The sequence below is a fragment of the Silurus meridionalis genome, chromosome 7 (assembly GCF_014805685.1).
Source record: "Silurus meridionalis isolate SWU-2019-XX chromosome 7, ASM1480568v1, whole genome shotgun sequence".
In the NCBI taxonomy this organism is placed as follows: domain Eukaryota; kingdom Metazoa; phylum Chordata; class Actinopteri; order Siluriformes; family Siluridae; genus Silurus; species Silurus meridionalis.
The window spans coordinates 16,909,225-16,981,313 of record NC_060890.1 but is presented as its reverse complement, the minus strand read 5'-3'; the positions used below and the strand labels follow the sequence as shown (position 1 = coordinate 16,981,313).

Here is a 72,089-nt window from a genome sequence, read left to right as displayed (position 1 = left end):
ATGATATGTTTCAGTTCTTGAATATTAATGTTGCCCCAATTGTTCATTTGTAACTCTTGGTCTAGATTCATATTACCTGCTAAGGGAATTCATGGTCTCCATTGCGTGTATGGTTGATATTCCACTTGCAGCTGATGCTGAAACTGTATGTGCATATTGCAAGACTTCAGACTGAGTATTAAAACAATTTTCTTTAACTTTTCTGCAATTTCAAACCTGTACTACTTCCTCACCACGTTGCCAAAGTGTAATCAGTTGTCTGCGCAACAAGGGAGAACAGAACACTTGGACCTCTTGTATGCAAACCTAAATGATGCATACAGATAATCTGCTCTGCCTCCACTTCTAAAATCTAATCACAATCTGGATCTACTGACACCAACATACTTGCCTGTTGTACAGAGACAGTCTGTAATATATTGATTACCCATCTTTTATAACCAGCCAAGTGGGGAGACAGAGGGAGAATCGACAACGGGGTAAGGCTGCAGGTCCTGATAATAACAGCTCCAGCATATTGAAGTGAAATGAGTTATATGAGATCTTTTAGCATCTTTTCAAACAGAGTCTTTTCCAAGAGTCTTAATCGTGTCTTTTTCCTGTCCCAAGGAAGCATTATCATTTATAAATAACTACAGAATAGTTGCCGTTACATCACATGAAAGGAAGATCCAGGACAGACTGGTCTTGACCCACCTAAGAATTTAATAAACACAATTTTGGACCTCCTGCAGTATAGTTACCAGCCACATGGTAGGAGAGGATATTGTAGTAATTCATCACGTGCAGAAGGTCCAGTCCCATTTGGACTGAACAAACACTATGGTGGGAATCACATTCTTTGATTGCTTGAGTGCATTTAACGCCATCCAACCTCTCCTGCTAAGTGAGTAGGTGTGTAGAATACAGGATGACACCTCCATGATCTCCAGGGTCATGGACTACCTATCAAACAGACCTTAGTTAATGCTGCTGATAAGCTGGCTGTCTGAAAACTACTGAGCAGCAGTGGAGTACAACAGGGACCTATGCGATCCTTTTACACCTCTACACCACAAACATCAATTACAAGTCAGACCTATGTCACCTGCAGAAATTATCAGATGACTCTGTGACTGGCTTTGTTCTAAGATGCTCTCTGGACAGCTTTGATGTGTCATGGAAAGAAAACAATTAACTAATTAATGCCCTTTCTGGAAAAAGTATGACATGTCCTTCATGGTTTATTAGTCAAACAACAGAGTACAGTCAAAGCAACAAAATCACTACTGTAGCAAAAAAAGAGTACAGAAGGTACTACTAAGTACATTGACCCTGTTCAAATGTTTGTCACCATACTGGGATATTATTGTGAATTAGAGCCTGTGCTTCAAATAAGTTCAGTGGACACCTGTTTGCATTTTTGCACTTTTTCAGTTCTATCTACTGCTAATTCACTATATAGATGAACTTAACAATTCTGATGTAGATTTTTTGCTAATTATATATTGTATAATTTGTTCGATTAATAATAACCAATATGCAACAGTCTCCTTTGTTTACTTACAGTTGGTGTTTACAGTTTCATTTATTTAATTTGTAATACTATTTATAATCTTATTGTTATATATAATTTAATTTATTATTATTTTTGTTTTTTTCTTAGTGCAAACACTACTTTTGCATAATTAATCGAATGGAGTTCACTTGTGTGGACTTAGTACCTATTTCTGGAAGGCCTCAGAGTTAATTAGAGAGCCTTAGATATCTAAACAAACAGGAGCATTAAAAGCTAAAAGGTTTTTTGAGCCTTAGATACCTAACCAAACAAGACTATAAAAACCATAGAGGTCTGGGACAGTAATCAATTTAAGTCAATCAGGATTGTTACTGACAGGTTATTGGTCACAAAAGCAAACCAAGAGCCTAAGGGTTTATTAAGGGCCTTTTGCAATCAAAAGCCGAAATGGCAGAAGCTGTTCACAAGACAACTACAATACCCAAAAAATCCACAAACCTGGGCTTTTTATATGAGTAGCCAGAAAAATTAAGTCAATAAAAATGTTTTGGCCTCCATATAAAGCAATGTATTCATGTTCTCATGGCTTTGAGTACAAAAGTTCCATAGTGAACCAATATAGAGCTAGCATTAGTGAGTTTCTGGTCTGAATATCTAGTTATGTTTGAAGGGAAGATAAAGTAAAATACAGGAGTATCCTCACAGGAAACTTGTTCCAGTCTGCAAGAGACTTGAGACTGGGATAGTTCACCTTCCAATAGAACAGTGACCTTAAGAATGCTACCAAATCTACATTAGAATCTGAATGTGTTACAGTCAAACACCAGACCTCATTCCGACTAATAGACTGTGATAAGACACAGGATAAAGTTTCCATTCACCAATAGTGGATTCAAAGCCCAGGAGAATTGCAACTAGCAACCAACAAATTTCAGAAACTTTGTTTTTTATATCATTTTTGTCAGAATTAAAATATATCTAACAATCTTAAAAGTAGTGTTTAATTTATCATGAGATAAAATTACTTAAGTTCAATTCAGTAAATATTTCATCTGTCACAACTAAACACATCTTTAAACAACTGGACTACAGATCATGTGCGTAACTGAAAATGGGCTTACCAGGTGAGATGATATCTAAAACACAGATGAACTGTGCATCTGCAGCAACAGGAAAAATCAGAAGACAGTGGACCAATTTTAGTGTGCATACTGCACAGGAAATCAGGCCAGTGTGAGGATTGAAAATCATATGAATTATGCAGCAGGAGCACCTGTGTGTCTGCTTCTAGAACCATCCAGAATCTGGGATATTTTACATTTTATCAGGATCACTCTGTCAAAACATGTTTGTCTCATTTTTCTTTTGTCCATCAGAGCTGCAGGTGAATCTGAAAAAAAAAAAAATATTATAGTATCAGAGTTCTACTATAATGCCGGTTTGTACATGCAAGCAGCGAGTAATAGAATTTTGGTAAGGAATACACTTTTCTCCAGCACAGCAACCATACAATGTGTGAAGGTCAAAATAAAGAGAATATTGCCTTTACAATAATAAACTGAGATAAGTGTTGTGTGCAGCTACACCTGCTACTAATGCTATCACAATCTTGTGGTAGCTTTTTCTAAGCTCTATGTATATAATTACTGCTTGTGTTAATTATAATTTATAGCGATATTTTATATGTTGTGGAATTTTGAAAATATATTTTTTTATAGACAACTAATTGTCATGCCATGAGATTTAGAAAGTACAATAAATTACTGAACCAAAGAGGAAAAAGAGTTTAATTTTGTTGTTATATACAAAGGCACATATTTTAACTCACTCACACACACACACACACACACACACACACACACACACATACACACACACACAGTGAACTTGAAGTTTTAAACAAACATTTTACAAAGTGAACAAAGACTTTTTGACAGAGGGTCTAAATTTATAGTTTTAGCATGAGTTTATAGTTCATGGCCCATTGCACTGCTTTCAAAAAAATGTGGAATTATTTCTGGCTTTTTTGTTTGCTTCAAATCCATGAATTAAAATGTCGCAGTGTCTGTAATCATATAAATATTGGCATATTGAAACCAATCATTTTACAAAAGAAAAGTGGTAGAAAGTCTCCTGACATTTGCTAGCAGTGAACACTTGTGAACCAAAGAGCATAAATACAAGTTTATTGCTTTGTTACAACTGGTAAAAACATGGATAGAGAGTTTAACGCACTTACTTCTGATGACAAGCTTGAGAGTGACCTTCGGCAATGTACAGTAAATGTGCAGATAATAGTAATGTTGTCATGGTTACCTTTAGTCACACTCCTACTGATATCTCTATGGTCAAAGACTTCCCACAGAATCATTTTCCTGTTCAAACTTGGATAATAAGCCAAGGCTGTACTTTGCCCTATAGAGACTACAGATTATTCTAGTGTTAACAAAGTAAATATAGAACATGTCTTAGAATCTTACAATCTGAAAGTATGCTATATATTCTGATAGAGGATTTCATTAAACATAAGATCTCTGACCTCAAAGTCAATGTTTGTCCATGAATTGTGGAGTGAGAATAAACACAATCGCATTTGAAAATAATAATGAACTGAACCACATAAGTATTGTGTTTTAACTAAGCTCTTACCACCTGGATACTTACAGCATGGCCAAATGTCTTGACCTCTTTTCATATGTCCCAGGCCCCACTCCCAAGTGTAGGGAAAATGTGAAGATTTTAACAATAACTTTCTTTCAGCTTCTCCCGTTAGGGGTCGCCACAGCGGACCATCCGCATGTTTGATTTGGCACATGTTTTTACGCTGGATGCTCTTCCTAACACAACCCTCCCCATTTATCCGGGCTTGAGACTGGCACTAAGGCTTGTGCAACCCTAATGGCTGGGGTTGGTTCCCTGACCATCATGACTCTTCTTTGTCATGGCACTCATGTAGTGGAATGAACTTTTCCTGGCTGTGCAAACAGCCGCTGCCTGTCTTCAAACAAAGACTAAAGACCTACATCTGCTCCAAGCACTTCTTAAGTGCACTAATGTAATAAAGAAATCCCTCGATGTGAGTGTTTTCCTTGTGTACTTCTCACTAACAGTGTTTTGTTTGATATTCTTAAGACCCTGACCTCTAGTACTTGCATTAGGATTGTTCTTTATTTCTTTATTTATTTCTTTTATTTTTTATTTTTTATTTTTTATGGAGACAAAGAGCACAAAACACTTTTGTAAGTCACTCTAGATAAGGGTTTTTGCTAAATGCTGAAAATGTACTGTAAATGTCATAGATAAGCTACTAGACATAAGTGAACCTTACAATGTAAGATGTCACAAATACCTCATTGACTGAAAATTATTTAGTTAAATAACAATCTAATAATAACTTTAAATGTGAAAAAAATATATATATAATCATACAACAGCAAAGGTTTAACTAGAAATAAGCAAGAGTAAATATAAGCACTCATCTTGGCCTATGTCCTCAAAACATAAAGACATCTAGTGTTAAGTCACTCAGTAAAAACTCAAATGTTGACCTCAATGATCTCTACAGACAGTTGTCAACATTGTTGTCTTGAAAGTAATAATTACAAGCATGAGGTATTTCAGCCTGGTACCAAAAACAGCATAGTACATAACCAGCACTGACTGAAGCAATCAATGGCCTACTGATTGCTTCTGATTGTTGGCATATTTCTGTCTTTGTACTCTTAGCCTTGAGTGCAGTATTTGACACTACTGAGCATGAGATTTTACTGGACAGGTTTGAAAACATAATTGGAGAAAGTTCTTGCCTAGTTTAGATTTTATCTGACATACCTCTACCATATATGTCATGAAATGACATTCTTCAAGGCTGTTTCTGTTTATTCTATTCTGCATTCTATCTACATATTTAGCCCTGGTATGTGTAATTTGGCAAAAAAGATTTTTTGTCGTGATGATTCAAATGCACAATGACAAAATTAGATTTGTAATTTTGGCCTCATTCAGCTAACATTTTGACAAAACAGGAATAGCAATGTTGGTTCTGCTCAAGCTACAAAAGTAAATAATATTTCTACTTATTATCATAGACGGAACATTGATACAGTAAATCTGATAACCTTACACACTGCAGAGAATCTAATGCATGCTTTCATACCATCTAGATTGGACCATTGTAATGTTTTGCTGGCTGCCTGCCTGCTGTTTCTTTAGAGAAGGTTCACTCAGTGTAGCCTGCCTCTTTACCAGGACAATAAAGTCTGTATCCCAGTTTTATTCAATCTGAAGTTTTCCTTAGTACCCAATTATCAGTCTTGCAAACCACATAAACAGTATAACACCTGGAATAGTGTGATCACTTCGCTAATTATCATTATCACTGCTTGTTGGAAGTGGGGGATGGGGGACATAAAATAGCTAAAGAATAAAATTAAAAAGCCTTAAACCTTGAAACAGCAACTTGTTTACTGCAGAGTTATTACCACTGAGATAGATGAGTATTACCTACAGTTATACTAATGATCAGAAACAATAAAGAAATTATTTTCTACATACAAAATTCATACAAAATCTTTTACATTTAATTTCTACATTTTAAAAATCTTTATGCTTAAACTTTTTTTTTAAACACAAATATAGTAAAACTGTTGGCTTTCCCAGAATAAAACCATATCAGATATAAATGAAACCAATAAATCTCTCTCTTTTTTCTCTCTTTCTCTTTCTCTCTCTCTCTCACACACACACACACACACACACACACACACACACACACACACACCCTGTCCAATCTCAAGAGACAACAATGTGTAAATGTGTAATTGTTACAAATGCTATTCGTAATTATGCTATAAATAGTAAGCCCATGGACCTTGCAGATGTAGCAGTTTTATTTTAAGTTGTAGACAAGGATTACTGTAAAGCCTGATCAGTGCACTGGCTCTAAACCTGTTCAGAGTGGAATTTAAATATCTGCAAACACACTGATCATCCTCATTCAAACTACAATGGTTTGACAAGACACACATGGACAAGACCATGCACACTTTGTTTAATGTTCAATAAAAATAAAGCCAATGGCTGGATTAGCTAAGGCCTCCTTCCTGGCTAACGTATCCCCCAGGAACAGAATTGGCAGGTTAATAATTAAAATGGCACATGTCAGGAGGTTGTTTTGGAATAGGAGCCCTGGAGGCACTGACATCCGTAATCCTGCCATCTATTGTCATAGAGCACAAGAAAGATATAGAACAACACAATCCTGATTACCAACCTTTTGGACAATGTCCTGAAAAAGCACAATTTTTATGACATATGAAAAGATTTGAAAAAAAGAAAGATACAAAAGAAAAAGGAATGATTAATTTTAATTATCATCACTATCATCTTTTTCTTCAGCAGATTACTCAGAATACCTGTTTAATCGACCAGAAACTATTTTACATTGAAAAGAAAAAAAATAAGATTTTATATGTTGTATTGTGAAACCTCATTCTCCTGGAAAAAAATGCTAATGTACTCCAAGGTCATTCATTGGAATTGGTTCTGTATTACCTTGAAAAAGAAAATGAGGAATGAAAAAGAAGATGACAAATTTCAGCAGATTGACTTAACCTGTAGATTTTCTTTTTTTTCCCCCTGCAGGCTTGAATACAAAACGTGTAGTTTATTCCCCATTACACTCATAAGAAGGACCAATATTGGACTTTACACTGCATGTCATATGAATACAAGATAAAAAAAATGCTTGGGGGGGAGGGGACAAAATAAATAAATAAATAAATAAAATAATACTGTAACGCTAAACTGAACAGTTGCTCTGTGTATGTAGCACTGGTACATGTCCATCCTCTTTATTTTGCACCCTCCCTGAGGGTTAGTGGTGAAGCACAGCATGAGGTAAATGCCAAAGAAACACAGTGTGAAGTCTCAGGAGAAATGGGTGAAGGGAAAAAATAAATCAGCAAGATAGAACTAAATAAATTACATTCAGCCAGCTTTGGTATCTGTCATAATCAGTCATCTAAATGTGAAGAATATTTATCTGTCATTTGTCTTTGATACCGATTATGCATTCTTCAATTTACAGAATTAAAAACATTTAAAGTTTAGGACTAAAGGAACAAGCCTTATAAAGTTTTAACATGCCTCATTATGCTTATATGCTCTATGAGTAAAATATGGTCATTAACAGTAATGATCTCTAAAAGGAATAATGATCCACTTTGATAAAAATAGAGGATTAAACAACACATTCAACGACCTACATCATTAAAAGGGAAGTGCACAGGAAGAAGTGTCTTTGTTCTCAGACACCTCCAAATCTCACTTCACTGTCTTAACCTACTTAAACACTGATAACATTCTCATTTACAAGGTTTCACCGGGGTATAACCATGTTGAACGAGCATAAGAAAAAAAGCTAAGCAGATGTAGACAGACAGTCTAAATGTTTAATCCTACAGGGCACAGGATTTAGCCTCTGATGGCTGCACAGGCTCTGCTAATGGCAGATGAATCAGCTCCATTAAATCCCTCTCCCATGCTCCTCGACTTGTCACCATAGTGTGCTCCTTATGGGAGGTGTTAGAAATGGAGCCTGGGATGATATTTGCTGTATTTACTCCACTCTTTTTTTAGTTTGGTGGTAGCACATTAGAGGAAATGATGTGGTAAATGTTGCTTTTTCTCATATGCCTCATGTTCAGCTTGCCCTACTCTCCTCTGGCTACTAGCACTGTTCACAGGTCAGTTCATTCCACTTCCCACATCTCTCACTCTGCACCCATTACACCAAAAATCTTTAATGTACCAACAAGAGATAGCAGATGGCAAACTGAAGTCCTTCATCCATGAGCTATATATCAAGTTAGTCAGGCTGTGAAATCATCAGTAAGGGCTAATGTATTGCAGAGAATATCAACCTACGTACAGTGCCCTCCACAATTATTGGCACCCCTGTTTAAGATGTGGTCGTGGACTTCTAAAAATTCTCCTTTTTTTTAAAACAACATAGAACCCAAATGCAAAAAAAGAGAAAAATCCAACCTTTCATTTAAGTACATAACTTTGGTGGTAAAAAAAAATCATACATTTAGAAAAAAAAAAAAACTTGAAATCATGTGTCCCACAATTATTGGCACCCCTAACAATTCCTCTGAAAATTGTTTTTTTTTTTTTATATATATTTTTCTGTAGTTGCTAAGGTTGGTCAGGGTATCTAGGGACTTTTAATTAGTAATTCATGATTTCCTGTTTCCCTGGGGTATAAATATGACGTGACACAGAGGCCTAATTCTCTTACCCATTTGTCAACATGGCAAAGACAAGAGAACACACCATTCAAGTAAGGCAGATGTGTGTCGACCTTCATAAGTCAGGCAATGGCTACAAGAAAATAGCCACTCGCCTTAACTTGCCGGTATCTACAGTCAGAGGAATCATTAAGAAGTTTAAAACAACTGGAACAGTGACAAACAAGGCTGGAAGAGGTCCAGAGTTTATCTTGCCACAACGCACAGTGAGGAGGATGGTAAGAGAAGTAAAAAAATTTCCCAAGCTCACCGTCACAGAATTGCATCAAAGAGTGGCATCTTGGGGTCACAGAGTCTCCAAAACAACCATCAGACGCTCTCTACATGCCAACAAGCTGTTTGGGAGGCATGCAAGGAAAAAGCCTTTTCTCACTAACACTCACAAACGTAAACATCTGGAGTTTGCTAAGCGGTACTGGGACTTCAACTGGGATCGTGTGCTTTGGTCAGATGAGACTAAGATTGAGCTTTTTGGCAACAAACACTCTAAGTGGGTCTGGCGTAAAACAAAAGATGAGTATGCCGAAAAGCACCTCATGCCCACCGTGAAGTATGGTGGAGGATCTGTGATGCTGTGGGCCTGTTTCTCTTCCAAAGGCCCTGGGAACCTTGTTAGGGTGCATGGCATTATGAACGCTTTGAAGTACCAGGATATTTTAAATAAAAACCTGATGGCCTCTGCCAGAAAGCTGAAGATGGGTCGTCATTGGGTCTTTCAGCAGGATAATGATCCAAAACATGTGGCAAAATCTACACAAAAGTGGTTCAGCAGTCACAAACTCAAGGTCCTCCCATGGCCATCTCAGTCCCCAGACCTCAACCCAATCGAAAACCTGTGGGGCGAGCTAAAGAGAAGAGTGCATAAGAGAGGACCCAGGACACTGGATGATCTAGAAAGATTGTGCAAAGAAGAATGGTCAAAAATCCAATCTTGTGAAATGTTATAGGAGGAGATTAAGTGCTGTCTTGTTGGCAAAAGGAGGTTGTACAAAGTATTAACATCAGGGGTGCCAATAATTGTGGCACACATGATTTCAAGTTTTTTTTTTTTTCTAAATGTGTGATTTTTTTACCACCAAAGTAATGTACTTAAATGAAAGGTTGGATTTTTCTCTTTTTTTGCATTTGGGTTCTATTTTGTTTTAAAAAAAAGGAGAATTTTTAGAAGTCCACGACCACATCTTAAACAGGGGTGCCAATAATTGTGGAGGGCACTGTATGTAGGAACATCACACCAGTATACATTGCAGCTCAATTCCCATAATTCAACCAGCAGTGCAATACCTCAGTGTACCTTTCAGCAGTATGGGTTTAGGGAAACGAGTAGGTGTTCAAATTATCCAGTAAATGGAAGGATGGGTTGCCGTCATGCAAAATGAGCTGCTTGATGAACTGCACCTGAAAAAAGATGTGTTTACACACTCTTTCATGCCCTTTCTTTCTCACACACACTCAATCTTTCTTTCACCACAGGTGGGTTATGGGATCACTCTCATTACAGTACACATTTCACTGTAATGACACTTTTTGCATGAAGAAAAACTCACAGGTATTCATTTTGTTTCGTACAATGCTAGGAATTACATCAATCCAAAACAATGTTGGCGGATTCTTTTAATTGGATTTCTAACGAAGTTGGGAAAAGAATTCTATGAATAAATCTGTTTATTATAGCTAGCACAATTTTGTGCAAATTTAGTTGCAGTAACAGGGTTGTGTAGTATGTAAAAAACCATAAGGTAATCAGTCTTTATTTACCCGATTTAGGCACTATTTTATGCATTATTGTTATGAATGCGTTGCAATTTTTAATCCCTACATTCTTGATAAGTGCTCGGCCTATAAGAACACTAACAAATAATTCATATTTAAATAAAAATAAACATATTTTTTCAAGTAATTTTTAAGGATTGAGATATTTTGGTTGTGATAATTGTTATTTTCAAAATTAACTATAAATAATTGCCCTTGTTCAAACCACAGACAACTCAGTACTGTTATTGTAATTTTATTATTAATAGTTGAGTAAATGATCACTCAGTGTGTCTAAGTAAGTGAGCAATTATCTGCTTTCAAAGGCTACATCTGCTCCTGAGGACACTTTAGATTTAGGTAAAGGCTGTTGAATTGTTTATTATAATTACAGCTCTTGAGTATGCTATTCTCTTAGAAAGATGGTCGTCTCGCCATTAATGTGTGGAAAAATTTATATTTCTCAGAGTCTTTTTATTTTTTAACACGTGATGTGTGTTTTATAAGTATCAACAGAGCAGCCTAACACACAGAGAGGTAAGAGGTGAAACTGTACACACAGTAAGTGAGGCTATCTATCTATCTATCTATCTATCTATCTATCTATCTATCTATCTATCTATCTATCTATCTATCTATATATATATATATATATAAATAATGCAATTATTACTTACTATACTTGGCAAAACTGGAAAAAAATCTCATTAATTAATTGATGACAAAGTGTATAAATATAGACCATAAATATATGTGACAAACTATGCAAGTAATCAAATCAGTAAATGGTTAATCTGCAATTGTGGAAGACTGTAACAGTCTTCACTAAAATTCGAATGAATTACTGTTATTTTAGCCTTACAATTTCAAAAACAATGATTTACAGTAGTTACTTATATATTATGACATGTTTATGTTGGTTCTCGGAGATTACACACACACTCTTGATCTGAACAGTGAAACCTCCAGTGTGTGATTCAGGACAGATCCAATATATCTTTGTCAAGTGCAGCTTCAGTGTCGTTTATCATTAATATCTCTCTGTGGTGTTTACCCAGCATCCTGCCTGTTTGTCATCGAAAAAGTCATGAGTAGCTAAAGCAGGTATAATTTCCAGCTTTTTAGCTTATATAAGCTGTATCTTCATGGTTGAAGGAAGACAAAAAAAAAGTGTTCATATGGACATTAATAAATGTATTGCTGTATAAAAACAAAAAGAGACATATGGAGGTGCTGGATGCTGACAATATTAACATTTCTTGTCTTGTTTTTTTTTTTTTTATCAAACAGTTCAGTAGCAGAGTGCTACTGAACTGTTTGATTAAAAAAACGTGGTCTAGTGGTTAGGATACCACTGTGGCCCAGGTTCGATACCCGGTCAGGGAACCAACCCCAGCCACTCTTAGTGCCGGTCCCAAGCCCGGATAAATGGGGAGGGTTGCGTTTGGAAGGGCATCCAGCGTAAAAAAACATGTGCCAAATTAAACATGCGGATGATCCACTGTGGCGACCCCTAATGGGAGAAGCCAAAAGAAAGTTCAGTAGCAGCGTGCACTACAGAAAAGTATATCTAAGTATTTCAGACATATTTTTTTGGATTGTTCTAAAAGAGTTTTCTAAAAAAAAACAAACAAACAAAAAAAACCAGTAAGTGTATGATACGCAGCTCTCACATGGGATTATTTAAAATTTACTGGCAGATGTGTGGCTTAGCAGTGTGTTTGATGATATGAACTACTCACTTAATTATTGAATAATTCAGCATTTAAAATTCTGGATATTCGGTATATCTGCAGCATTTTAAGTTTTCAAGCTACAAGCAACTCACAATTTTAAGTAGGCTTGAGCATCATTCTTATACAGTATTAGGTTATACTTAGAAAAATAAACTGAAGAAAAACTACATTTAAATAAATTTTGGACCACTGGAGATATTTTGTCAATCAATGAAAAAGAAACTCTATTGTATTCATTTGTGCAGATTATTTTAGCACAAGGTAAACTATGAAAATCATTATTTTCAATTTTTAAACCTCGATTTGTTAAATCTGTTAAACTTTAACACAATGTCATAAAAAGCCACAGATACAGATAGGGTTTGCTCTATTACAAATGATTTGGTTTATTTCTTTAATAACAAATTTCATTAATAACAAATTTCATTAATAATGTTATTTTATATTGGCTAATGATAGCTGCCTAAATACATGAGGTCAGCTTTACTCTGTCAAAACTGTTAGCTTTTTTATCAGGTCTATGCTAGAATCAGCAGGGATTCCCTGAATAAGAACTCTGCCATGAACTCCAATGAGTTCCCATCACACACAAATTGTCATGTTCACAGTGACTACTACTGTACACTGACTATTACTGATTACTCACCCCCAGACTTAATCACCACTCACCACTCTATACACAGAAGCCTTTCCTATTCTGACACAAAGGACTGTTCCAGATGAGTCTTTATATAAAATAGTTTTTTATATCCTAGTTATTCTGGCTTTGTTTTTGTCCTTTGTTTTGAGATTTAGTTTTTTCTAGTTTGTTCTGTCTTCTGATCGTTTGACCTTTGCTCTTTTTGTTTGCTACCTGCATGTCGGTAAAAAAAGCATATTTCTGCACCTGCACATGCATAACAACAATTTGTGACATTAACAAATAGAAACACTCCTGATCACTGATCTTGATGCTGTAAATTAATCAACAGCAACATAAAAAAACTGTTGATTTTGTGCTAGAATTTTGAGTTATTGACATCATTTTAATTTCTTCTTTAGAAAATGTTATTAAAATTGTATCTATTGCTGTGTGAATCCTTACATTTTTAGGATGGATGTTAATATTCAATCGATTTGTTTTATAACTAGAAGAAAACCTTTTCTATAGCTGCAGCTCAGTGCTGTTATTCTGAGAGAACTAGGTGCCAGAGGCACATACAGTAATGAGGTTTTTACACTAATTAGAAGTTTTGAACTTTGTTGACTATATCCGTCCGGAACTAACAATACATTTGCACGTTGCGAATTTGCTTGATTGAAAATTAACATTGAAGTGATGTGAAAATAGCAGCGGTAGTGGTGCAGTGTGACAAAATGCTGCACGTTTTGTTAGTGAAGATTTATTTGCTACTAAAAACTTTTTTTTTTCATTTACTTTTTAAGAAACATTTTGTTTTTCATAACTTGGAACATAGTTCTAAGATTTTTTCATTATTATCACTTTAATTCAACTCATTAGAATCACAAGTAGAACGCCACTATAGTCCATTCAATTTGTATATAAACATTTGTTAATGTGATTATCTATTATTGTTTAACTGTCTGCCACTTTTCCTCTTCCACACAGGGAAATAAATTGTTATTGGTGTGACAAAGATACAGTCCACATCCAGAGGCATGAAATTATTAGTTTTAATAGAAACCTTTATTTGCAAAAGTAGAAATTAACTGGGCGAATGTGCAGTCCAAATTCCACAGTACATAAAATGTAAGATAGCATATGTTTGTTTTCTGTACATTTGGCATTATTTGAAGGCCATCTGCATATTCCATGTTTCTTTTAGAGTACCATGGATGTGTTTAATACAGGATTGAATAATGCAGACTATTCTATTTTGGCAGAAGGTACTGCTGTTGTTTTTGTTATTTATGATTTGTTATTGCCAATGAGGCCATTGACTTGAGAAAAATTGACAAGTTTAACAGAATACTTATAGACAAGTTATTATACAGTTTATACAATCCATTACATTACTGTGTGTGGTTTGGTTCATGCAGGGTGAGCTGTATATAAAAGATGCTGCTTATGGTAACACACACACACACACACACACACACACACACACACACACACAAAAAATATTAATGACATTTTATTTGGATGTACTCAGTCAGGAATGCATATGTACACGCACACACACGCACACACACACACACACACACACACACACACACACACAAAATATTAATGACATTTTATTTGGATGTACAAAATCAGGAATGCATATGTACACGCACACACACACACACACAAACACACACACACACACACACACACACACACACACACACACACACACACACACACACACAGGGCAGTATGTGTTTGTTATGTTCCCTTAAAATGTGTTTAGAGAGTGTTTTCATCTCTGTGGAGGCTGGGTAAATGTGTGAGCAGATCGTCCTGTTGCTCCCCGAAGTTAATCACACAACAGCAGAGCTGCAAGAGCAGGGGAGATGAGGTGAAATGGCACTCGTTCATATGTGCAGCACCAAAGTTTAATTAGCTGTGGATAATATGGCTGTCTGGAGGTTTGAGCTCCACTGACCATTCTCCCACCAGCTGACTGTTTCTTTGATGCCTTGACTTGAGGCTCAGATGGTAGGAGGTCCTATTTCCCCTCAAATCTGTTAGGTATTTTCAATCATCTCTATGGAAACTGTTCAAGTGCATATGCGCACACACACACACACACACACACACACACACACACTTTTCATTTTGGAAATACAAACTGACTCCTCTATGATATACAATGTAAAACTGCAGCAGTTTTTTTTCTTCATACTAAAACAGTTACAGAATAAGGACTAATGAATATATTTGCCTTATATTTGTGTATTGAAATCATCACATCGTCAGTGTAATTTTGTGTTTTGCAAGTTTGTCTCTGTTTTAACCCCCATAAGCAAAGCTCTTCACATCTATCTATTTCTGACAACTACAATATACCCAGCTTCATGCTAAATTGTTCTAAAAGGCCCACTGCTGTGTGTCCTGCTGTTGCTCAAACTACAGTTTGCCAAAATCCAAATTAGAAGCTGCAATTAAAATGATTTATTTTGGGAAAGACGGTCAGGCTATGCTATCCTGATGTTCTCTATTATAAGCAGATAATCTTGCCACTGAGATAGGAATTTTATGTCCATCAGAAAGCAGTCTGAAGTTCAGTTCACTGTTGAGGACAGTCAAGAAGGCTTACTGCAATGCATCTACAGGGAGGTGACCTTAAAAAAAACACCCCTACCAAAACTAACAAAAAGAAAATAAATACAAAAAAACACAAGGACTTACTCAGTTATACAGAGAAAGATCTGTTTTTACACTATATCTGTTGCTATTTCCAATACCCAAGGTCAGTTATCGATTGAACTGTAGAGAAGCACGAAGAAAATGTGGAACAGTTGCACTGCTCAATATTCTCCACTACTATTAATGGGTAACTGCAGAAAGTCTCTGAGCAAGACTTGGCAAAATTATATACACAATATGGACAAAGGTTTGTGGACACCTGATGCACTTTTGCTTCAGAGCTCTATAGCAGGTCACTCATATCTTCCACTCTAACCATGTATATATTGCAGCTTGCTTTGTGCACAGAGGTATTGTGTTGCTGAACCAGGTTTGGGTCTACAAATTGAAGGAATTTTTTTCTACTGCCTCCAAAGACATCATATACAGTTGTGTGCCTTCAACTTTGTGCTAACAGTTTGCAGAAAAAAACATTTATGAATGGAAAGGTCAGGTTTCGCAATGATTTTGTCCATATTGTTGTAATTGTTATGTAAATATTTTAATGATAATTTTTTTTAATTATCCACAAATTCAAATGTTATTCTTTGTTAAATTATTTAATGAGCTTAATGGAGCTTTTATGATCAATGTAACCTACTATGAAAAAGATTGGACATTATTGAGCATACTATTGTAACTTAAATCTTTAAGCATTTAAGATACATGTTTATTACTAATAACTATCACAAGTCTGAACTACTTCTGAAAGTAACAATTAACATATAAGTAACATTTTGCAGTTAATTAGATGAAACTACTAACTGGCAATTGACAGTACATGTTCAACACAAAATTAATACTCACATTTAAATACATAAGAAAATCAGGACTTATGTGGCTCTTTAATGCAATGGGATGTACTTTTTCTTTAGACTCAGTTCACCTATTATAACCTTTTAAACCACAGTGTTGTTAAATACACAATATTGATGGGTCAGATATTGCTTCATGTTTAATAACAGCACAGCATAGACTGTTCCGCCTGCAAGGTTTATATCAATGCACTCTTTTAAATACATAATCTAATAGGGAGAGGAAAAATGTCTATGTCTTCTAATCAAAAAATACTTTCATGTCTGCATTAGCTGCATTCACACTGCATGTTTTCACTCACCATGTGTCTGTGTGTGATGGCGTGTATAATTATGCCATGAGTCATCATGACACTGAGTGAATATTACGTGCCATAACTAATGACTACACAATCACAGGATTTTTCAAAAAGCTAGAAATTTCTGCATATGCATTTTTTGGTAGCATATATTTGTATGCTCATGTAAGTTGATATAGAACAGTGTGTGTAAAAGTGTGTGCATGCATGTGTGCATGAGATAAGTAATGCATAAAAAAATATGAGGTCAGAATAAATAATTTATGGATTAGCACCAAACCTACAGACTAAAGCCTGAATACCAAGCAGAAATCTTCTCAATCCTCACCACAAATGTCACCTAGTGCAGAGATTATTAACAGAGCAATTATGCATATCAAATATTAAAGGCATGACTAATATTACAGACATAGTTTGAACAGATGGGTTTGTTTTCACATAAGGTGCTAACACCTGCTATACAATCAAAACTTTTCTTACACTACAGACACAAGCCAGCAGTGCATAATTTAGATAATAAATTAATAAAGCAAATAATAAAAATACTTCTTTTGTAAAACCCTGGTTAAATGCTACCAGTGGTATTATCAACATGATGCATCTTAAGTGAACCAGGAAAAGATATGCAGCACATATTCTGTGAACAGTGTTGGTGGTTTAAGGGAACTTTGAGGCTTAATGAGATTGTAAAAGATCATCTGCTGTCCCCCAAGGGAAAACCCTTTTTGACAGTGGCACCATTTGTCCTCCACACCTCACCACCTGTTTTGCCTCTCTCTTTTCTACAGAATGCCTTTTTATAGCCCATCTCTTTATTTCTCCCTGCAGCTCTTCTCCAACACTGCCTTTCTATTGCTCATCTTCTCTGCTGGTCACACAGCGAAAGGAACACAAGACCTTTTCGAGGTAATTGAGGCCCCCAGCTCACACTGCTAATTTGTGTGACTTTTCCCAGTATCCACCCAAGAGACAAAAACAGAATATATGAAAAAAAAAAAAAAGAAAATAGCTTACCTGACCACAAAATGTTAATTGGTTTCCTGTAGGCCTAACTGACAGGCTTGGTGAAGGTTGTAAAATATTTTACTGAAAAAGTTTAATTGTGTGTGTGTGTGTGTGTGTGTGTGTGTGTGTGTGTGTGTGTGAGAGAGAGAGAGAGAGAGAGAGAGTGTTAGTGAGTAAGCGTGTGTGCTTGTGTGTAGGTAGTATTATGAAAACGGTTGCTACATTTGTCCACAGTAAATACACTGTCACTTATTGTTACTTCACACATATTTTTTATTGTCACAGTACATATTGGAATCCATGTTTCCCTAAATGAACTGCAGCTCCCAGTACCAGCAGAACTCATGTGGCCCCGGTCCATGATGCCATCACCACCATGCTTGACTTTAAACAAGACACAATTTTCTTGGTACTCCTCACCAGGGCGTTGCCACAAATGCTGGACGTCAAACAAGTTTCTCATCAGACCACAGGACATGGATCCAGTAATTCATGCTCTTTGACAGGTTGTCTTCAGCAAACTGTTTGGCTGCTTTCTTATGATCCGGCTTCCTTTTGGGATGACGACCATACAAACCGACTTGTGCATTGTGCGGCATATGGTCTGAGCACTGACAAGTGGGACCTTTGCTTCTGCAACCACTAAACAATGCATGCAGCACTCATGTGTCGTTTTTTTTAAGCCAGCTTTTGCACCTGACGCACCGCATGAAGACCCAACTTCTTTGATAGACTCTTGCAAAACTTGTTCTGAGTGGAACCCGTCTTGGAAATACTCTGTATGACCCTGGCCACTGTACTGTAACTCAGTTTCACGGTTACAAATCTTCTTATAGCACTGGCCATTTTGTGGAGAGCAACAATTCTAATTTTCAAGTCCTTAGGGAGTTCTTTGCCATGAGGTGTCATGTTGAACATCCAGTGATCAGTGAGAGGGAATTGTATGCAAAGCACCAAATTTCAATTGCTTTAATACAAGGTACACAAATTTGTATGGTCCTGTCAAGCAGACAAAAAACATGAACATGGTAAAATAGGCATGTGGCTTTGCATGGTTACACAACATACAACTGTATCAATTAGGGTGTACTCAGTTTTGTTGCCTGTTATTTAGACAATAATGGCTGTATGTTAAGTTATTTTTAGAGGACAATACATATGCACTGCTATTCAAGCTACAGTTCCAGAGAGTACTCTAAAATATATCCAAGTTAAATTTTTATAGTATTGTTTCTTGAGAAGACTAAAATGGTTGCTGAAATGTGAGGGGTGTACTAACATTTGTGAGATACAGTACAAAATGAAATCTATACATTATTATTAATCTTTCTGCTAGAACTGCATTTTTCTTCATTCTTTCATCTCATCTTAAAATGAGTGCTCCTTATTTCACTCTTCTCTACAGCTACAATTTCCTGTAATTCCTGCTGATGAGTGACTGAGGAAACCATCATGAATCAGTCAAAGACACCATGCGACCTTCTGAAAAGCTGATCTCCATCTCTCCATTTTCCTCCAGTCGATAATGATATGACAGCTCAGGACATTGAGACATAGAGCTGAGAAGCACTTTTATATTATAGAAAGGAGAGGTTAAAGAGAGGAGTGGGCTGACTCAGTTTACTCAATATGAGCCCAAGCCCTACATTTCCTGGTATCCTTGTGCTGGATCCACATGGATAGTCTCAGCAGAACACAGATTGTGTAAAATGCAATAAAATACGCTTGGCAATACTGCAGTTCATGGATCTTACAATTTAAAAGGTTACCTATACCACTATAGCAAACAATGGAACATCCAAAGGCTAGCTTCTAATTTACTGGCCTGTTTGTGAGGAAGGGCATTTGTCACACTGTTGGCAGGAATAATCATAGTGCAAGAGAGTAGGATTTATCAAAATACAGATTGGGCAAAAAAATATTAGCCCAAGCTCAGACCAGTAATCAATATATAAACATCAATTAACTAGCAGGGAATGTTATACACCAGTAATTATGGATATCCTATATATAGAGACCAGTCTGTCAATCAGTTGCAAATTTTAAATGTATTTCTTATGACGATATGAAGATAATAAGCCTTGCATGCATGTACTTAAATAGTAAAGAGTACCATAACTAGAATAAAATAATAAAACCAAAAGATACACAATGCCTACATATTGCTGAAATCTTAAGTACAGTTTTAAACAGTTCTTATTGACCTTGATACCTTGAGTCATAAATATTCTCATAGGATCATTATAATTGTCTCATACTAACTCATGGCACATGACAATTTTCCTTCAGTATTAAGATTAGTTCACTGAGCCATTTATGAACTTGCACTGCCACTTTAATTTCATCCACTATTCTACTATTACTCTGGTTATAGTGTTCATTTTAATTAACCTGAAGTCTGCTACAGTGTTAGCGACGATTGCAGTGTTTACTCAAAAAAATAACTTTACCACACTACTACATCACACCCTCACACTGTATCTGTTTCTTCTTTATATACTGTAACTCTTTGTTTATTTTATTGTTAGCTTTCATTTAAAATGTAAATTGCTTCAAGTATACTTTTATCTATCTATCTATCTATCTATCTATCTATCTATCTATCTATCTATCTAGCTAGCTAGCTAGCTAGCTAGCTAGGGAAAAAGGCTGCTTGTAAGTATAAAACAAACTTGATCATAAGCAGTTGGCCTATCTGATATCGCAGCTACAATATTGTTTAGTTTCAACAGTGTCCTGCTTTTCCATCTACATATCATGTACTGAATTTATATTGCTATTGGAAAAACTTTACTTGTAGTGGATTGTGCACAGATAGAGGAAAATGGAAAAGTCCTCAGTTTTAGTGTTTCCCTGATGCAGCTTGTGCCAAAGCACAGACAGCTCTGTCTTCATATCCATCTCACCCCTCACAGTTCTTTTCTCATTATGTATTTGACCTCTGCTAGTTCCTTTTATGAGTGCCTCCCAGTCCTGCAGCAGTTCCCTGCTACTTCTCTTTTCAATTTTTTTTGCACTGACAATTTTAGTGGGTGTCTAACCCAGCAGAGTTAATCCTTAAGGAGCTTAGTGTCTTTGTTGAAAGGAGGGTGGGAAAGCCATATCGCCATCATGGAGGTCCCTCATCTCAGCTTCAGAATTATGGGGTGCATATGAGAGACCAATGCTGAACAGCTAGAAGTTTCAAGTTTTGATGCTTACTATTCTTACTATACCAAAGAACACACAAACACACACACACACACACACACACACACACACACACACACACACACACACACACACACACACACAAATATATAAACAACAAAAAATATATAATTTGAATAGTACACTGTTTTTACTCTTAGCATTATATAAGGTAAAGATTTTGGTCATAAGCAATCTTAGTGCACAATTTCATACAGATTTCCAAAGATTTAATTAAAGATTTAATTATATAAATGTGCTATGTTTGTGTAAACATAAAAAATTAATAAAAAGCAGTAAAATATAAATATTTCACAAATATCAGTTACTCAATATAGATATCTTGTTAATAGACCTTGCTGTAAAAAAAGCAGTAACACACTGACAAATTGTGCATTTATAATAATCATCAGTGCAGCTGTGATTAGATATTATTTTAAATAGTTCCTTTGGTTTCCAAAAGTCCACTTTTTAGATCACCTTTAATGACAGTTCAAAGGTTTGGAAAAAGCAAATGTTTCAAAATATTTGTATTTAAGTACAACCAATGTAGTACATGCACATTACCATAAATATCTAATTTAGTCAAATACATTTACAAAAATGCAGTGATGTATTTTTAATCATATGGATTATATAGAAAAGTACTTGATGGCCTTTGTTGATTATAAACCCCTACATTCAACTAATTATAACATAAGAATTAGATTAAAATTATTAGGCCTACAATAAAAAAAAATATTGTAAAGTTTTCAATATTATAAAATAATTAACTTTTGCACTATTGCTATAATAATTTGTCATCCCATGACACTGCTTTGTTCTATTTATATTAAGAGATATAATAAAAATAAGAACAAATAAAACTGTTACTTCCACCAACTTTCACCTGCATTTTATTTGCAACATTGGAACAGACTGTTTTAATATGCCACTGCTTTTCTCCACAGTAAATGCTTTGCTTACTGTTCAAACTTAAAAAAAACAAATACATATTTTTTATTTTACCAGAAGAGGGATAGTTAGTTCAATTAGTGGCATTATAAATTGGCATGTGCTGTCAAGCACTTTTCCACAAGCTGTTATTTTAATTTTAGATTACATTTAGCAGCCTCTTATTTCATGTCTAATCTGCCTCAATATATCTCTACTGTGCATTTAAAGTAATTATAAATGAAGTGAAGCATATTTCTTAAAAAGAGCAAAACAGCTGCTATGCCATTCATGTAGAAGCAATCTTTCCACTTATTTTAGCAAGGCATGAAATTCCATGAAGGATCACCTATTGTGCAACTTGGGTGCAAAATCGCAACAGATTACTTTTTATTTGGTTTTCTGTTTACTTTTGTGGCATTTCTCTAAATGTTTTTCCACTCTATGCACCCTGGGTTGTAAACTATTGTGCAGATTTCAATGAAAACATTTAACCGCCTTGAACCCTCTCATAATGACATTCTTTCATTCGTTTTCAGCAACCATTGTTTCCCCTTCAGGAACTCGAGCTGCATCAACAACGTTTAGGGACCGCTTCCGCATTGTCCATGCTCTGTAACACGTGTCATCAGTCCAATGGAAAGGGCGGCATCCCCGGCTGTGGCGTCACGACCAGAAAGCTATAAAAGCACATGGCGGGAAACCGGCGCTAGCTTCTGTTTGTTCAGGAAGCGCTCTATGTGTGTATGTTCTAAATCTTTTTTAAATATATAAGAAAGAAAAGAAAGCGACTAGTAAGAGAAAGCCGATATTTCATAGTTACCAAAAAGAACGGAGGGTTGCATCCTATATTGAATCCCACTCCGCATGATCAAGGTCATGCGGCGACCCCTACGTGCCTTAAATATGTGGAGAGATCCCGGGTTCTTGTCTCAGGGCCCCGTACTGGGAGGTCTCTGGGGAAGGGCCCATCTGGGGTGGTATATCAATTGCCTGGAGATGCTGAAGCATTTTCTTCCAGAGCTCAGGGACACCATGTTTGTCTGTTAGGCAACACTTCATGGTCTCTTATATCAACCACCAGGGGGGTCTGCGTTCTCACCTCCTGTACAAGCTGGCACATCAGATCCTCCTGTGGGCCCAATAGAAGCTGCTCTCCTTGAGGGCAGCGTATATCCGAGGCCCTTTAAATGAGGGAGCAGATGCCCTTTTGAGGCAAGGGCCGAGACCCGAGGAATGGCGACTGTACATGAATGTGGGGAGCAAATCTGGGAGAGATTTTCCAGAGCTCAAGTGGACTTGTTTGCATTTCAAGAGACATTGCACTGTAAACTCTGGTTCTCCCTTACACCCCTAGCCCCTCTAGGGGTGCGCCAAGGCTGCGCCCTCTGAGGACGGATATTCTCTCTCAGGCAGGAGGCACAGAGCTATGGAGGTCCCTCCACCAAGGGGCCCCCTCGAGGAGAAAGCATCCAGAACTCCATTGACAAAAAGGTTGTATGCCGCAATGAGGTGCCTGTTCATGGCATGGTGCGAATGACACCACTTGGATCCAGCCCAATGTTGGAATTCCTTCAAGAACAGTTTGCCAAAAGTTTAGCTCCTTCCACTCTGAAAGTTTACGTCGCCGCCATTGCAGCCTGTCATGCCCCCTTGCGGGACAGTCGCTGGGTAAGAACCTGTTGGTGACACGTTTCCTCTGCAGTCCCCAGAGGCTGATGCCTTGACCTTTGACCTAGCTGTTTCTATCCACACTAGGCAGGGATTGGTCAGCTGGCATTATTGGACTCTCTTTCCCAAAACATTGTTGAAGCAGTTTAAGTTCCTGAAGGGAAACGTCTCCAAGTATGTATGTAACCATGGTTCCCAGAGGAAAGGTCTCTATGCCACACTGCCTGCATCCATGCATCACTTCCGTCCCTTTCAGAAGCTAGCACCAGTTCCACTCTCTGTGCTTTCATAGGTTCCTGGACATAACACAAGTAATGGCGTGCTTTCCATTAAACTGATTACACACGGGATTTAGAGTGCAGACAACACAAAATCATCCCATCAAAATCGATCCATCAGGCTGTCATTATATCTATCGTTAAAAAAAATTATAATAAAAAACATCTTAATAATAATATTATTACATACTATATATATATATATATATATATATATATATATATATATATATATATATATATATATATATTATTGTGCCATCCTCGATATGTTCACTTAATATCTTGACGGCCAGCTAAACTTTTCCCAACACCAAAGATTAATTCTTAGTTCCACAGGTTTATTAGAGATGCAAAGAAAAAGTGAAACATCGATGCTATGCCAGACGCAAGGAGAAGACAGATGAGGAGAACGCGATGCATATAAACGTCTAAAACAATGCGCTTGGAATGCGTGAAGGATTACTTCCCGACTACGGGTAACGTAATAGGACAATTAGAACAACGCGATCTTAAAATGACCATGACCTAAATAAGAGCGCATAGGAATCTGAATAAACGTTTAAAGCATGTTATTTTCTGAAAGCATGAAACTCAATGCTTATCTAAATGTTACCATTAAGAACAGAACACTCCCCGTCTGACGTGAACACACGTCACCCACAGTCCATGCACAGTTTTTTTTTTTTTTTTTTTTTAACCAGTCCATCTACTGTGCCTCTGGAGGTAGAAGGAGAACAATTTCATTGACCGGCCGGAGAAAGAGGCCAGACCCGCCTGGTTTGAAGATTTTACCTCAACCTGGCGCACTTTCCCATCCTTGCTAGGGAAGGCCTGTGTGATCAGTCCGAGAGGCCATTCATTCCTAGGTGCTTGGCTGTCCTTAAGGAGAACAACGCTTCCAGGCTGAATGTTCGGCTGAGTAGACTGCCATTTCTTGCGGGCCTGCAATGTTGGGAGGAATTGTTTCCTCCAGCGGTCCCAGAAGGTGTTGGACAGGTGTTGAACCTGCCGCCACTGGGACTTGTAGAGGTCTGTGACTCCAAACTCACCAGCAGGAGCAGGCACACTGCTTGTCTTTTGTGTGAGAAGAGCAGCTGGCGTGAGTATAAACGAGTCCTCAGGGTCCATTGTCACTGGAACAAGTGGTCTGGCGTTGATGATAGCAGCGACTTCTGCCATGAAAGTCACCAGCACTTCGTGGGTGAGCTTGTCTTTCAGCTGGAGGAACATTGCATCCAGAATCCTCCTTGCCAGCCCTATCATTCTCTCCCATGAACCACCCCAATGAGATGCATGGGGGGGGTTAAAAGACCAGATGCAGCCCTTGTCTGAGAGGTAAGTCTTTACGGCAGTGCTGTCAATGTTTGAGGCTATCTTGAGTTCCTTACAGGCACCTATGAAGTTCGTGCCACGGTCGGAACGAATGTATTTGACCGGCCCACGCATTGAAAGAAAGCGCCGTGGCGCGTTGATGAAGCTAGAGGTGTCAAGGGATTCTATGACTTCAATGTGCACAGCTCTTATGCTCATGCACGTAAAAATCACTGCCCACCTTTTACTTTGAGCGAAGCCGCCCCTGGTCTTACGTGAGGAGACGTTCCATGGGCCGAACACATCAAGACCCACACTAGAGAATGGAGGATCGGTTGAAAGACGATCAGATGGCAGATCAGCCATTTTCTGGATACTGAGTGGAGCTCTGAGCCTTCTGCACGTTATGCATTGGTGAATGATGCTGCTTACTCTTTTCTTCCCTCCGACTATCCAAAGGCCAGCTGAACGGACCGCCCCCTCTGTAAAATGACGGCCTTGATGATGGATTTGCTTGTGGTGGTGTCTGATAAGTAAAGTGGCGATGTGATGCTGGCAAGGAATAATCAGGGAGTCTTTTCTCTGATCGACACTTGAATGATGAAGACGGCCTCCAACTCTGAGAAGGCCGTGTGTCGATGAATGGGTCCAGATTTCTGAGAGGGCTTGTTTTGGCATCCTTTCATGTTTCTGAATGCACTTTATCTCTTGGCTGTAGACTTCTTGTTGAACTGCTTTAATGATCACAACTGTCGCTTTCTCTGATTCCTCAACTGTGAATTCAGCTTTGCAGTAATGCCAGCCCTTGCATGCACTGTTCTCTCTGTGAACTGTCTTGAAATGACAGGCTATGTGAATAAGGCGCGTGACTGCACGAGTTAATGACCTCCAAGTAGAGAACTTTGCAAAGCGTTGTGAATCCAATTGCTGGTTTGAGGCTGCAGTGCTTAAGGCAGACACCAAAGGGCGAATATCTGGGTCTGAGCTCGGGTCAACAAGGTCATAAGTTCTCTCAGAAATGCTAGGCTCCGGCTTGAGAGAAATTTGGGGCCACTCAACCAGTTGGTGTGTTTCAGTTGTCCAGCAGGAACAGAACGTGTTGCGTGATCTGCAGGGTTCTGGTCTGTTGGCACGTAACGCCACTGGTCTGGTCGGCAGGATCTTCGGATGCGTAACACACGGTTGCTTACATAGACATAAAAGCGCCTGGTCTCATTGCAAATATAGCCCAGGACTACTTTACTGTCTGAGTAGTAGGTTACGGCATCAATCTGTAGGTCTAATTCTGCTAAGACCAGGTCTGCTAACTCAACAGCAAGCACTGCTGCACAGAGTTCGAGTCTCGGCACTGTGTGTTCAGGGCGGGGGGCCAGCTTTGCTTTGCCCATTACAAATCCAATCTGGTTGGTGCCATTACTGTCTGTCACTTTCAGGTAGCATACAGCCCCGATAGCTTTGACTGACGCATCACAGAACACACACAGCTCTCTTCTTACCGCTGCTGATGGTGAGGCTTCTGTGTAACGCCTAGGGATAGAAAGCTCAGCGAGCTCAGACAGAGAGGCTCTCCATGACGCCCAGGCATCTTCCATGGCAGGAGGTAAGGGCACGTCCCAGTCACCTTTCTCCGCTGTAAGCTCTCGCAGGATAGCTTTGCCTTGGACTATGACGGTGCAACGAATCCCAGTGGGTCGTGAGGCTGTTGATTGTGGACAAGACACCCGCCGTGTGTAGGGCTTGGTCTCACTGGAGACATTAAAAGGAAACAGTCTGTCTTGAGATTCCAGTCAAGCCGAGGCTGCGCTGCAATGGCAGCGTCTGCATCAAGGTCAAGGTCTTTGAGGTCACTCGCATGGTCACTGGATGGAAAAGCGTCCATGACCTCCTGGTTGTTTGCCGCAATCTTGTGAAGTCTCAGATTTGACTTGGAGAGCACATCCTGTGTCCTTTTTAACAGGCTAATAGCAGCTTGAACTGTGGGCAGAGACTTCAGCCCATCATCGACATAGAAGTCATGTAACACAAAGTGCTGCACATCTGGGTCGACGTGGAATTCATTGCCTTGTACAGATTTGTGCAGACCATGAATAGCCACTGCAGGTGACGGGCTGTTGCCAAAGACGTGGACGTTCATGCGGTAATCCGCAATGGCTTTGGAAAGGTCATTATTCTCGAACCAGAGAAAACGTAAGAAGTTACGATCCTTTTCTCTTACCCGGAAGCAATAGAACATCTGTTCTATGTCAGCTGTGACGGCGATGGCCTCTCTTCTGAACCGAATCAACACTCCCAGTAGTGTGTTATTAAGGTCAGGTCCTGTTAACAGCACGTTGTTGAGTGATATGCCGTCGTATTGGGCACTGGAATCGAATACCACACAAATTTTTTTGGTTTCTTCGGATGATACACGCCGAACATTGGTAAGTACCACCTTTCTTCATCCGGGCTGAGAGGGGGGGCTAACTCTGCATGAGAGTTCAAACATGCTGCCCATGAAGGAGAGAAAGTGGTCTTTCATCTCAGGCTTTTTCTCAAAGTTACGCTTGAGAGACATGAGACGCTTCAGCGCCTGAGGCCTGTTGTCTGGCAGCCGTGGTCGTGGGCTCTTAAAGGGTAATGGTGCCACCCAACTGTTATTTGAGTCTTTTTGCAGTCCCTCATCCATTATCTCTATGAACTTTGCATCTTGAATGGAGGGAGCCACCTGGTTGTCATCCCTGGTCCGCCTGAATACCGTGCATCCAAGGTGGTCGACTTCACAGATAGGGTGTTCTTCAAGATACGCTGTAGGTTCACTGGTGACCTGAGTGTCGCTAAACCTCTCCATCACATGAAACACATTGGGGCACGCTTCAAAGAGAGTGGGCCGTTGCAGCTCTGTGGTATTCGTGTGGAACGTGCTAATTGTCAGCGGCCTGTGAACATTACCTAGGCACACATTTCCAACAATGACCCACCCCAGGTCTAACCTCTGTGCGTAAGGCAGGTTGTGAGGGCCATTCACCTGTTTGCGGACTTTATGCACTCTGATAATGTCCCGTCCTAAGAGGAGCATAATAGGGGCTTGGATCAATGTCTGGGATGAGGTGTGCTACTGACCTTAGATGAGCATGATGCAGAGCTACTTCAGGGTCGGAATCTCCTCTCTGTTGTTCGGTATGTCGTTACATTCTATGAGGCTTGGCAATGAGATGCGAATAGCTCCATCCAGAGACTCCATTTCATAGCCGCTGGCCCTTCTGCCTGCTGATTGCTTCACTCCAGCACATGTTCTCAGTGTGTAAGGAGCACTTGGACTTTGGTCGTTGAACATGTCGAAAAACTGTGAGCGAACCAGTGACCTATTGCTCTGTTCGTCCATAACTGCATACAGTTTCACGGCCTTTCCTCTGTGGCCAGCTGGGAACACTTTAACGAGGCATATTTTGAACAGGAGCGGTCTGTGAGTTCCCTCCGCAGACTTTCGTGCATTTATTGGTGACTTGAGACTGCGCGGAAGCTTCATCCGCCTCCCCGCCGTGCTCAGAAGCAGGGCCAGCCTCCTGTTGCCAGGGTGCGGGTCCAGGGTGAAGCGGTGTTGTGCCTGTCGCTCTTACATTCAAAACACCGAACATTGAGTTTGCAATTCTTTGCTATGTGAGACGAGGAAGACAGGCATTTAAAGCACACATTGTTTTCTTTGAGGAGTGTTTTGCGCTCGTCAATGTGCTTCTCTGAACGCCCGGCACTTACGGAGAGGGTGTGGCTTTTTATGCAACAAACACAGTTTTTCGCTGACGTCAGATTTTGTTGAAGGCTCACCTGTGTCAGATGTGGCTCTGGGTGATACCTCTGTTTTGTGGACAGAGACTTCCGCTGTCTGTTTGGCTTCCACGCAACCTTCTCTGTCCTGGGGGCCATGTCTGTGTTGGCGATGAGGCTGAAGCTTGGGTCATTGGCAATGCGAGCCTGCTGCCTGACAAAATCAACAAAGAAACAAAAGGGAGGATAGTTCACCTGGTTTTGATGCTTATAGGCTGCGCCAGCTATCACCCACTTTTCCTGAAGACGAAACGGGAGTTTCTGTACAATCGGGTTTACGCCTCGCCGTGTCAAGGAAAGCCAGGCCTGGTAAGTCTCCTTCAGCCTTAGCGGCCTGCAGTTCCATTAGTAGATCACCCAGCTTTGTCAGCTTAGGTCCATCTCGGTTCAATATTTTCGGAAAGCTATCAATGCGTTTGAACAGGGCATTTTCTACTGCTTCAGCTGAGCCATATGTTACCTCTAGTCTTTCCCATGCCATGGCCAGTCCTGCTTCTGGCCGATTGATGTGTATTGCTCTTATCTGTTCAATATGCTCTGCTGACTCCTTCCCGAGCCACTTTAGCAGAAGATCCATCTCCTCACTGGGTTCCAGGTTTAGGCCTCTGATGGCAGTTATAAAGGAACGCTTCCATGCTCTGTAGTTTTGAGGTTTGTCATTGAATTGAAGCAGGCCTGTAGCCACAAGCTCACGGCGGGCTAGATACCTGACAAAGTCATTTATGTGAGCCGCCATCATTTCTATATGAGCTGCAGTCATAAGAGTCTGGCTGTATGGCATGGTGTGCCGGAGGAGGCTGGGTGTCGTGATTTTGTGTTCTAAAGTGGTGTGTAGGAGAAGCATGTTCACCGGTGGACTTGAAGTGATGTAGACGAACGTCTCTAGATGTCCTGTTGAATGGCTCGTGGCTGTCCTCGTATGTGCTGATGTAAGGCTGCTGTGAGATAAGATGATGTGGAGCAGTATTTTTCTGATGCGGATAGAAGGGACTGGCTTCAGGCTTTAGTGGTGAAGGTGACACGTTGTGGTTCGGGACTGGTGCTGTCTTTGCTTGTGTGTCACCGTTTTCACATGACTTAAGATCTGAATCCTTTTCTTTTAGTTGATCAAGCACATACTGCTTTGTGCGCTGGGTGGCTTCTAAAGGAACAGAGTCTTTGTTCAGGTCACAACTATGCTTGTCACTCTTTACATCAGCAGCAGCTTCAAGTGTCTCTGCTTCAGCAATGGCTGCTGCAGCCTCCTTTTTATATTTTAACATTTCTATGGAAACTTCCAATTTAGCTTGTTGTAGCCTCAGATTAGCTTCCTCTTCAGCATAGCTTAGGCGTGTCTTTGCTGCTTCAGCTCTCGCTCTTGCTCTGACTGCTGCAGACCCCGCTGATGATGAACTGGATCTCACTGAACAACATACTTGCGAGCGTGTCCTTAACGATGCACTGTGTAGGTTCTCCTGTGCTGCTGTATTTCCATGCAAACTCTCTTCTGTAGCCTGTAGCTCGGTGGCGTGCGCTGCTCCAGTAGCGTTTGATTGTAGAGTATGAACCGCTGATCGTCCACTGGAGGCGTGTGACGACGACATGATGGCTAGCTTCCAACTTGCTCAGCTTTATCTCGCTTGCTTGATAGCCGATGTTTCACTGTGCCATCCTCGATATGTTCACTTAATATCTTGACGGCCAGCTAAACTTTTCCCAACACCAAAACTCTGAAGATTAATTCTTAGTTCCACAGGTTTATTAGAGATGCAAAGAAAAAGTGAAACATCGATGCTATGCCAGACGCAAGGAGAAGACAGATGAGGAGAACGCGATGCATATAAACGTCTAAAACAATGCGCTTGGAATGCGTGAAGGATTACTTCCCGACTACGGGTAACGTAATAGGACAATTAGAACAACGCGATCTTAAAATGACCATGACCTAAATAAGAGCGCATAGGAATCTGAATAAACGTTTAAAGCATGTTATTTTCTGAAAGCATGAAACTCAATGCTTATCTAAATGTTACCACTAAGAACAGAACAATTATATATATATATATATATATATATATATATTTATTCCCTGATGCCTGTACATGGTGTCTCCACTGCTTTGAAAACGATCCTATATATAAAGATATAAAGAAATACTTTAACTACTGTAACTAATGTTAAATGACATTCTATGCACAGTGATTGTAATATGAATATGAATGAATATGAATATGCCATTTGTATTAGTTATGCATTTAGTGAAGGCAGATAGCTCAGTCCAGAATGTTTTACAGTAAATCCTAGAACCCAACTATTTATTGACACACAAGCAATGTTGTAACAACGAGACATAGCAGTAAGGAATTTTGCAGCTATAAGAATATAAGAGAAAAAGAATGCTCTTCCTTATATGTTACAGTAGATGGGCAAAATTTCTCTCTTAATACTCTTGTACAGAAAAGTCTTCTATCAAATTTCAATCACTACATACATTCCCTGATGCCTGTACATGTGTCTCCACTGCTTTGAAAACTTTTTTTTAGACAGTCTTTAATCAAATGCCTCTCCCCTGGTGTGAAGTAATGTATCTCTAAGGCAGTGGTCTGCAGGCACATCTGTCATCTGTCTTAATGATAACCTTTAGATTACTGAGACGAATTATACGCTTGCCTGTGCCTTTTTAGAACACTATTTCATTCATCTAAAAATGACGGAGACAGAGGAGGTGGGTTTACCTTCTATTTTCATGCTCTATTGATGACCTATGTTTTAGAAACCACACGACGTTTGTCTCTCTTTATGTCATCAGTATGGGTGTTCATCTAGTAAAACATGGAGAAAAGCAATAATTCAGCTGCTTTTGTTGCCTGTTCTCCTGCAAAATTCATAAGGATTGGCCAATAATGTATTACACTTGAAAGTCCTGATTTAAATCAAATGAAATGTTATGAAAGTTAAGGTTAGGGATAGGGGTTAATGTGGCATACTTTTTTCTTTTGGATTCATTTGTACCAAATTTTACATTATCATTCTCCATCATCTTACTAGTTCTTTTTAGAGATTAGACTGGATTTATCAACCTGATGTCAAAACCTAATGTAAAGAGTAATTTCTTTGTTCTTATTTTGTACTGATTAAATCTAAAGAAAAGCTATATCTAACACTCCCTTTCCTCTATTCATCTGCAGTCACAAGCCCATGACTGCAATCAACATGCTGTGTGAGTGAGTGCAAATCAAATAACGGTTGAGCCATTTATTTGTTCCCCAAAGACGACATTGACAATCACACTTGGAGCATTTGGCAGCTAGCATTATGCAGAGTCACCTACAGAATTGTTCTTCAGTCAAAAGAAGAAAAACGTCCATAAGCTATTTTAAAAGTTTTTTGTACTCGCATTGCATTACGTTTTTGTGAACTGAGCACAATCTTGTTGACAGTAATTAGAGCCAAAGCCAGAATAATTGGAATAAAATACGTGTGTACGTGTGCATATGTTCAAGTTCAAATCAAGTTTATTTCTATAGTGCTTTTCACAATAAACATTTTCTTAAAGCGGCTTTACAGAACTTAAGAATTAAAGGAAATTATGTGTGTTTCTTCCTGATGAGCAGCCTGGGGCGACTGTGGCAAGGACAAACTCCCTAAGATGGTATGAGGAAAAAACCTTGAGAGGAACCAGACTCAAACGGGGAACCCATTCTCATTTGGGTGATATCAAGAGTGTGATTATAAATCTTAAAAACAATACAAAACACTGGAGAGTGAGAACTACCATTATCACCAGAGTGTATGATTATGAGTAATGTCATATCTATAGTGTTATACAGACAGTTGATGTTGTGGAACTAGGAGCTACTGAGCAACTAACAATCATCATAGATTCAACTCCTCCATGCCAAAGCCTTTAAATGTTCAAAGAGGTTCAATGTTCAAACTCTGCATGAAGTGGGACCCAATGGGCACTGGCACATCTTTTGATTGTCCGGGATGTTTGCAGGGTCGGCATCTACTTTTTGAAGGATTATAATCTTCATGAGGTGGGACACAACTGGAGCATCCGTGGTCTATTGTGATACACTCTGTCTATTACCTGTTCTGTCCTTGTTAGTGTCATAGTGGATTCAAAGTATAAAAAAATAATAAACATCAAAACCATCAAACTCATTTCTACACCCAGGTACACTAGCTTGACATAAATCTTTGTGTATATTTAGTATAAACCAGGGGTGACAATGGCAAGACAAAAATGCCCTGCCATGAGGAAAAACCTTAAGAGGAACCAAAGTTCTAATAAAGCAATTCCTTTTACAGGTGATACCAGATAGTGAGATAAATGATAATTACATGATGTACAGATTTAATACGTAAATAAAATGTCAAACTGTACTGTTGTTTATTATGAACACAAGGTCAACATTCCAAACAAATGTCCCCACTAGCAGAGAATATAAATACTGTTAATGTAATATAAACTCCACACTTTTATGTTCTCAGAATTAAATGTGTTAAGTGTAATATTGTATGTCTAAATCAAGATTTAGTTTTGTAAACTACAATATCAGTTAGTGAGCTTAAATGAATACACATTACATATGGCATACACCTTTATCAAGAGCGATATAAAAAAACGACTTGTGGTCTCTTTTAAAAAACACATTCTCACAACAGTACAAATATACCAGGGTCTAAGGTCTTTTTTCCAAAAGAGTTTTCGTCCTTTTAGGAGTTATTTTAAGACTTGCTGTACTGAGGGTTTCATATTCAGTAAGGAATAACTGATGCCATGCAATTTTATTTATAGCCATGCACATTTAAATAAGAATTAATTGAGAAATTGTATTATTGCGCAATTCAGAATGATAAAAAATATTTAAAGTAAAGGAAATAATTGCAATAATATATATATATATATATATAGTACAGACCAAACGTTTTTATATATTTTATATACAGTACAGACCAAAAGTTTGGACACACCTTCTCATTCAAAGAGTTTTCTTTATTTTCATGACTATGAAAATTGTAGAGTCACACTGAAGGCATCAAAACTATGAATTAACACATGTGGAATTATATACATAACAAAAAAGTGAACTAAAAATATGTCATATTGTAGGTTCTTCAAAGTAGGCATCAAGAGAATGCCAAGAGTGTGCAAAGCAGTAATCTAAGCAAAAGGTGGCTACTTTGAAGAACCTACAATATGACATATTTTCAGGTGTTTCACACTATTTTGTTATGTATATAATTCCACGTGTTAATTCATAGTTTTGATGCCTTCAGTGTGACTCTACAATTTTCATAGTCATGAAAATAAAGAAAACTCTTTGAATGAGAAGGTGTGTCCAAACTTTTGGTCTGTACTGTATATATGATTTTTTTTTATTTTTTTTTTATTTAATTGCCAGATATAATCTAATGTTTTATCTTTATCAGTAACCATAATATTCTGGTCAGAGCTTCACGGGATCTCAAGTATTGGTTGGGATCTTAATTCGTCCAGCACTTTGGTTGAGGTGGGAGGCAACAATACAACATAGAGGAAACTTACACAAAAAACACAAAGAGAATGTGAGAAAATCCACATACTGTTTTGGAGAGACCCTGGAGCTATGAGGCATCAGTACTGCACTGCACCACTGGGCCTTCCTTTTATATTAAATGCTTTCACGCAAATTCTTTTAATTCTTCTAAATCAGAGACCACTTTGGTCCCCCTCTCCCTTAAGTAGTTTCTACCTTATTTCTGCCCACACTTTTCAAAAGTTGTTTACTTTTCCTCTCTTGTGTTCATTCATGATTAATCTGATCTCTTTTTATGAGTGTCAGCTAGAATGATCCAGAAGGACCACTGATCAGCTGCTTTTAGGAAACCCTTGAAATGAAAGTGAAGGAAATGGATAAAAGATCCCCACTAGAGACATTAAGATCAATTCTAACAAGTCAAGGTAGTTACAGTATACTGCTGTGGCGAGAGAGAGAAAGAGAGAATGTTAGAGAGAGGATGAGAATGAGGAAGAGAGACAGGAGAAATTGAAAGACAGAGAGGGAATGATGAAAGAAAGAGAGAGGGTGTGAAAGGAGATAAGATATTCGTTGAAATAGACAGAAATGGTAGTGGATTGCAAAAGATGTCAATGGCATTTCATTACTGAAAGACACCTCATGAAATATGAACTTGTGGATGGATGATGTGATGTCCAGATCAGACTAAGAGCAAGCTGATCTACCTACCCTGACAGCTCTTTGGAAGGAGAAGAGTCCATGAGATGTAAATCAGCAGGAGGTGGGAATAGAGAGCAATAGGAATAGAGAATGCCATTCTCTCATTCACCTGAGCTTTGGGATGAATATCCTAGGTAGGATAGGGTCCAGGACTTCACTAAGTCCATTATTACCATCTCCATTCTCCAATGCAGATATATAAATCATGTCAAATATTCATATCGTCACACAGGTGATATATCTTTGTAATTTGCTATGAGGAAATTGCAGGACATATATCAGAGGACTACTTTATAGTATTTGAAAATTCAAATAAAAAGAGATTGAAAGTCTTGTGCTTTACACCTCTGTCAAGTAGGCAAGTGATAAACTATCTGGTTGTTAGCCTTGATTTGAGGCAGGTAGATAAATGTGATTACTAAGTAGGAATTTCAGAGAGAAGACTCCAAATCCTATTTTTGCACTATATGCTGTAGGCTTCTAAAATCTGCAACATTTATGGAGTGTTAATGTATTTTGGAAGAGATAATTTTGTGTTGCATGTTTTTCTAACGGCATCTCTCACACCTCTTCCAGCTTTGTCACACATGTGTGCGTGTGCGTGTGCGCACACGCACACTCACACACACCAAACACACACACACACACACACACACACACACACACACGTTATGCTGTCACAAAAGTCTAACAATTAACTTTAGTAAACATAAGAAATGTTTAGCTCTTTAGTTTACAATATATTAAGATATTTTGTCAGAAGGAAGATACAAAAACACCCCCACACACAGATATTAAAAGCAAGTTTTCATTTTTGATAGTTACATTAGAGTAAAGTGTGTTTGTTTACATTTCAAAGCCCGGCAGCTCTCTAATTATTTTGGTGGGATATATTTGTTCTCTTGTACACCCCTCAAAGTACCACATCTCACCAGAGGGGGCACTGTTTACTTTCAAATTTAATGTCCATTTTAATTAATGGACTTGCAAACCATGAAATTAAGGTTTAATGACAAGCAGTAAAAACATTACTCTTAAAAGTAAAATTTGAATGTAGGAAAGATATCTTCCATTTGTGTGTGTGTGTGTGTGTGTGTGTGTTTGTATATGCATCACCTCATCTTATTCAGAGAGATGGACTAAGCATGATGGACTGATGCAGTGAGAAATTGCCTAATTACCGGAACTCTGATTCATTATAGCTCTATGTTAACTAAAACACTAGCCGTGAGATTACCTCCATCCGGACATCCATATTCATCAGTGGCTAAGCATAAACTCTTCAACTCCAACAAATTCTAGTCTCTTCCATTGGCCTGCTTCAAACTTTATCATTTCTGCCAAAGCTGATTCAACACAGAATTAGACTGAGAAGCACAGACAAAGGCACTTTTACCCACTTGTGCCATGCAGCTGAAATTAGAAATGACATCATTACATGACTACATAAGAGTGAATTTTTCATGTTGTTTGTTACCACACATGACCACAAGATAGAAATGAAGAGTGACCCTATAACACTGCCAGGATGATACCAGAAAAATAAAAAAGTCTTGCCTTACAGAGTCCAATAAAATATCATCTAAACATAGGCCACTAATAGTTGCCTCAAGTGCATCTTTAAGACATTTGTTCATATTTAAATGACATTGTAAGTGGCTCTACATTTCAGAATTCAAACCTCTCTAATCACTATTGGATGAAGGGGAACTGGAAAAAGAAGATCAGCTCTCCAAAGGTCACTTGGTATTTGCAATCAATTTATCATGGTTTCTGTAATATATGGACCAACAGAAGATGTTACAAAATAGACTTAACAAAAGCAAGGCATTTCCAAAACTGTAAAGGACTAGAAATATCATACTATCTTTTAAAGAATGTGTAAGCAGCACATTATCAATATATTTTTAATTATATACATTTATTTTAAAAAAAAGGCTTGTATGTCCTGAATGAACAACAAATACAAGATAAGAACAAAACATGTAATGAATCCAATAAGAAATCCAATATAAGTTGTGAAACATCCTATATCTATAGTTTTTTTTTTTTACAAACTACTCCCAATGCAACCCGGGGAAAACACACGCATTCACGCACACACACACACACACACACACACACACACACACACACACACACACACACACACACACACAAATAGCAATAGCAGCACTGTCAGCCTTGCCTGTGAATTCTGGCTCTGACAGTTCCTCAACCTCAACCACATCATTCATGTTTATAACTCGTCTCAGCTAGAAAAATACAATGAACTGTTTTTAATCCAACTCATGGAGTTCTTATATTATTACCTACAAGCAATGATTTAGAAAATTAAGTTGGTTGTATTTCACATATTCTAAAAATATTAATAGCCGAATTCAAACAAGTATAAACCAGCTATTTACAACAGTTACTAAAGATGCAGAAATACCAGCAATTAAGGTTTATGCTAATGAACATTATTATTATTATTATTTTTTCCGATGACTTTGACCACTGCTTGCATCTACATGAAAATACTTGTTCAACATTTTTGATATGTCATTGTGGGATATATATACATCCAAACCCAAAAGGATGTTTTGATAAAAACGCTGTTTATGTAAAAAAAAGGAATACTGCATAATATCATAATATACAGATCTGTTTTTTTTTTATATTTGGTTAAAAAAACATTTTTAATTGTATTCTAAATAAAATGTATGTTATATAGTATGTATGTTGCAGAGTGTGTTTATATTTGGTTACAATCATACTACAATATAATCTCTATTTTTCATGACTTTTTACCAAGGTATATTTTTCCCATTGAGAATTAGATTGTAATCTCGCAATTAAAAAAAGAGATGCAGTTCTAGCAATGTTCCCATTTCATACTCTATTTCCACAGTTCTCAAAGATATACTATGACCTTTAAGGAACATGTCAGTTAGGGAGAAAGCAATTAACATTTTGTCCATGGAAGTTATTTTCTCCACTTACCTTGTTTCAGTCTTTCCGTTTTTGTCTCTACAGAGGCCACAAAGAAGAGCAGAGGTGCCAGAAATTAGAGGTGCGAGTTTGATGACTCCATTACCTAGAAACAGTCTTTGGAGACATTTTCGTCTGCTGCACAAGTTTCTGGCTATACAGTAGGAGGAGAAAATATTCTGAGTGAGCTCTGTAGAAGACATGACTTCGCTCTCTGGCCTGCATCGAAAGAATTCATCATGATGAGGTGGAAAGGGTGCTTTCACTGAAGAACTGGTCCATTGGCCCATATAACTAATGTGTCCATACATTCAGTATGAAATGTTTTGTCTCCTTCGATATTTCATTCTATGCCTTATTTTAGGTTGCTATTTATCGATTTTTTTATTGCAGATTGTTTTGTTTTTCCAGAAAGAGCAGATGAAAATACTTTTTTTACTGTACAGAGCTCAGGGCAGTGGTGAGTTATTAATGATCCTAAACCTCCCTAAGGAATGGTAATATAAAGGAAAGAAGGAATTAATGTGAATTAATGTGTTATACTTATAACTAGACAAAATTAAATGTATCTTATTTTATTTATTTATTTCTATTTTTAATAGATTAGTTGGGATAAACTATGTATTTAAAAATATTAATTTTAGGCAATATAACTATAGTATGCTTAAAGACTAACAATACAACCATACATTTTAATTCATGATATATTGGCTAGCAAAAATGTATTTAATATTTCAATTCTTTATTTAAGGGGTTAGCCAGTACATATCGGATTTTATTTTGAAAGTCTAGTCAAGAAATCGACTAGCACATTATGGTTGCACAAGCCAGTGCACTCTTACAGTTAGGAAGGGCAATCATCATAAAATATGGCAAATCAAATAAAACAAACTTGAATTTTATACCGGATCGGTCGAGGCCTGGGTTACCACATGTATTGTTAGCCAACAAAGTACCGGTGGACAATGGGTTACTGTTGGCCAAATGAGGAGAAGAAGAGGGTAAGACGTTTGGGCATTCAATGCCACCCAGATGAGACAAGTCTGGTTTCTCTCACGGTTTCTTCCTTATGCCATTTCAGGTTTTTTTACTTGCCACAGTCGCCACCAGCTTGCTTATTAGGGACAAACTTACACTTATAAAACTTATTCATTATTTTTTACCACATTATCTGTCTAAATTATCTAAAGCTGTTTTGAGACCATGTCTATTGTTAAAAGTTTTATACAATGATTTTAATTGAATTGAGTCTACAGAGACAGCAGGGAAAAGAGAAGTGGAGGAGAGTGGAGGTAAGGATTGGTACTTTAAAAGTTGGTAGACATGTGTGTTCAGGAGACCAAGTGAAAAGGGAGTAATGCCAGGATCATTGGAGCAGTGAGATGGAGGAAAAGAGAGGTAATGAGGAGGTGATAATAGGTAGGTTCTTAAGGAGAGGAATGTGGAAGGGCAGATGGCGGTAGATTTTGTGAAAAGGATGGAAATGGCAGTGGTGAATACATATTTTAAAAAGAAGGAGGAGCATAGGGTGACGTATAAGAGTGGAAGAAGGTGCACACAGGTGGACACTATTTTATGTAGGAGATGTAACCTGAATGAGATTTTGGATTGTGAGGTGTTGGTGTAGTTAAACAGCATCGGATGGTGGTCTGTAGGATAGCTATGTAGGTGAAGAAGAAGAGATGGAAAGTGATGACTGAAAAAAGAATAAGATGGTGGAAACTGAAGGAGGAAGACTGTAGGGTGAGATTCAGGGAGAAGGTCAGACAGGGGCCCGGTGGTTATGAAGAGGTGCTGGATAATTGGGCAACTACTGCAGAAGTAATAAGGGAGACAGCTAGGAAAGTACTTGGTGTGACATCTGGAAAGAGAGAGGAAGACAAAGAGATGTGTTGGTGGAATGAGGAAGTGCAGGAAAACATAAGGAGAAAGAATTGGGCTCGGCAGAAAGATGAGAAAAGTGGGCAGGAGTGCAAGGAGATGTGGCAGCAGGTGAAGTGCGAAGCAAAGGAAAAGGCATATGAGGAGCTTTATGAGGAGTTGGACTCTAAGGAAGGAGAAAGGGATTTGTACCGATTGGCCAGGCAGATGGACCGAGCTGAGAAGGATGTGCTGCAAATTAGAGCAATAAAGGATGGAGATGGAAATGTGTTGACTAGTGAGGAGAGTGTGTTGAGAAGATGGAGCAAGTATCTTGAGCAGCTGATGAATGGGAAAAATTATATAGAGAGAGAATGTTTGATGATGTGGAGATGGTGAAGCAGGAAGTGGATAGGATTATTGAGGAGGAAGTCAGAGCAACTATTAAGAGGATGGAGAGTGGAAATCGGTTGGATCAGATAACATACCAGTAGAAGCGTGGAGATGTTTAGGAGAGATGGCAGTGTAGTTTTTAACTAGACTGTTAAACAAGAATTTGGAAGTTGAGAGAATGCCTGAGGAAAGGAAAAGGAGTGTGCTGGTACCGGTTTTCAAGAATACGGGCAATGGGCAGACCGGCAATAACTACAGGGGAATAAAGTTGTTCAGTCACACTATGAATGCTGAGGACATTTGGAGACAAGGTGAGGGAGGCGCAATTGAGATGGTGTAGACATGTGCATAGGAGGGACAAGGGGTATATTGGCAGAAGAATGCTGAGAATGGAGACACCAGGCAGGAGGAAAAGAGGAAGGTCAAGGAAGAGGTTTATGGATGTGGTGAGGGAAGACATACATGTAGTTGGTTTGAAAGAGGCAGATGTTGAAGACAGTGATAAGTGATAAAGAAACAGATAATCAGCTGTGGGGACTTCTAATGTGAGCAGCTGAAAGAAGAAGAAATCAAGAAATCGACTTTGACTATTCTGTAGTTCATATTGAAAATGCAGTAAAAAAAAAAAAAGTTGACACAACATACTGTATATGAAAAGGTAAAAATAGTCTTCATTAATAAAATCAAGCCATTTATCATTTTCCAATTGTATTCACTAATAGATTTGTTCATATAGCTTTTTTCTTGTGGTAGTGAAATAAAAAAAAATACATTATATTAGAGCAATAATAATGAATTACAAAAAACAGATGGACAGTCATAATCACAGAGTTTATGGCACAAGATGTGCTTTGCAATAAGTGTATGATGTTTGAAATAATAGAATAAATTGTCTTGTCATTAATTATTAAAGAAGGAATCTTTGTCACAAATACATTATAATGAAATTACACATAACAGTGTAAAAAGTGATTTTTTTTTTTGCATATTTCAGGTTGATAGGAAGCTGCCTGGTCAACATAGTGTCAGAGATTGATGCAGCAGGCAGGGAGAAGGGTCTTGCTCATGGGGCCCCAGCAGTAACAGCTTGCTGAGGATTGAACCCACTGACCTTTTGATCAGTGACCCAGATACTTGACCATTGAGCCACCATTGCACTACAAACCATTTATTTTCAACATGCCGAGTTACCAGACAAACTTTTTTTAAATAATGTTTAAAATGTTTTTGTAATTAAAAGACTTTGATTGTAACATTTTTCCTATGTAATATTTGTTAGATTATATATATATATATATATATATATATATATATATATATATATATATATATATATATATACACATATATATATATATATATATATATATATATATATATATATATATATATATATATATATATATATATATATATATATATATATATACATACACACTCATCGGCCACTTTATTAGGAACACCTTACTATTACCGGGTTGGACCCCCTTTTGCCTTCAGAACTGTCTTAATCCTTCGTGGCATAGATTCAACAAGGTACTGGAAACATTCCGCAGAGATTTTGGTCCATATTGACATGATAGCATCACGCAGTTGCTGCAGATTTCCTTGATGCAAATCTCCTGTTCCACCACATCCGAAAGGTGCTCTATTGGATTGAGATCTGGTGACTGTGGAGACCATTTGAGTACAGTGAACTCATTGTCATGTTCAAGAAACCAGTCTGAGATGATTCGCGCTTCATGACATGGTGCGTTATCCTGCTGGAAGTAGCCATCAGAAGATGGGTACACTGTGGTCATAAAGGGATGGACATGGTCAGCAACAATACTCAGGTAGGTTGTGGCGTTGACACGATGCTCAATTGGTACTAATGGGCCCAAAGTATTCCAAGAAAATATCCCCCACACCATTACACCACGACCACCAGCCTGAGTCGTTGATACAAGGCAGGATGGATCCATGCTTTCATGTTGTTGACACCAAATTCTGACCCTACCATCCGAATGTCGCAGCAGAAATCGAGACTCATCAGACCAGGGAACGTTTTTCCAATCTTCTATTGTCCAATTTTGGTGAGCCTGTGCGAATTGTAGCCTCAGTTTCCTGTTCTTAGCTGTCAGGATTGGCTACCGGTATGGTCTTCTGCTGCTGTAGCTCATCCGCCTCAAGGGTCGACGTGTTGTGCTTTCAGAGATGCTCTTCTGCATACCTCGGTTGTAACGAGTGCTTATTTAAGGTTACTGTTGCCTTTCTATCAGCTCAAACCAGTCTGGCCGTTCTCCTCTGACCTCTGGCATCAACAAGGCATTTGCGCCCACAGAACTGCCGCTCACTGGATATTTTCTCTTTTTCGGACCATTCTCTGTAAACCCTAGAGATGGTTGTGCGTGAAAATCCCAGTAGATCAGCAGTTTCTGAAATACTCAGACCAGCCCGTCTGGCACCAACCACGTTCAAAGTCACTTAAATCAACTTTCTTCCCCATTCTGACGCTCGGTTTGAACTACAGCAGATCGTCTTGACCATGTCTACATGCCTAAATGCATTGAGTTGCTGCCATGTGATTGGCTGATTAGAAATTTGCGTTAACAAGCAGTTGGACCTAATAAAGTGGCCGGTAAGTATATATAAAGTGGCCGGTAAGTATATATATATATATATATATATATATATATATATATATATATATATATATATATATATATATATATATATATATATAAAAAATTATTATTATTTTACATACTTATTATTATTTTACATACACACATACAGAACCCATTTATGGCCATTCAATTTTTGGAAGTCAATTATTGCTATAGCTTTGTGTTTCACAGTTTTGATCTTGTTTCCAGTTTTCGCCTTTTTTTTTGCACATGTATTGCTGTTCGCTGATTGCCCCACCTTTGCCTGTTACTTTTTCTAGTTTTTGCTGAATCGATTTAAATTTCTTTGCTTTATTATAATAATAACTTACTTTCCCTGAATTTGCATTCACCTTCTCTATCGCTCATTTTGTGGATTACGACAATGTACTCTTGCATTTTCAATCAAATGCATTTTTTTTTAATTAACTAATGTAACAAACCATTGCATGCTTCCATACATAGTTAATTATGTATTTCTTATAAATTAGATCTAGTTTTATGATAAATATTACTGATTTGGGCTAGCAGTTATTGATAGAGTAATTAAAAAAAAGCAGCTTCTGTCTTTCCTCGTTTGTGACAGTTTGTAATCTCTTGTTTTCAACACATCAGAAAACATGCCTAAATTAAATAAAATGCATTATAAAGATTTTTTCTATAATTAAATGGCAGTGCTGGGTCTTCAGGGCCAGCAAGCTGGTGGCCTACACTTTATCAGAATTATTGACTATAATATTCACTAATATATTTTTGTCCATTAATAGGAATTCAATCATTCTCAAAAATCTATTCTCTTCATTTTATAGTGTTTCTTTTTGGTGTGCTGCTGCAAGAAGTGTCTGTTTATGTTGTTTTTATCAGATTTCAATCGTAACATCATGTGTTGCCAGGGACAAAAATATCTTGCATAAGACCTTTAGATATCAGCGCTGCGCATGTCCGGTAGTGTAAAAAATATGAAACTTTTGCTTTAACTCTGTTTAATGTCAGCATTTTCAGGTCCCTATAATTTGATGGTCAGAGAGCACACAAGTCAGAGCTTGCAAACCACATCTGCAGCAAACTACCTAAACCTAAAATATTTGTGGATTTAATATTTGTTTTTTTTTTATTCCACAATGGCTGACCAAGGACAAGAAATGTATTTGGTTGCAGCTATACTTTCAAGGACATTTACAAAATACCCTTTTAAGAAAAGCTGGACATATAGAGGAGCGGTCAGCCAAAACAGCTCAAAACAGTTGCTTAGCTTTTTCATGAACCATTTATACTTTTGTGAAGCTAGACATGTTGAACTGTTATAAGTGCTTTAGTAATGGTATTCATTCAGACTGCATGGGTTTCCTGTCTACCTGCCTCCCTCTGTTATATTGTACTTCTGTATAATACTTATTGTTTCTATAGCTGTGGTGTCATTTTAATGATATTAAGAGGCAAATTGATTCAGGTAGGACACTTAAGGTCTAGTAGTGAAATGCATGGCCTTGTGCTGTTTAGTGCATATAAATTTACCCCTCTTTCCTCCTCAATAATACAACTTTTGTAAATAACCCAAAACAATATAAATGTTTAGAATCAGAAAATGTGTGTAAATTTATCCTCCGTGATCCCCTATGTTTTAGGGGCCCTGCAGCACTCCATTTTTTACATTCTCTCAAATATAAAATCATCCTGCTATGTCCATTTATATGTAGATTAGTCCCACCCCCATGTCATTCTTATTCACATGGCTATGTCAATGATTTATCTGTCATGTTAGCACTGATATGGTGCCAGGATACATCACCAACAACTCATTTTACAAACTCACTGCATGCACTATGCCACATGACTACAAACTCCCATATCCCATTGCTGTCCAAATAACATGACTATTAAAGTCAAGCATTTTATACCACAGCTTTTCCTTCTTATGTTTACCATGTTTATGTTATTGTATTTGTTAAAATTTAATTGCCCTTGGTTTTTCTTTGTTTTACTGTAAATAAACAAACTTGCAATTGTAGCTTTATTATGTAACATGATTCTTCCAGTAGCATAACATATTACATGGCTCCAAACCAGATTTTACCAGCAATAACAAGTGAAATGTGTGCACTCATCTGAATTAAGATGTTTTAAAATGTAAAGATATTGAACATACTATAATCCAACACAAGACACACATATATGTGACAGAAAGCTAGAATGCTAGAGAAATGGAAGATACATCTTCATGTAGCTGAAGGAATGCTCACAGTGGAAAACTATGTTAATGCAAAAAATAGCTACATAGGAAACAAACCAACATGCATTTACAGTAGAAATCACAATGCATGGTAAAAGAAACATGCAGTGTGAATATAGCCTGTGAAAACATGGGTGGATGTTTATTTATTTTATTTTTTTACAGGGATATGAGAAAGCATCAATGTGAGAAGAAAATGCTTCTTCACATTCCTAAACTAAGAGATACAATGTCAGTGACCTTTACTTAATGCTGATCTTAAGCTGTGAATAAGGATCACTCGAAGTTTTCAAGTGCTGCCTATTCATTAAATATTTCAGCACTCACTTTGGTATTCCCTGTTGATATTGATTCAAGCACTGTCAATAGTAAGTGGAGCGCTTATGTCTTTATCTTTGTCAGGCAGCTCTCTGAAAGCAAATGAGATGAGCATTTTGAATTCAGCATTTGCTTTAATATAGATTCCCTAGAATGATGAAAACACACAAAAAGCCAGGTCACCTAATAATCCCTATACTAAGAATATCAAATTCTGAAACATTGAACAGGCCATGGAATTACAGATCGGAGTTATTGACAGATATAATGCTGGGTTAACATCATGTTAGATATAATTGAAATCTCTTCCACAAAAAAAGAATTGGATGATCCTAAATGTGTATTGGTGAATGGTAGATAGCTCCAAATGAACATTTAGTAGTGTATCTTTAGAGCATTTTATAAATCATCCATTAAGAAACACAAATAAGACCATGATGACAACAGAGCAGAAGTCAAACAAAACAAAATCAGGATTTTCAATTTTATATAAGAAAAAAGCTGCCCCTCCTTCAGCTAACCTAAAATCAATAATTGAAATATGGCATGTGCAGGCAAAGGTTAAATGCCTCTGTTAATTTCATTAAGTGAATATTCGACTTAATTTATATTTGAGTGTAACCAAAGATTCTGACTTCAATTAAAAAGGTTAATGTAATTGAAAAAATGTTGAAAGACTAATATCCCTTTCCATGTTCTATTGCTGATATGTGTCCAGCATTATAGAATCTATAAGCCAAGATTCTTTACACTAAAAATATATGGTTTTAAAGAACATTTCTGTAGCATGTGTGGCACATTTATGAACACATGGATCTGGTGTGCCAAAATATAGCACCAGGTGCTCTGGACTGATGAGTTAAAAATATATATAAAAAATAATATTTGGTTGTAGCAGGAGGCAAGGTTTCTTTGCCAAAGGGATGGAAAGCAGTACAAAAATGAGTGTCTGCTGACAACAATAAAAGCATGATGAAGTTTTCTTGCAAGCTTGGAGGTGCATTTCTGCAAATGGAGTTGGAGATTTGGTCAGGATTAATGTTGTCTTCAATTCCAAAAAATACAGGCAGATATACAGTGAGGAAAATAAGTATTTGAACACCCTGCTATTTTGCAAGTTCTCCCACTTAGAAATCATGGAGGGGTCTGAAATTGTCATCGTAGGTGCATGTCCACTGTAAGAGACATAATCTAAAAAAAATAAATCCAGAAATTACAATGTATGATTTTTTAACTATTTATTTGTATGATACAGCTGCAAATAAGTGTAGTTTTTCACCAGGTTTTCACACACTGCAGGAGGGATTTTGGCCCACTCCTCCACACAGATCTTCTCTAGATCAGTCAGGTTTCTGGCCTGTCGCTAAGAAACACGGAGTTTGAGCTCCCTTCAAAGATTCTCTATTGGGTTTAGGTCTGGAGACTGGCTAGGCCACGCCAGAACCTTGATATGCTTCTTACAGAGCCACTCCTTGGTTATACTGGCTGTGTGCTTCGGGTCATTTTCATGTTGGAAGACCCAGCCTCGACCCATCTTCAATGCTCTAACTGATTGAAGGAGGTTGTTCCCCAAAATCTCGCAATACATGGCCGCAGTCATTCTATCCTTAATACAGTGCAGTCGCCCTGTCCCATGTGCAAAAAAACACCCCAAAGCATGATGCTACCACCCCCATGCTTCACAGTAGGGATGGTGTTCTTGGGATGGTACTCATCATTCTTTTTCCTTCAAACACGTTTAGTGGAATTATGACCCAAAAGTTCTATTTTGGTCTCATGTGACCACATGACTTTCTCCTATGACTCCTTTGGATCATCCAAATTGTCATTGGCAAACTTAAGACGTGCCTGGACATGTGCTGGTTTAAGCAGGGGAACCTTCCGTGCCATGCATGATTTCAAACCATGACGTCTTAGTGTATTACCAACAGTAACCTTGGAAACGCTGGTCCCAGCTCTTTTCAGGTCATTGACCAGCTCCTCCCGTGTAGTTCTGGGCTGATTTCTCACCTTCCTTAGGATCATTGAGACCCCACGAGGTGAGATCTTGCATGGAGCCTTAGTCCGAGGGAGATTGACAGTCATGTTTAACTTTGCTAATGATTGCTCCAACAGTGGACCTTTTTTCACCAAGCTGCTTGCCAATTTCCCCGTAGCCCTTTCCAGCCTTGTGGAGGTGTACAATTTTGTCTCTAGTGTCTTTGGACAGCTCTTTGGTCTTGGCCATGTTAGTAGTTGGATTCTTACTGATTGTATGGGGTGGACAGGTGTCTTTATGCAGCTAACGAACCTCAAACAGGTGCATCTAATTTAGGATAATAAATGTAGTGGAGGTGGACATTTTAAAGGCAGACTAACAGGTCTTTGAGGGTCAGAATTCTAGCTGATAGACAGGTGTTCAAATACTTATTTGCAGCTGTATCATACAAATAAATAGTTTAAAATCATATATTGTGATTTCTGGATTTTTTTTTTTTTAGATTATGTCTCTCACAGTGGACATGCACCATGACAATTTTAGACCCCTCCATGATTTCTAAGTGGGAGAACTTGCAAAATAGCAGGGTGTTCAAATACTTATTTTCCTCACTGTATATCCCTCATGCAGTACCATCTAGAATGCATCTGATTTCCCCTAAATTTCTAATGAAGCAGGACAACGACCCCAAAAATTTAGCCAATGCCATTAAGAGCTATCTTCAGCATACAGACAAACAAGGCATCCAAGTAATGGTTTGGCCCCCACAGAGCCCTGATCTCAACATCATCAAGTCTGTCTGATATTACATGAGACAGAGCATTTCTTCACACCTGCCTAAAACTTTTTTTTCCACAGTACAGCACACACACACACACACACACACACACACACACACACACACACACACACACAATACAAATGTCTCATAGTCCTATAGGATTTAACCATTAAGAAAGCACCATATCAGATTTTATTCAACATATTTTGTACAAAACCATTACAAAATGACCAGTTTATTTTAATGAAAGCAAAACATTAATTATTTAGTCCATTACTATTTTATTAATCAATGTTTAATAAACCATTATAATTATTTACTGTACAGTATGTCCCAGGACTGATTTACTTATTCTTTAAGCAAAAAAATTATTAAGTACTTCAATCTGTTAAACAGATAAATTACACAATTTTTCAGAGTAGGTATGAAAGAGCACAAGCAAGTCAAACATGTAAACAAAAACAAGCAAAATAAAAATAAATCATTAAAAGCTACCTTAAAGCAAGCATTGTTGTAGAGGAAATTGTATCCGCAGCAGTTTGAGAGAATGACGGTATTGCCCACTCAGTCCTCATCACCTTTATTTGATAGAAGCATATGAGAGAGACATTATGTTCTTATTGACAAGGATAACCAACCATGTTAGCATTGTTCTAGAAATAATTTTTGAAGGGCATCTGGGGTAGAACTAATGTGATAAGAATTTTAGGGGAACAATGAACAAAGGGCAGATTGATCAAAGGAGAGTGATGGAGGGAGACCACAGATCACCTTGATGGGTGTGTGTGTGAGGTGTCTTACCTCTGAGAAAGTCACACTCCACAATGTAAAGTCATATTCTCTATGAGCCATTTCCTGAACCAGTATGTTTCATTCATTCATCTTCAGTCATCGATTTATCATGGTCAGGTTTACAGTGAATATGGAAAACACTGAGAGCATTGTAGGAGAATTCACACCTAGGTCCAGTTTAGTGTGAAAATTCTGCAACCCTGCATGTTTTTGCAAGGTGGGAGGAAACCCACATGACTACAGGAAGAACTGCAAAATGCCACACAGAGCTCAGAATTGAACCAGTGACCCCAGAGCTGTGAGGCAGCAACACTACCATGCTAATTCTGTATCAGAATGTTCTTGAATCACAAAATCCCCAGATTACTAATCATGCATTATAATGATCTCAAATACAAGAGAAAATACAGTATATTTATATGACACAATACATTACATTTATTTTACAGGATATTGGTATGTCAGCTCCTTGAAACCATTTTCCTCTCTGCACAGCTCTGTCCAGTCCAACACAGAATGTCTTCCATCCCAAGTCTGTTGTTTTTAATTCTTACTTTTCATATTTAGTGAGTTTATATATAGAAAGACTTCACACAAGAGGCAGTCTAAAAGGCTTTTCTTCAGTTTAATTTGTGAATGATTCAGAACCTTTCTGAGTCACTAAAAGTTATTTTCTATTGAGCTGCACAGCTTGTCAAGGTTCAGCATCAAATGCAAACCAAGGGCTAGATCCTGGCCAAGTGCATTTGTCAGCTTGCTATCATGTAATACTACCCGCGAAAGTAGGAGTTTCTCTTGAGGTTATCTGTTGATGACTAGTGACAGGGAGGAACGCTACTAAAAAAGATGTTGAAATGACATTTAACATAAAAAATATGTGATGTGTGGCACTACTTTGTGCTTCTTCTCTCTCTCTCTCTCTCTCTCTCTCTCTCTCTCTCTCTCTCTCTCTCTCATATACACACACACACACACACACACACACACACACACACACACACACACACACTGAACTAGTAGACACAGCTAGTTTGTTTAAATAGCAGCGTGCACTAAAACACGAGCTGTAATGCATGAATCTTCATCAAAAGAATAAAAAGAAATAAACTTAAATTAGTGACAAGATTTTCACTAAATTTTATAGTATTGTTACATTTCTGTGTGGGTGACAGACATTTAAAATCTTACCAGATTATGTTAAAAAGTGAACTGGATTTATTTAAGGAGTATCTTAATAGATAATTAAGTTTACATGGATTGCAGAAAAAAAAACTTTAATGTAAATGTATTAATAGAATAAATATTTCCCTGAATAAAACTGTCACGCTGCCTTACTAATTAAGTACAAAATGAGATCTGAGTGTAAGTTGGAGATAATTTTACTATTGAACATGCATACTAGTAAATTGACTCTGGCCATTAATTATGATGATTTATTTAAGTTTGCATTTGGCCACTGAATTGTCTGGATTTTCGTTTGTCTCAGCCCAAGCTAAAAGGTTCCTGGGCAGGAAGCATAACCAAATAAATCATTAGTACTTTGGTACTGAGGAGATAGCTTCAAAATGCAGGACCACAGCAAGAAAAGCCTTTTTTAAGAAAAGCCATTTTCTCAATTTAGTTTTTCCTCATTCAGTGGACTCAAGGTCTCATTTAGCTCCTAGCCAAAAGGAAAAATACTTAAAGAGCATGTAGGAACAGGTGTAGACTCTCATTACCCACCCATTCACTTTCCGACTCACTTCACAGTCCACACTTGACTATACATGTGCTGTTACCAAGGACTATAGTAGTACACTTCACAATACATTGTGAAGGATTTATATGTATTTGGTTCTTAAACATCATATTTCTCTATATACTTTCCCCTTATTATTTAAATATCATGACATGACATTTATCTTTGCACAGATTTTGACTCTGTGCAACAAATCTAACTATTAAAAAATTACCATATGTCCTGAAAGTCAATTAGCAGTCTTTTGAAATGTGCTCATATGGAAAGTCTTTCATATGCGATGATAGTGTTTCACGATGCTTTTAGAGACTCCTGCAATAACACTTCACATCTGTTCTCACAAATAATTTTTGCTGCCTTGATTAAGACAAAGAAATTCTAGACAAACAAAACTATTGTGCATTCTGCTGGTGCTGGGGCAAAGTGTTTCTAAAATTATATAAATAAATTAGCAGAAAATGTATTGTGCAAATTAATCAATGTTGACCAGAAATGTTATTTATTAAAATAAAAATGTAGGGGTGTAATTATAATTATAATCTATTTTAATTCATTCAAATTATTATCAAATAAATAGTTAACAAAAATCGGTTATTTTTCTTGTATTTATTGTGAAAATCAAGCTTTCTTGTATGTGTTACAATTAAAATATCCTTACTTTTCCTACAGTGCTAATAAAGCCATGCTACAGCAGTGCATGGAGCCACCAGCTGGCACTAATTATGCTAAAAGTTTCTAAATTTAGTTTGGGGCTCTGTAGCCTAAAGTAAAATGATTCCAGTATATGTACCTGCATAAATGGCACAGTAATATGATTGTTCAATTAGCAGAGTGACCAGGAAAAAAGTGATTTGATCATTAGTTATTTTGTTTTTAAACACAAAAAGTTCAAATTTATAATCAGTGATTGAGAGTAGTTGGATTTATAAATTTCATATGTATATTAGGATTATATGTTTGTGAATTTAACATTTAGTGCTGACCTGGCTAAGTCACAATTTTTATTTTTTTTTTGGAGGGGGTGGTTAAAAATGGCAGACTAAGAAGCATATGTAATTACACAATTAATAATTATATATGATAAGAATAGTGAACCATCTTCTAACCTCACCCTTGATAACTTCTCATATGAATTTATTCATGGCATTTACCACAGAATGCACTGATCTTAATATTTCCTTTAGAAAACATTGTACACTCATTACTTGTTTTCATGTGCACAATTTAAATCATCAATGTGCAAATTTTATTTGAATATACAGTAATGCATAAATGAAAGTGTCATACAATGTCAAAATGAGTGGTGATTAATAAATTTCAGCTGTGTGGGCACACATTCCCTTTCAGTACATTCCATATGCACATACAATGTCCAATTTAACATACATTTAAATACCCTAATTTATGCAAATGTTAATTTTGTTAATTGTGAATGTTATGCAAATACCGAGTCATTAAGAGTGAAGCATTCACTAGGCTATAAGGACCCAGAGGGAAAAAAAAAAGGATTTAAAGAAAGATGTTAACATGAAGAATAAAAAAATGTGTATATATTTTTACATATTATGCCAGTTTTTGAAGGTTAGTATTTTTTATATATCCTCTACACTTGCACAGTCAAGGACAAAAACTGAATCATTTTTAAATTACATTTTTAAATGTACGCCAGCAATATTCATTTCAGAACAATTTGAACAACTCAGATTTAATTAAAGAACACTTTAAATTATTAAAATTAAAAAAATGTTGGGACTCAATTATTTTAAATAAAAAATATAACCAAAAACTAAAATTAGGAAGTTAATAAACCTATCTGATATATTTTAATGCTGATAAAATTTTAATAAATCCACCTACAGTTTTCTTCATGTACATTGTGGTTATCAAGGTCATTTGCCACAGTACAGTATTTGAATTGCTACAGTAACTATATAGTGTATAGTAAATATAGAACTATGTTAACTGCTATATTAATGCAATTAAATATATGGCTCACTATCTGAAGAACATTTTAAGAATCCAGCAGAACTATTGATATTCACATCCAAAACAAAAGCATTCCAGGCTAAATGATTGACCTGATGTTTTTAAAATCATATACTAACTAACTGAATGTTTGTTTGTTTGTTTGTTTTTTTGCCTATTTCAACATACCAGGATATTACATTCCTGCCTTGCACTATCCTACAGTATCTGAGCTAGCAGAAGTATAAACAGATCACGTCTTACAACTGAATAGGTTCTTGATTTTTTTTTTTAGGTCATATCCCTGTAGATAGTAAAGTAGTCGGGTGTTCAACTGTCCTTTTTCAATGCTCTAAACCTCAGTGCTTTCTGTCCAAGCACTTTGACAGATTAAGAACAGTCATAAATTCATATGCCACTAGAGAGTGTTTCCACTTTTAAAACATTGGGGCAACGTGGCTTGGCCGTTCTGTCCAACATAAATCTTCCATCCACAGATCACTGCTCTTTTTTATTCTTTTTTACAGTACAAATACAAGTACAAATGTACAGTGCCTTGCAAAAGTATTGACCCCCCTTGGCGTTTTTCCTATTTTGTTGTCTTACAACCTGGAATTAAAATGGATTTTTTGGGGGTTTGTATCATTTAATTTACACAACATGCCTACCACTTTGAAGATGCCAAATATTTTTTATTGTGAAACAAACAAGAAATAAGACAAAAAAACAGAAATTTTGAGCGTGCATAACTATTCACCCCCCCAAAGTCAATACTTTGTAGAGCCACCTTTTGCAGCAATTACAGCTGCAAGTCTCTTGGGGTATGTATCTATAAGCTTGGCACATCTAGCCACTGGGATTTTTGCCCATTCTTCAAGGCAAAACTGCTCCAGCTCCTTCAAGTTGGATGGGTTCCGCTGGTGTACAGCAATCTTTAAGTCATACCAGAGATTCTCAATTGGATTGAGGTCTGGGCTTTGACTAGGCCATTCCAAGACATTTAAATGTTTCCCCTTAAACCACTCGAGTGTTGCTTTAGCAGTATGCTAAGGGTCATTGTCCTGCTGGAAGGTGAACCTCCGTCCCAGTCTCAAATCTTTGGAAGACTGAAACAGGTTTTTCTCAAGAATTTCCCTGTATTTAGCGCTATCCATCATTCCTTCAATTCTGACCAGTTTCCCAGTCCCTGCTGATGAAAAACATCCCCACAGCATGATGCTGCCACCACCATGCTTCACTGTGGGGATGGTGTTCTCGGGGTGATGAGAGGTATTGGGTTTGCACCAGACAAAGCGTTTTCCTTGATGGACAAAAAAGCTCAATTTTAGTCTCATCTGATCAGAGTACCTTCTTCCATATGTTTGGGGAGTCTCCCACATGCCTTTTGGCGAACGGCAAACGTGTTTGCTTATTTTTTTCTTTAAGCAATGGCTTTTTCTGGCCACTCTTCCGTAAAGCCCAGCTTTGTGGAGTGTACGGCTTAAAGTGGTCATATGGACAGATACTCCAATCTCCGCTGTGGAGCTTTGCAGCTCCTTCAGGGTTATCTTTGGTCTCTTTGTTGCCTCTCTGATTAATGCCCTCCTTGCCTGGTCCGTGAGTTTTCGTGGGCGGCCCTCTCTTGCCAGGTTTGTTGTGGTGCCATATTTCTTCCATTTTTTAATAATGGCTTTAATGGTGCTCTGTGGGATGTTTAAAGTTTTGGATATTTTTTTATAACCCAACCCTGATCTGTACTTCTCCACAACTTTGTCCCTAACCTGTTTGGCGAGCTCCTTGGTCTTCATGGTGCCGCTTGCTTGGTGGTGCCCCTTGCTTAGTGGTGTTGCTCTCTGGGGCCTTTCAGAACAGGTGTATATATATATATATATATATATATATATATATATATATATATATATATATATATATATATATATATATATATATATATATATATCATGTGACACTTAGATTGCACACACGTAGACTTTATTTAAGTAATTACGTGACTTCTGAAGGTAATTGGTTGCACCAAATTTTATTTAGAGGCTTAACAGCAAAGTGGGTAAATACATATGCACGCACCACTTTTCCGTTATTTATTTAAAAAATTTTTTTTAAACAAGTTACAGTTTTACTTCCAAGTTGTAAGGCAACAAAATAGGAAAAATGCCAAGGGGGGTCAATACTTTTGCAAGGCACTGTATATGTACAACAATCAGCCACATTTAAACCACTGAAAGTTGAAGTGAATAACATTGATTTACTTGTTACATTGGCAACTATCAAGGGCTGAGATATATTAGGCAGCAGGTGAACAGTCATTATTTACATGTAATGTTCCGTAAGCAGGAAAAATGGGTGAGCATAAGGATCTGAACAACTTTGACAAGGGTCAAATTATGATGGCCAGATAACAGTGTCAAACCATTTCCAAAATTGCAGGTCTTGTGGGATATTCCCAGTATGCAGTTGTTAAGACTTAAAAAAACATACATTCAAGTAAAACGTTGTACTACATTGTTTGCAGTACACCCCTTCACCTTTATGGCCACTGTATTCCCTAATAGCAGTTACCTCTTTTTAGTAATGGGACACAATATTTAGCAGGTGGTTACTATATGTATGTACTGCATGTACGTATGTATAGGATGCACAGTTGCACACAAAGTTTAGTTTAAAACATACAGGCTCTTCAATGAAGCAGGATAGAGGTAGTGCAATGGCTCAGGCTTGCATGAATGCTTTTGGAATGGCTTACTAATTTTTATTGATGATGTAACTCATGATGGTAGCAGCAATCATAAATTCAGCCGTCTATAGAAACATTCCTCAGCCAATTTACAGAGAAATGCATCCAGCTTAATTGGGAGGTACTTAATCTACTTCATTAGAGAAAAAAATAAGTTTTATACTGCCCATGTCACTACACTTTAACCCAACTGAGCATGCAGTCCCGTTCTAAAAAGAAGAGTGAAAATACAAACCCTTCAAAACAAACAACAACTAGCTAGATTTCTCAACACTGCACATACTGCATATACACATACACTGGCCTCCCATACACTTATTTATTAATGCAATTATTCAATCAGTCAATCATTCAGTTAATACTCACATTAAAGTCAGTGAGTTCAGTTTATACATGTTTAATATTTGACATTGCAGTGGCTGTCTGCATCAGGGGGCTAATTTGAGTACTTCATAAACTGCTGATCTCTTGGGATTTTCACACATAACAGTATCTTTAATTTACACAGAAAAAAGTTGTATATTTTGCAAAACTACTACTGTCAGGAATCTAAAGGTACAGTGGGCATGCTGTATGCAGTGTGTGTGTGTGTGTGTGGACATGTTAATATGTTACATTTTTGAACTGGTTAGAAAAGAGTCATTTGAGCTCAAATCAAGTCATATTGTCCAAAATAATTGGTACTATATGTGTTAATTAAGCTTTACGTCATATCCCTGCGCTCTATGTTCCGCTGTTGGGTGATTAACTGGAGCAGCAGACTGATCTTCACACATTTGTACACCTCCCGTCAGAGAACACTCTAATCACCTAACCAGTAAACATTTATTTACCTGCGTGTACTATTTCAGCAGTTCTTAAAAATGACCTCCTGGCATAAACACAGTGAAGCATGCCATTACTAAATAAAATATGGTACCATTTAGTAGATTTAAAAATAAATAAATGAATAATAATAATAATATTATACATAAAATAAAATATATACATATTATATATATATATATATATATATATATATATATATATATATATATATATATATATATATATATATATATATATACAGGAGTGCAGAATTATTAGGCAAATGAGTATTTTGACCACATCATCCTCGTTATGCATGTTGTCTTACTCCAAGCTGTATAGGCTGGAAAGCCTACTACCAATTAAGCATATTAGGTGATGTGCATCTCTGTAATGAGAAGGGTGTGGTCTAATGACATCAACACCCTATATCAGGTGTGCATAATTATTAGGCAACTTCCTTTCCTTTGGCAAAATGGGTCAAAAGAAGGACTTGACAGGCTCAGAAAAGCCAAAAATAGTGAGATATATTGCAGAGGGATGCAGCAGTCTTAAAATAGCCAAGCTTCTGAGCGTGATCATCGAACAATCAAGCGTTTCATTCAAAATAGTCGACAGGGTCGCAAGAAGCGTGTGGAAAACCAAGGCGCAAAATAACTGCCCGTGAACTGAGAAAAGTCAAGCGTGCAGCTGCCAAGATGCCACTTGCCACCAGTTTGGCCATATTTCAGAGCTGCAACATCACTGAGTGCCCAAAAGCACAAGGTGTGCAATACTCAGAGACATGGCCAAGGTAAGAAAGGCAGAAAGTCGACCACCACTGAACAAGACACACAAGCTGAAACGTCAAGACTGGGCCAAGAAATATCTCAAGACTGATTTTTCTAAGGTTTTATGGACTGATGAAATGAGAGTGAGTCTTGATGGGCCAGATGGATGGGCCCGTGGCTGGATTGGTAAAGGGCAGAGAGCTCCAGTCCGACTCAGACGCCAGCAAGGTGGAGGTGGAGTACTGGTTTGGGCTGGTATCATCAAAGATGAGCTTGTGGGGCCTTTTCGGGTTGAGGATGGAGTCAAGCTGAACTCCCAGTCCTACTGCCAGTTTCTGGAAGACACCTTCTTCAAGCAGTGGTACAGGAAGAAGTCTGCATCCTTCAAGAAAAACATGATTTTCATGCAGGACAATGCTCCATCACACACATCCAAGTACTCCACAGCGTGGCTGGCAAGAAAGGGTATAAAAGAAGAAAATCTAATGATATGGCCTCCTTGTTCACCTGATCTGAACCCCATTGAGAACCTGTGGTCCATCATCAAATGTGCGATTTACAAGGAGGAAAACAGTACACCTCTCTGAACAGTGTCTGGGAGGCTGTGGTTGCTGCTGCACGCAATGTTGATGGTGAACAGATCAAAACACTGACAGAATCCATGGATGGCAGGCTTTTGAGTGTCCTTGCAAAGAAAGGTGGCTATATTGGTCACTGATTTGTTTTTGTTTGGTTTTGAATGTCAGAAATGTATATTTGTGAATGTTGAGATGTTATATTGGTTTCACTGGTAAAATAAATAATTGAAATGGGTATAAATTTGTTTTTTGTTAAGTTGCCTAATAATTATGCACAGTAATAGTCACCTGCACACACAGATATCCCCCTAAAATAGCTAAAACTAAAAACTACTTCCAAAAATATTCAGCTTTGATATTAATGAGTTTTTTGTGTTCATTGAGAACATGGTTGTTGTTCAAATTAAATCCTCAAATAAAATTAATCCTCAAAATACAACTTGCCTAATAATTCTGCACTCCTGTATATATATATATATATATATATATATATATATATATATATATCTTCAAAGTAGCCACCTTTTGCTTTGATTACTGCTTTGCACACTCTTGGCATTCTCTTGATGCCTACTTTGAAGAACCTACAATATGACATATTTTCAGTTCACTTTTTTGTTATGTATATAATTCCACGTGTTCATTCATAGTTTTGAAAATAATGAAAACTCTTTGAATGAGAAGGTGTGTCCAAACTTTTGGTCTGTACTGTATATATATATATATATATTATATATACAGTACAGACCAAAGGTTTGGACACACCTGCTCATTCAAAGAGTTTTCATTATTTTCAAAACTATGAATGAACACGTGAATTATATACATAACAAAAAGTGAACTGAAAATATTTTCCAAAATATGTCATATTGTAGGCATCAAGAGAATGCCAAGAGTGTGCAAAGCAGTAATCTAAGCAAAAGTGGCTACTTTGAAGAACCTACAATATGACATATTTTCAGTTGTTTCATAGTTTTGATGCCTTCAGTGTGACTCCACAATTTTCATGAAAATAAAGAAAACTCTTTGAATGAGAAGGTGTGTCCAAACTTTTGGGCTGTACTGTATATATAATATATATAAACTTTTGGTCTGTACTGTATATATATTATATATACAGTACAGACTAAAAGTTTGACACACAAGTTTGTGTCCAAACTTTTGGTCTGTACTGTATATATATATATATATATACAGTACAGACCAAAGGTTTGGACACACCTGCTCATTCAAAGAGTTTTCATTATTATATATAATTATTATTATATATAATTATATATAATTATATTATAATTATATATAATTATTATTATATATTATATATACAGTACAGACCAAAGGTTTGGACACACCTGCTCATTCAAAGAGTTTTCATTATTTTCAAAACTATGAATGAACACGTGGAATTATATACATAACAAAAAAGTGAACTGAAAATATTTTCCAAAATATGTCATATTGTAGGCATCAAGAGAATGCCAAGAGTGTGCAAAGCAGTAATCTAAGCAAAAAGTGGCTACTTTGAAGAACCTACAATATGACATATTTTCAGTTGTTTCATAGTTTTGATGCCTTCAGTGTGACTCCACAATTTTCATGAAAATAAAGAAAACTCTTTGAATGAGAAGGTGTGTCCAAACTTTTGGGCTGTACTGTATATATAATATATATAAACTTTTGGTCTGTACTGTATATATATTATATATACAGTACAGACCAAAAGTTTGGACACACAAGTTTGTGTCCAAACTTTTGGTCTGTACTGTATATTTTATATATATATATATATATATATATATATATATATATATATATATATATATGAAATTACTGCTGAGTCTTAAATACAAATATAACCTATTTTGCAAACCGATTGTGATACTGAAAGCTAATTTTTTAACTGTTTTTCACACAGAAATGCTGTAACACTGTACACATCCCAACACTTTAAAGGTTAGCAACTGAAGCCAGTTGTATCTATTCACATACTGTACTACCATTCTATTGTAATATTCTTGTAACTGTGTCCTTCCTCTTTGCATTTGTATATACATTTGCACAATTTCCCCGCACATTTCCATAACTATATCGAGCCTTAATCACCACACATCCCTCTTGACTAAACTACTTAAGGTCCTTTCAGCTGATAAGTGAGAAGACATTAGTTAGACACTGGTAATAAGGCAATAAACTTGACAAAGACAGTCCTTCAGGGTCTGTATTTCCACTGTGGTACCAAATTTGATGTGCCAAATTAAAACTTACTGTAAAATTGCAGATTCTTTACATTTCTTGCACTGCTTACACATAATCTATCATAAGCATATTGTACTTAGAGGGTGTTTTGAAAACATACTGACTATTTTGCTCATGAATTGCTCATCATCTTGGGGCAAATTTAAACATGTCCTTTGTTTACTTAATTCATCCAAGAAAGACTTAAGATAACTCACACAACATGCAGAATATTAGGAACAGAGAAAAAGGAGTAAGAGAGAACTTTTAGATTAACTTGTGATTGTAAATTGACTTACCACTATTTTCACCTGATATTAAGATAATTGATAAAGGAAGAGCAGCCAGAATTGTAGAAGCAGGAAACAGACTGTCCGTCAGATAGTTCATTAATTATTCATATGGGCTCCTGTATTTTCTAGGTGGGTTAGTCCCATTTTTTCATTTTCTATTTTGATCAACTGTATGATCCTTTATATAATAGTAAATACATGAATTAAGTTGTATAATTTTTGATCGATTTTATTGGTTTTTTACATTTATTTTTGTTATGTTACATATAACATTGTCATATGTTTACATATGAAAAGAACGTATGACAAGGTGCATTGTGCAAAGTCTTGCAAAGAAAATGTTACATTTTATATATATACATATATACAGTACAGACCAAAAGTTTGGACACACCTGTTAAATGTTTTATATATATATATATATATATATATATATATATATATATATATATATATATATATATATATATATACAGTGCCCTCCACAATTATTGGCACCCCTGTTTAAGATGTGGTCGTGGACTTCTAAAAATTCTCCTTTTTTTTAAAACAACATAAAACCCAAATGCAAAAAAATAGAAAAATCCAACCTTTCATTGAAGTACATAACTTTGGTGGTAAAAAATCATACATTTAGAAAAAAAAAAACTTGAAATCATGTGTCCCACAATTATTGGCACCTAACAATTCCTCTGAAAAATTTAATTGTTTTTTTTTTTTAAATATATTTTTCTGTAGTTGCTAAGGTTGGTCAGGGTATCTAGGGACTTTTAATTAGTAATTCATGATTTCCTGTTTCCTGGGGTATAAATATGACGTGACACAGAGGCCTAATTCTCTTACCCATTTGTCAACATGGCAAAGACAAGAGAACACACCATTCAAGTAAGGCAGATGTGTGTCGACCTTCATAAGTCAGGCAATGGCTACAAGAAAATAGCCACTCGCCTTAACTTGCGGTATCTACAGTCAGAGGAATCATTAAGAAGTTTAAAACAACTGGAACAGTGACAAACAAGGCTGGAAGAGGTCCCAAGTTTATCTTGCCACAACGCACAGTGAGGAGGATGGTAAGAGAAGTAAAAAAATTTCCCAAGCTCACCGTCACAGAATTGCATCAAAGAGTGGCATCTTGGGGTCACAGAGTCTCCAAAACAACCATCAGACGCTCTCTACATGCCAACAAGCTGTTTGGGAGGCATGCAAGGAAAAAGCCTTTTCTCACTAACACTCACAAATGTAAACGTCTGGAGTTTGCTAAGCGGTACTGGGACTTCAACTGGGATCGTGTGCTTTGGTCAGATGAGACTAAGATTGAGCTTTTTGGCAACAAACACTCTAAGTGGGTCTGGCGTAAAACAAAAGATGAGTATGCCGAAAAGCACCTCATGCCCACCGTGAAGTATGGTGGAGGATCTGTGATGCTGTGGGCCTGTTTCTCTTCCAAAGGCCCTGGGAACCTTGTTAGGGTGCATGGCATTATGAACGCTTTGAAGTACCAGGATATTTTAAATAAAAACCTGATGGCCTCTGCCAGAAAGCTGAAGATGGGTCGTCATTGGGTCTTTCAGCAGGATAATGATCCAAAACATGTGGCAAAATCTACACAAAAGTGGTTCAGCAGTCACAAACTCAAGGTCCTCCCATGGCCATCTCAGTCCCCAGACCTCAACCCAATCGAAAACCTGTGGGGCGAGCTAAAGAGAAGAGTGCATAAGAGAGGACCCAGGACACTGGATGATCTAGAAAGATTGTGCAAAGAAGAATGGTCAAAAATCCCTCTCTCTGTGTTCTCCAATCTTGTGAAATGTTATAGGAGGAGATTAAGTGCTGTCTTGTTGGAAAAAGGAGGTTGTACAAAGTATTAACATCAGGGGTGCCAATAATTGTGGCACACATGATTTCAAGTTGTTTTTTTTTCTAAATGTGTGATTTTTTTACCACCAAAGTAATGTACTTAAATAAAAGGTTTTTTCTCTTTTTTTGCATTTGGGTTCTATGTTGTTTTAAAAAAAAGGAGAATTTTTAGAAGTCCACGACCACATCTTAAACAGGGGTGCCAATAATTGTGGAGGGCACTGTATATATATATCACCAGTTATTTATTTTATTTAAGTAAATAAAAAAAAAAATAGAAAAAGAAAAAAGAACCACAAACATTGTACAATGTTTGCAACATTCTGTAACATCCTGGTCAAGTTTGCGGGAATTGTGTCAGGATTAAAAGGCGAAGGTGCAAGCAGACAATATCAAGCAAAGAGAAAACGCTCAACCAAAATGTAAAACAAGAATCATAAACATGAACTGTGGAAACAAAGCAAAAAGGCATAGATACTAAAAGCAATAATGCCGCATGCACAAATCAACAAATGACAATTACAACAGAAGCCTGACAACTAGATACTGAAAAACTAGATCTTAAATCATGTTGCTAATCAAAATGAAACAGTAAACAGTGAGTGATTAGTGACATGTTTGGGCTGATAGATTGTATAGTTATTTGCCCCTTTGGTGATGACAAGTTGATAATACATTTCCTTGTTGATGTTACAATATATACAAGCAATAAACAAACAAACAAAAAACCCTATTTCCTCAGGTATTTACAAGGTGAAATGTAAGAGCTATAACTGAAAAAAGCAAAAAGAGAAGTCATTTGGGAAGCACACAATCAAGAAGCTTTGTGTCAGAATGGGTTTATAATTGGCATCTTCTTCAGTACTTTTTCTCTGACAGTAGCTGGCGGGGTTCGAGACATGAGTGTCTCTCCGGCTGCTATTCCAAAAACAACCTTCCAACATTTGCCGTTTAATTATTAAGTTGCCAATTTCATTCTGGCACTATCCAGGAGGGAGAAATTTCTTAATCTACTTTTTTGGGTAATTTCTTATTGAACATACAGATCCAAGTCAGTGACCCAGAGCATGTGTGTATATCTATTGGGGTTATCCTACTTGGATGAACATAATCACATTGTTCTTAGAAATGCAAATGTTTATACTGACCAGTTTCAGAAGAATTGCAGAGTGCAGGATCTCTTGCAACTGTTACCCTCTGCAAAATAAAAAGTTCATAAAGTTTATATGAAGTTTATATATAGAATAAAAACATTTAAAAGAAGTTATCCGTATTGCCTAACAAATCTCAGACTCAAAACGATGCTTTATTGAGTGTAGACATTTTGTGCATAGAGAACTAAAGCTCCTAGCTTGTGTCTGCATAATATCATGCATCATTTTTCTGCCACTACTTGATTGACCGATTGGAAAACTGCATAAATGAGCAGGTGTTCCTATTAAAGTGGACAGAGAGTAGCAGAATGAGCAAGTATTTAACAAGCATTTTTTATTATTATTTTTGTATGGTGCACACCACGACAGACATTTCATTCTCCACACCAAGTATCAATCTTACTGACAGCTTATACTCCAGCAAACAAGGTACTTTGACATCTAATATTAATCATAGTTTGTGTAATAAACAGCAGTGCTGTTTCATCTCTGTACACCTCCAAAGCCAAGTATACATAAAACTGACTAAAACTAGACAATAATAACAAATGATATGTAATTTTAAAGAAAAATATTTATGGTTAATAAATTCTATAAGCTTTACAATTTTGAAGAAACACAAAACCATGTGGTCTATTTGAAATATTAGCTTTTTATTAAAAAAGTCATCGGTTTTTACATTTTTTACAGTTGAATATTCGAATCTTTTACACACTACTATTTAAGTGTTTTGATTACAAACAACATAATTCGTTATTAGTTATTTTTTAACAATAAAATACATTTAGTAATATTAAATACAATATTGGACAAACACAACATAATGGTGCAAGGTTAAGAAAGTCCTCCTAAACCCATCCAAAACTAAAAAACTAATTGTAATTTGTTGATTTTCAGATGCTACAGTATAATAATTTAATCATGGATTTCAAGCTACAGATCAGCAGCATGCTTTATTAGAAACTGCATATAAATAAAAAAAAAAACAAGAAAGACCAACAGAAACCCTACTTCTCAGAAAACCGCAGATGTACTGTATGGAGTAAAAAAGACGCTGCTGATACAGTTCTACTTTGCAATCTCCCAAAGCATACTGACATAATCCATCACTGTCTAGTATTGCAATACTGACTGACACGAAGAGGAAAGTTGAGTGCATTGTGTGCAAGGTCTCAAAAACTATCAACATGATCTCCCATCAGTGCAATTCCTGTAAATCAAGTGTGTCAAGAAAAAGAATTTACAAGGGTCCCCTGACCCCTCCAACCTCAGCCCCTTACTTCCAGCAAAAAATACAGACTGTTGATGACTAAAGAAACAGCTTTCAGTTTCCTGTGATATCAGGAAACTCAAAACTTACAACGTTGGACCGTTGTAGTTGCAGTTTCTACATTCTCCTGATCCCTCATTTATAAATGGTGTGTACACATGAATATATGCATAAATCATGCGCATTAATTTTCAATGCAAAATGTCGGATTTATCAAAATTAATGTTTGCTATATTAAACAAGTTGTAATCATCATAAAAGGCTGACAGTTGGCATGTTAATAAAGGAAGCATGGATAATCTCACTTTGGAGGATATTACAGCTCATGCCATTTGGTGAGCTTGTGTTTAAAGGGACAAAGCCATTTTTTACTAAAACTCTGATGCTCTCATCTGGGCTCTATCTGTGATAGACAGGTGTTTAAACCAGGGCAGGTTTTCTAATCTTGCACTCAACGTTGCCAGGGTGGGCTCTAGATTTGGCAAAACCCTGAACAAGTTAGACTGTTTGTTAAAGGTGAGTGAATGTGTTGTGCCATATCTGTGATGCACTATATAGCCATGGCCACAAATATTAATTTTCACAAAAACTGCTGCCTCAGTTTCTATGATGGCAATTTGCATATACTCAAGAACAGTGTTGGGCAGTAACGTGTTACAGTAATGCAGTTACTTTTGACAGTAACTAATACTGTAACACGTTACTTTTTAAATAAAGTAACTCCGTTACTGTTACCGTATGGTGCGTTGTCCGTTACTATTTTAAATGAATTAATTTTGGCTGAAGTGTAGCCTACAGTCTAACCTGTTTACAGCAGCGACGCATTGTTGGATTGGTGGATGAACCACTGTATACACGAAGACGCACTGTGGGCGTGTCTCCGTTTATTCAAGTATGTGCAGCAGTAATGGCGAGTCAAGGCGAGAGCAAGACAAGTTTCTCAAAGTGGAAATATGCTCATTATTTCACTTTAGTTGAGCATAAAGACAAAAACTTTTTAGTCAAATGTAAGCTGTGTCTTTCTGGTTCGAAGGTCGTGTCTACTGTGATAGAAGCAACTCCAATCTGTCGAAGCTCCTCCAGAAACTCCATGCCTTGACGAAGCTAGAAGCTAGAAGCTAACCCGGTGTTCTGTTGTACATTGTTGATAGTTTTCATACTTAAGCTGTGAAAGAAACATTTGTAAGAGCTCAACACAACAGCTTTTATGATGCAGAAGCCACTTTAGTTTTTGATTGTGAATATATTATTCAGCTTGTTTTGTTATTTATTTCAGAAATCCTTGTGATATATTCAGTTTTGCTGGACTTAAATAAAATTGTGTTTAAAAATTTCTTTGTGGTAAAGTCAGTTTTGTGTTTGTATAGACCATAACGCATAAAAGGGCATTAATGGGAACATTATAGAACGTTCTTTAAAAAAGTAACTAAAAAGTTACTTTTAACAGTAACGCATTACTTTTTGTTGTAAGTAGTTAACAAAGTATTTAAGTTTCTTTTTGAATGTAGTAACTAGTAACTGTAGTTACTATTTCTTAGTAACTAGCACAACACTGCTCAAGAATGTTATAAAGAGTGATCAGATGCATTAATTAATTTGCAATTATTTGAAAAGTCCCTATTTGCTATGAAAATAAGCTTAATTTAAAAATAAATAAATAAAATACATATTTTCACTGCATAACAGCTATGCCACTAAAGGACCAGCTGACATTATGTCAGTGATTCCCTCATTAACGAAGGGTGTTGAGGACAAGGCTGTAGATCACTCTGGCATGCTGATTGAGTTAGAATTACAGACTGAAAGCTTTAGAAAAGAGGGTGCATGAAATCATTGTTCTTCCTCTGTTATGTAGCATCTGCATAGGATCATTTATTGATCAGTTGGGTTTCATGTCCCAGATATCCCTTTTAACCTTTGACATTTGCATATAATTTACAGACTGAGCCTCAGTCTACATTGAAATCAGGGCCCAATGCTCCCAATACACAACACACAATTTTATTTAGGTTATAATGAATTCTTACAAACTTTGTATGATATATGCATGTGTTGTATGTATTTGCTATTTATTATATTAGCTCAGTTACAACTTTATATTGGAATTAGTTACACTCTAAAGGCTTATATTCAGATGTATCAATATATCTCTGTCATAATGCTGTCTATTCATTTCTTGCTCGGTATCAAGATGATCTGTTCTCTGTTTCCTAAACAATAGTGTATGCTATGTGATTATGACGTGCATCATACTCTTTTTACTTTATATTGTGTAAAACTTCAGCAGTTCTCCATAAACTGAGACAAAAAAAAAATCAGCTCATAACTCCATGTCTTGTATTGGCTATTCCACTAAAGATAGCTGTGGATAGGGGATCATTAAAATGCCCTAAACTCATAACCCTCCTTTGAGACATTTTTTCCCTTAAAGAACTCTATCTATTCACCAGGGACTCTGATCTTTAGGAGAACTTGACAAAGCATCCAACTTACTCCTAACAGAGCTACGAAGAACCTCCTTTGTTTGACACATCCAGTCTCTTGTTCAGCAACAAAGCTAATGCAAGTAACTGTTTACCAATTATCTAGATGTGTGTTTAAGTTTGGGCACCTTTATTTAGATTTCTTTGATGATTCTTATTAGTTTGTGATCAATTGAGGTTAAGCTTGCCATTTCTTTTCTCCTCTCTCTCTCTCTCTCTCTCTCTCTTTTCTTACTTCCTCTCTCTAGGTTTGTTTGTATTTAGTTTAGTCCTATCTTACCTGTAGATTAAATGCCTTATATTCACAAGTGATTGTCTCTATTTGCTGCTCTCAATTCAAAGTCACTGAATACTGATTCTGCTACATGCTAAGTTACAGTATAAAGTAGGGAGTTGTTCTTTCTTGGCCAGGGAGATAACCTTTCCCAGAATTGATAAATTATCTTGCTGCCTGCTTGGTGGACAAACAGATCAAATAATTGTAACATTGATTCTATTACTGTTAATTTTAAGATCTAATCTAAATATTTATCATTAATTATAACCCATTATAATTACTCATAGATTTCCCTTTTGCAAGCTAATTCGCTACAATTACCTGCAAGGAAACGTGCCGTCATCATTGCTTAGCCCAAACGGGTTTTACATGGCAAGGCTTTTGCTGCTAGTAAGATTGCACCTTCTGAAGAAGGCTTCAGGCACCCAAGTAAGTCCAGCAAACACCAGAACTGTCTCCTAAAGTTGATCCAGCTGTGGGATCGGGGCACCACCAGTGCAGAGCTTGCTCAGCAGGCAGGAGTGGTAAAAAGGTAAAGGAATAAGACTACTGAGGTACTTGGGGTAAAGTCATTTTCTCTGCTGAATATCCTTTTCAGTTGTTTGGAGAATGCAAAAAAAAAAAAAATAAATAAAAGCTTGTCCAGATAAGAAATGTTGACCCCTACCATCAGTCCTGTGTCAGTAAAGCATCCTGAGAACATTCATGTGTGGGGTTGCTTCTCAAACAAGGGAGTGGGCTCACTCACAGTTTTGCCTAACACCACATCTATGAATAAAGAATAGTACAAAAACATCCACAGAGCAAAACTTCTCCCAACCACCCAAGAACAGTTTTGGTGGCAAACAATCATTTTCCCCACACGATGCAGCACCATCCATAAAGCAAAAGTGAAAACTAAGTAGCTTGGAGCACAAACATTGAAATTTGGGTCCATGGTGAGTCCCTGCCCAGACTTTATTCGGATTGAAATTGTGGTCAATTCTCAAGAGGTAAAGGGACAAAAAAAAACCCCCACAAATTCTGACAATCTCCAAGCATTGATTTTGCAAAAATTGGCTGCCATCAGTCAGGCTGTGGCCCAAAAGTTTGACAACATGCCAGAGCGGATTGCAAAGGTCTTGAAAAAGAAAAAGGTCAACACTACAGATATTGAATCTTTGCATAAACTTAGTATTTTGGTTTTTAATATCTTAAATGTCAATTAAAGCCTTCAACATTTATGGAATTCTTGTAATTATACCATAGTAACATCTGACAAGAATATCCAGTATAGCAGTGATTGAAATAACCAGAGTGAGAGAGAAAGCATGAGATATAACCAGGCCACTGTCACGGATAGACCAGGCATCAGAAACCGGGAATAAAACAAATGTCTTTTATTGTCTCAAAACACACACACACACACACACACACACACACACACACACACACACAAGAGAGGTGACTGGAGCAAATGGTAAACTTAACTGAATGCTTCCTTAAAAGGGTAGCCAGAAACATGGACACATAGGTAGCGTGGGCACACAGGGACCCAGAGCAGTAGGAAGTCCAGGTGCTCTATGGTCGTAACTGGTAGATTAGACCGTGAGTAAAGGGGAATAGGAACCTTATAAAGGGGACAGGTAAATGGGGAACAGGTGTAGCTGATTAGTAGCGGGGCGAGGCTGAGTGAGAATGTGAGCCTTGGAGGGAGGCTTGGCTGGTGGTTCTCTGACATCTACAAGCTTGTGATTGCTTTTTTTTTTCTGTTATGTTTTTTAGTTTAGATTCTGAATGTGTGCCAACAAATGTGGTGAAAATTAACACAAGTGTGAAATTTTCCCCTGACCATGTGGTATCTTTGCTACATACATGTTTTAAAAATTTCAAGGAAAATGGATGTTATTACAACACCAGTGAAAGCCTTAATCTGGAATGGGATGTATATATTTGATTGGTCAGGTGACCACAAACTTTTGGTCATATTGTGTATCTGGACTAGCTGTGCATGTCCAACTCATCTCTGTTAGAGTGTTAAAAAAAATAAATATGAAGTTGGAGTTAATGGGGAAACATTAATTGAGCCACAGCCACACACCTTACTCGTGTGTGTAGAGTAGGTGAGATGAACTGGGAACGCAGACAGTGGGTCAAACCACTGTGAGGAAGGGGAGGGGGATCTCAACTGTTTCTAAATGCAGTTTTTCCGATTGTTTTTTTTCTTTCTACTTACACAATTATTTAGATATACATACATATATTTTTCACAATAGAGAGTGCAATATTTTTAAATACTCCGTCCCCCCTGGGATTTACGCCCATGACCAGCAAATCCACTTCTGAATGTCTGGGAAAAAAACAAAATGAAGACTTTGGAGTGGCCTAGTCAAAGTCCTGACCTGAAACCTATTGAGTATCCACATGCAGTTGCATGACCTTAAAAATGTGATTCATGTTTGAAAACCCTTAAATGTGGTTGAACTAAAATGCTTGATTGCAGTTGTTGCTGCTAAGGGTGGTCCAACCAGTTATGAGGTTTATTGGGCAAACACTTTTTCACACAGGGCCATGTAGTTTTTGATTTTGTTTTCCCTCAATAATAAAAACCTTCATTTAAAAACTGCATGTTGTGTTTCCTTATGTTATCTTTTACTAATATTTAAATTTGTTTGATGATCTGAATCATTAACGTGTGACAAACATGCAAAGAAATCAGGAAGTGGGCAAACACTTTTTCACACCACTGTAAATATGAAAAGGAACTATGGTGAAATTAACTGCAATGATACAAGAAAAAAATTACAATTAATTCACTTAAAGAATATAGTAAATGGCAAAATGCATAGTGTGTCAAGTAAAGAAGAAAAGGAAAAAACCCAAGCACTATCTCAATTTTCCCTGAATTGTTATGGAACTCTTAACACCGTATTCCTATTACAATTCACACACTGTTCTAACAGAGGGAAGAAAAATGAGTCTGAAAAAAAATGGTCCTGATATATAATGCAAAATATCTCTCCATTGCGAATGCTTCTAGAGTCAGACACACAGGTGCCCCTGCTACATAATTCATGTGACTTTCAATCCTCACACTGGCCTGATTTCCTCTGAAGCCTCATCTGCTGAAATTGGTCCACTGTTTTCTGATTGCTCCTCTTGCTCACCCACACACAGTTAATTTATGTCTTGAATTTGGCTACAGAGAGAAAAACTGATTTAGTTACTGGGTTTGAAGTCAAGACCACTACTGGTAAGACATAGAACTAGAAAAACAAAGTTAAAACGATCAAATCTTTGGTAGCTAAGCCAAGACTAAACCCTTGAGTAAGGTGTGGCAAACAATGTGGTTTATTTTGATCTCTTTATTTCTGGCCACAGATGGAACTGAATATTCGATTTGCATTTACAGTTAAGTTATAGCAATACAGTAGTATATCAGTGTTTATATAATGTTTTTAGTTAGAACAGTAGCTTGCTATGTTTAAACCAATTAGCCTACTAGAAAACTAGTCATTACAATTAAATCAATCATGTATAGTTGCAGCAAAGTGCAGAAAAAGATTTAAGCAGTATTACTGCTATATAATCCAAAAATCTTTTAAAATTTGCTAAATCATGCATATGTTAGCCAGCAGCTACAGGCACAGTAACGCTAAATTAACCATTACAGTAAGTGAAAATGTGAACTTAATTCTGTGATTTTAACCATTGCATGATTACTACTGCCATTTCCATGTGCAGGGCTTACTCACTTATATTGAAGGTGTAACCAGCTCAATCTTCAGTGTGCTTTAGCTCTATCCTGAATCTCCTCTCTTCTGGTAAGATATATTCTAACTTTGTATATCTATTTAACTCAGTTGATTCTAGAGTGTTGGTCTGTGCTTATTAGTTTGGTCAGGTGATTAATCAAGGGTAGTTTCAATCTCACTTGAGGTGTGAATTGTGGGCAGGGCTTACTCACTTATATTGAAGGTTGTAGGTAGCCCCCATAATTAGGTAGCCCCTTAAAGCCAGTAACTCTTAGTGTTGTTTAGAAAGTCTTATTTGTACTTTTTCTTACTGTTTTTAAAAACACATTGATCTCAAACTGGGAGATCAGTCATGTGCCTCAAACCCATCTCTGTAGTCATCTCTTACAGACACAGACGTTCCTATCCACAGAACTGATGTCACATCGCCAGTAACCTCATCTACCCTCCCCTGTTGTCTCAGTCTCAAACAGCGGTGGTAGGTGGGCTCTGGAATTGTCAGTCTGCTGTAAGGAAAGCTGACTTTATCACAGGCTTGAATTCCCACTACACCTTTGACTTTCTGGCACTTACTGAGACCTGGATATCCCCACAGAACACTGCTACACCAGCTGCTCTGTCTTCTGCCTATGCTTTCTCAAACTCACCAAGAGAAACTGGTAGAGGTGGTGGTACAGGTCTACTTTTATCACGGAGATGGTGTTTCACACCTCTCCCTTTGTCTCATCTAACCATGTCTTCTTTTGAATTTCATGCAGTTTCAGTTACCTCTCCTATCAACCTTTTCATCATTGTCATCTACCACCCTCCTGGTCCCCTTGGAGAGTTCCTAGAAGAGATGGACACGCTCCTTAGTACTTTCCCCTCTGACAGCACCCCTCTGACAGTCCTTGGTGACTTCAACCTCCCATCGGACAAACTTCAGTCATCTTGCCTCTTGCCTTTTCTGAATACCTTCTTCTTGACATATAACAGCTGCCCTCCAACTCACAAGGGAGGAAATGTCCTGGACCTGGTTTCCACCCGCCCTACTCCAGCTACAGACATGACTGCCACTCCACTTCCAATCTCTGATCA

The 72,089-nt window shown here is 37.3% G+C and overlaps 1 long non-coding RNA gene across 1 annotated transcript; it reads right to left on the bottom strand.

Annotated features, from left to right (window-relative positions):
* Positions 1-46,426: 46,426 nt before the first annotated feature.
* Positions 46,427-71,068, bottom strand: LOC124389029. Its single transcript, XR_006926505.1, has 4 exons — positions 71,013-71,068; positions 63,243-63,291; positions 48,821-48,903; positions 46,427-46,571 (listed from the first exon to the last, which is right to left on the bottom strand). It is a non-coding gene; the product is annotated as an uncharacterized LOC124389029 (long non-coding RNA).
* Positions 71,069-72,089: the final 1,021 nt, after the last annotated feature.